A 72,089-nucleotide genomic window follows, 5' to 3' on the forward strand; every position below is an offset into this window, starting at 1 on the left:
TTCTCATCTCCCTTGAGCAAAAATATTTAGATTAGTGATTTTCTGTAACATGGAACATTGTACTTTCAACCTTTGATGAACCTTCTATTTCTTTAGGAACAGTTACTGATGGAGCAACTAGAGCAATCAAGGGTACAGGTGACTCAATATATTTTGTGCCTTTACTACATAAGTACACATTCAAATTTTGATACTTGAGTGAGTTAGAATTAGGTTAATCCTTGAAAATTGGAACCTCAGAAAGAGAACTTTGATGAATAACATGCTAAACCATAGTGGTAACTAACGTTTTCGTATTAGTTTGTTGTTTTGATCCATGATAATATAAGCTTAGTACACGATAATTCAAGTTTTGATGGGCAAATGACTCGTGGTTATCAATGCTTTCGATGACAATGACACATCCTCCCCCTGCCTCCACTATGCAATATGGAGTACAAAAGTTTAGGGCCTAAAATATGATTGAAACCTAATGACGATGATATTAGCATGGTGAGAACTGCATTTGGAGCAGTAGTTATGAGAAGAAAATTGTAGATTATGCAAAAGTAATGGCATGGTCAGGCTATTTCATCAATGGAAACTTCATTTTCACCAAAATACATCTAGTAGCGAGAAATCTCATGGAATATGTTTACATTTTTGTTTCAGGAACAACGAGCAATGCTTGAGAACGAAACTCTGCGGAGACAGGCAAGGAGATGTCATCGATACTAACTTAAGAATCATTATTTATTTACTAAGGCATGAGTTTTTATGATTTTACCTCACCATGCATTGTAGGTCAATGAGCTTCGGTGTCTGTTTCCGCCGGTTGATTGTCAGCTTCCTGCTTATCTTGAATACTGCTCTCTTGAACAGAAGAATATTGGCATTAGAAGCCCTGATATAGCCTGCAACTCCGAAATTGAAAGAGGAGATTCAGACACCACCTTGCACTTGGGGTAATGGCTTGCTTTTTAACTGAGCTATGAAATTGTTTTAGTCGTACCTGCATTTAAATTCTTCTCTAGTTCAATATTATGACATATTGAGAACATGGTGTAGCATCGGTTGAATCTCACCGTTATCTGTGTGCTCTGTTCTTTCAACAATTCCCTCTGTTTTCTCTGCTAGTGAAAAGATAACATGAAAATTGCCCCAACTCTGCTTTTGGACTCTTCCTTCCATTGTACTATTGGCTATTGGTTATGTTTTTAAATTGATCCTCCCTGTTGCCCAGGCTGCCATCTCATGTTTATTGCAAGAGAAAGGAGGGTGAGAGAGATACTCATTCAAATGATTCAGGGAGCCAAATGGGCCTACTATGATGTCTCTCTCTCTCTCATTCATTCTGATTAATTAGAATGGCGGCACAGACACTGACGAGACAAACCGGGATAATCAGTTTCATCTCCACCTTCAGAAACTGCAAATATTCATTAGGTGACTCTGAAACCATTGAAACAGAGAGAGTTAGAAATCCTCGTGTAGGAGAAGGAGATCAGTCATGAAAATGACATTGTTGCAGTTAGTTTTATTAGATTTTGGAGTCATTTGTTAAGAAGTTTGCAAACTCTAGCCCTTCACTTGTAGCTGCCTAAAGAAGGAATATTAGCTATTCTTTCTGGCTTATTTGTTAGCTGATCTGTAATTTTTCCTGCCTCACTTCTTCTGTGGCTGGATCAAATTTGGAATGCCAAGCTAAGGTTTCAATGTGTATTGAATTCTAAGGTGCTCTCTCTCTCTTGCTATCATCTCTATTTTCTTTTTCCAGTTTCCAGAAAAAAAGTGATCAATTGTAAACTTGTATTATTTATATTGCAGTTCAACAGTAAAGTTTATACATTATAACTCACAATCACAATTCAATATATAAAAAAAGTAGAAACAATCCAACCATGGCTATTGATTTCTCTGTCTTAGGCAATCAAGCAGTTTGCTTCTCTCTTCCAAAACGTCAGAGAAGAGAGAATCAACTTCCTTCCTCAAATCATCTATCTCCTTCTCAAGAGCCTCTAATCTTTTCTGCAAATTCTCAGCTGCATCACTTCTTTTCCCAGCCGCCATGGAAGCAACAAGAAGCTCAACTCCATCATTCACCTCTTTAATTTCCTTCAACCTCACCCCAGATTCACAAATTGCTTTGTGAACAGTAAAATCCAATCTATCCAAACCAGAAACCCCTAATTCCCCAGATGATTTCCTCATCTCCATGAATGCCTCAGCATCTCCACTCAATCCAGAAATCACAATCCCACAAACCCACAAACCAATCTGCTTCATAATCATCAAAGCACGACAAACCACCAATTCTTTCTCAGATTTCTCAAGTTCCACACAAATCTCTCCATTTTCACCTTCCTTGATTGGCTCCTTGTTGAAACTGCTTGTTCCTATAGGCTTTAATCGATCAATAGCAGAGGAAGGAGAAGCCTCCACCAAGCTCAAAGCATGAGAAAGCTCCAACCGAGCTTGACCCAGATGAGCAATACACGAACTAATCAAATTCAAAAGATCAAGCAATTTCAATGTGTATTTAAGAAACTCATCCCCTGATGAACCCTCATGTTTCCGAACTGGGTAATCAATTTCCATGAGCAACTTCGCAAACGCCCTGTGTTGAATACGAAGCAATTCGAAACACTGCTTGATCAACGAAAACGAGAGGATTTCCGATGTGGGTTTATTAAAATCAAACCCCACATCGTTCAAACGAATCGAGATTTGTGAGAGAAATCTCTGAATCGCAGCCGAACACGCTTCCGAGTCATGATGATGGCGATGATCTTCCAGTTTGGAGAACAAATTGTCAATTGGGTGTAACGAAATGACCATGGACAGAGCAAGAACAGAAGCTTGCGATTGAATTGAACGATGTCTAGAGATAAAGAAGAAGAAGTTTTTGGATCAATTTTGGGGGATTTGTTGAATCGAATCAACGGTCAATTGGGGTTATCTAATAGATGAATTCTACGGATTTTTGGCGAACTGGGCCAGCCCAAGTGGGAACTTTGCGTGAGATTTTAAAGCAGTCACGAGGAGGAAAGCATCAATGAAGATGAACAGAGAGCTTTTTTTCTATGCTACCGAAAGCTTTCAGTGTAAGATCAAGTAACGTGTTCATTTCGATAATGTTGATTTAAAGAAGAAAACAGTTGAAGATGTGAAACTTCAGTTATTTTATTTCTCTTTTTCTTTCAAAGAGTTGTTGGGTATTAGAGATTAGAGAGAATAAAAAAAATAGTCAAATTATAACACTTTTGAGTATTCAATCACTCAATCCCAAATTGAAAGTTTAGGAAGGAATATGCATTTCTAGGTAATCTGGATTTTGTTTTTGAATTTTTTTCTCTAGATTTTAACCGTGTAAATTTTGGAAACAATTTTTTTAAAAAAATGTTTTGAGTATCTTTAAATTTTGAATTTGAAAATTTGAAAATTTAAAATTATATTAAAAAAAAAAGATTAAAACATTACCAAATATAGTATTTATTTATTAAATCAATTTCTTTTGTTAAATTAAAATATGTATTATATAACATTATAAAAGAAAATTATTTTAACTGATAAAATTGTTGAAAGTATTTATAAATATAGCAAAATAGCACAATCTATCTACAACACAAATAATAGTCTATCGCGGTATATCGTAGATAGACTGATATTTTGTTATTGCTTGTAAATATTTTGGTTCATTTTTCTATATTTGAAAATAATTCTATTATAAAAATAATAATAGTGCAATTTTTTTTAACATAAGTCAGATTCATACATTAATTAATAATAGTTTATATTTTATCTAATATTTAGTGAATAATTATAATTAGGTTTATGATTTATAAATATATTACCCATATTTTGAATAATTATTTAAATTATAATTTAATGTTTAAATCTACTTTGAAACACATATAACTACATTTTCATCGAATTCCTTATTTTCAAATTTTATTTTCCTATTACCTACCAAATAGACTCGTAGGGTTCCTTGAGACTAAAAAATCAAGTTTATATTTAACTGGTCAATTAATTTTTTTAAATTTTAATATTTTTAGATTCCTATTTCACACAAAATAGAAAGTGTAGAGTTATATTTGACATATTAAACAAATTTAAGAATCAAATAGACATCATTCTACGTTTCAAAATTCGAAGACTAAATTTATAATTTAAAAAGGAAAAATAAATAATAGAGTTGATATTACAGGACATAGAAGTTGACTTGGTACAATTTGATTACAGGATTATATATAAAGACAAATTGATGTTAAACGGAAATATCGGTTCAAAGAAAGTAAAATATTGAAAATAATAATAATAAAAAGATTGGATTCAAATTCAAAATGAACAGCTCATCAAATTTGATCCGTTCCCTAGTTTTTTTTTAAACATAAGTTATATTTTGGGGACTTTTTTTATTATTATTATTAACATCGTTTTAAAAATTTAATTAGAAATATATGGTTCTTTTGAAAAAATAATGTAATTTTATTATTTTTGTCTACATTTTGACTCGAATTTATATTTTAAAAAATAAAAGTTGGAGTATTTTCGTCTCTTAAATATACAAAGATGAAATAAACGGACAAAGCTTGTAATCTTGTATATTTACTTTTTACATTTTCAGAGAATATAACTTTACTTTGAATATTTTAATATTTTAATTCTTTATAAAAATGTTATATCACAATTTAAAAAAGAATAGAAAACATAAAGAAAATATAACAAGAAATAAAAGAAAAACAAAAGACAAAATAGAAAAAAAAAAAGAAAAGAAAAAAAAAGGATACATGTTTGGGGGCTCGGACTCATGCCACTATATATTTCTTAAAGAAATTTGTTAGCCATTATATTTCTGTTTTTTTTAACGGACTATAATGAGTGAAAAGTTGTATCCAGTCTATTCGAAGATAATGAATACAATTATAACTTTTTACTAAATATTTTTTAGATTTTTCTATTTCTCAATATTTTTAATAAATTAAAAAAAAATACTTATATTTTCGTCTCTAACTTTTTAAGTTTATTCAATTCTAGTTTTTAAACTTTTAAGTTTTAAATATCCATTTTAATCCTTAAAATCTAAAGTTTGTTTTTTTTATCTAAACTTTTAAAGATCTATTTTAGTCTTTAAACTTTCAAAGAATAATTATTTAAGTAATCTCTTTATTTTTATTTTTAACAAATTAATTACTTAGTAATAAGCGCCCGCGATGCTTGTTGGATGCAAAGTTAGAGGTCCTTCTAGGATCCTTGCAAACACTCACAAAGAAAGCTAACTTAAATCAAATTTAGAATCTATGATGGTCACTCTTAGATCCTAAGACAACTCACTCCAAAATTAGCTTGATCAAGACTAATCCAATGAAGTGATCTAAATATCAAATCTAAAGCAAGATTTGAAAGAAAAAGACAACACCAAAGGGTTGAATAAGCACAAGCTTTTTACTATGGATAATCTGAGTTTTGAAGAACATTACAAGCCATTTTATAGGCCAAATGATCGTGGATAGACCAAGAAACTCAAAAGTCATTCAAATACAATTAATTGCAAATTGTAGAAAATAACACCTAGAAACTTTAAAGTTAATTGCATACTAAATTATAAGTCAAAATGCAAAACTAGGAATTTAGAAAGTTTTCAAATTGTCTTAAATATCTCCTTCAGAAGGCGGTAAAGTAGATATGCACGTTTGACAATGTTTGACATCACATTTCCTCAGGCAGTGCACACTTCACAACATTTTCTTCACAAAATATGCACACTTTTTTAAACTATAGGACTTTTCCTGTGTCATCTTCATGTCATTCTCTTATTGACTCGTTAAACTAACATTATATAAAACTTTGGTCTCAAAATCATTTGTTGGTTCTTGTGAATTTGCTATTTTTTGAAGATATAGTGTGAATGCCTCTTGATTCTTCTTTGCCTTGCTTCTTGTAATTGGTCCTTTAGGTACATGCAATGGTTCAATGGTTGAATTCACATCACTTAGTTTTGAGTATGTGTGTAACTACCATTTTAATATGAACAACCAATAATTTAGAGACAAACATTGAACGAAAACGATTATAACAAGAAAAGTAACATAGTATAGATCAAAATAATTGTTTTTTTTTTCTTTTTGAGTTTAGGGATTAAGTAGATATTTTTAAAATTCATAGACCAAAATAGAGTAAAATGGAAAAAATTAAGGACAAAAAAAATTCAGGGACTAAATAAACTTGAAATCTTTTTCTCAAGCATATAGTTTATCTTCACTAAAGTCCTCGTATGTATGTGTGTGTATATATAAAATAAAGGCTAATCAAGAAAAGCAAACTTTAACGACATTAGGTGATAGGTCCAACCTAATTGCTTCTACTTTTTTAGGATCAATTAAAGCTCCTTCCATAAAGATATGGACAACTAGACAACTAAAGCTTCTACTTTCTTTTGTTTTTTTTCTTAGTATCATTCCTTGGCTTGCTTATTGGAATCGGTTACAAACGAGTGATTGCCCTTTTAGTCGGGTGGTGTGTTCCTAGTGTATGTGTTTTATACAAGGTTGGAGTTAAAAGATTAGATACTATTTTTATTTATCTTTTTATTTCCCTTTTACTCAAATTTTATGGAGATACGCTCTTGTGGAGCGCGTGCTCCTAGAAGGTTACTAATTGGGATACAAAATTTATTGAGGTTGTCACTTTAGTACATATAATTAATTAAGGTCTGTAAAGTCATTTGGTGTACTGTTATATATCATATTTGGCGTGAACATAATCTTCATGTCTATGGAGCTATCTTGCATCCTTAGTTAGTTAATAAGGTTGTACGGTTTGAAGTTTTTCTTTGTTATTTGTAGTGACTTGGGACTTCTATGGGAAGGATTTAGTAAATTTTCCTTCTTGCCTCATTGGGACCTTTTTTTTAGTTGTATATGTTTTTTTTTTGTCTTATTTTTCTTAATTTCTTTGATCTTATCTGTGTTTTGACTGTGTTTTGACCTCGAGCTGTGAGATTCTTTTCGTTTTATTTTAATGGAACACTTATAATAAAAAAAATGAAAAAAAACTAAGTCAAATGACCGTTTTTTATAAAAAGGCTAAACTTGTTTTTCTTTTTAATATAGCTAAATTCTATTTTACATAGAATAGGTAAATAATTAGTATACTAAATTATCCCACATCCAATATCAACACACTTCTCTAAAAAATCTTAAATCAAATCGAAAGAATATATGATAAAAGCTATCTAAATTCTAAAACTTAGATTATTAGAAGATAATGGGTAATGAAAAATTTTGGATCAATCACACTCGTCGCGTCATTTTTCAATAACAAAATTACAAAATGTTAAAGTTAATTTGGAATTAATTAAAAACTATGTATCCCAAATTAAATGGAAGGCAAAAAATTGATAGATTGCAATGATGTCGTATGTTTTTGTCACAATCAATAGATTGAATAAGTTAATTGGATCTAATTTGATATTAATGTTTGGACTTCTATTCAATTAAGATAAAAAAAAAATTAGCTTAATTTGCCAACTAAGTCTAAAATCTAATTAATTGGGCCCAAGAACCAAGTCCATAAACAAACTATACCAGACCCACATACCCATGAAAACTCTATAAATAGAGAAATTCTTCTCTATTTGAGGTGTTAAAAACTTTTTAGAGACAAAGAAGTAAGAGAGAATTCTCCCAATTGTAAGACTCGAACTTGCTTCAATTCACGCACTCCACTTTGTCAAACTAAGCGTATGAATTCAATAGAGAGTAGGATCAAATATGAGAAATTGAATCACATCCGAATAAATCAAAATAACACAAAATCATCATCACGGAACATGTTTTTCTAAAAACCTTGTGCGATTGACATTATCTAATTATTCAAAATCAGAATAACTTACCAAATAATTTTAAATTGCATAATAGCAAATGCAAATAAAAATGAAAAAGAAAATAAAAAGAAAAATCCGTATTCAAAATAAAATACAATATGAAGAAGAACATGTTATGATTTGCCTACTTAAATACGGTGTAGTTGGGAATAAATAAATAAATATATTCGGTTTACTAAAGTTCTCAGCCTCCTCAACGTGTTTGAACCCGAATGCAAATCCAATCCCAACTCAACATAAATAAAATAATAAAAATAAAATAAATCCGAAAAGGTGGATTTTCTAGCGATTTTAAATATTAAACGGTTGAAAATATTTTTAAATATAGTAAAATGTCACTGTTGAATGAGAAATTTTAGACCAATCACAAGTTGCCACGTCATTTACTATATCAATGATGAAATTCCAAATCATTAATTTGGGCTCAATTAGGAGTTGACATATGTCCTGAATTGAAGTTGAAGATAAATTTTGATGACGCCACGTGATTTTATCATGACTGTTGAATCACATAAGATTAATTTGAACCAATTTGATATTATTATTTAGGTCAAAGTCCAACTAAGCACAAAAATAGGTTGAATTTGACCCAAATGTCAAATCAGACCTAAATCCGATTAATTGGGCCCAAAGGCCAAAACCATAGACCAACCAAGCCCAAGTCTAACTAATTGGGCCCAAAAGCCAGGCCCATGGATCAACTAAGCCCAATCCCACCTGTGAACTCTATAAATAGAGAACCTCTCCTCATTTGGAGGGGTCAACAATTCTTCATTCCAGAGCTTAGAGAGAATTCTCTACAATCAGAAAACTCCCTTGACTCCTGAAGCTGACCACACCTGAAGACTGAAGTCCTTTGAAGATATGAGGATTTTTTTCTACATTCAGAGAGCCCAGAGAATTCATCAACAAGCAGAAGACTCCCAAGACTCCTGAAGCTGCACTTCTAGAAAACAGAAGACCCTTGAAGACATGAAGACTCTTCCAAGACTTCTACTTCAAGAACGTTTGATGCTTTTCTTTTTTAAGTCAAGCACATTCACCCAACTGAGAGAATCAGAGGATCAAGTATTAGAGATCGAACCACATCGCATCAAATCAACTTCAATATCAACACCAACTCAAGTTCAACTCCACGAAACAAGTTTCTCCGGAAGCCTTGTGTGAACAAATTGGCATGCCCAGTGGGACATCTCTACCTTTCATCTCTCTCAGCATCCAAACAAGGCAAATGGCACCTAAGAAGATGGCATCCAAGGCTTCCTCCACAAACGGCTCATACATGAGACCTGTCACTCGCAACCCTCAAGAGAAGTCATGCAGAAGCAAGAACAGAGCTCCCTCATTACCCACAACATCTTGAGGCAAATGATAGAATCCTCATAAGGCAGGGTTGTCATCAAGGAAACCCCCTGTTTGACAACTCTATTTCTGCCTCCAGCAAGCCAAAAAGAGATTCACCGCCAGATGTGATCTCTGTCATGATGGCAGATGTGACGGTAGAAGCGGCCATGGCAGCAATGAAAAGGAAGATTAGCTTTCTGATGAAAGCCGTTAAGGAGCGAGACCATGAGATCGCTACTCTGAGAGAACAAATGCAGTCTCGAGAGGCTGCTGAATCCAACCAAGCACCAACGGTCAAAGAAACTGACAAGGGGAAGACCGTACTGCAAGAAAACCAAGGGCGACAGTCAGACTCGGTGGCCTCTCTGTCGGTCCAACAACTGCAAGACATGATCATGATCTCCATAAGAGCTCAATATGGAGGGTCGGCTCAAAATTCCTTCATGTATTCCAAGCCATACACCTAAAGGATCGATAATCTGAGAATGCCTGCAAGGTACCAACCCTCAAAGTTCCAACAATTCGACAGAAAGGGCAACCCAAAGCAACATATCGCCCATTCGTAGAAACATGCGAGAATGCGGGAATAAGGGGAGATCTACTAGTCAAACAGTTCATTAGAACCCTCAAAGGAAATGCTTTTGACTGGTACACAGACTTAGAGCCTGAGGCGATTGACAGCTGGGAGCAACTTGAAAGAGAATTCTTGAATCGCTTCTACAACACTAGGCGCACCGTCAGCATAATGGAGTTGACAAACGCCAAACAACGGAAAGGAGAGTCGGTCGTCAACTATATCAACCAATGGAGAGCTTTGAGTCTGGATTGCAAAGATCGACTCACTGAATTATCTGCTGTAGAAATGTGCACATAGGGTATGCACTGGGAACTCCTCTATATCCTGTAGGGAATAAAGCCCCGTACCTTTGAAGAATTGGCGACCCGTGCCTACGATATGGAGCTAAGTATCGCCAACAGAGGAACGAGGGACTTCCTGAGCTATGAATCGAAGAAAGACAAGATGGAGGTGAAGGGCATCGAGAAAATTGTGAAAGGTGCCACAAAGGAATCAATGGTCGTTGAAGTTCTCCTCGAAAGGGAAAGAGAAGAAGATAGAAAAGAAAGACATCGCCTAACCCTGAAGGAACGATAGGAAAAAGTCTACCGTTCCCCGACTCTGATGTTGCGGATATGCTTGAGCAACTACTAGAGAACCATCTTATCCAGCTACTAGAATGTAAACAATCGGAACAGGGCGGCAAAGTGGATAATCCCAACTACTGCAAGTATCATAGGGTTGTTAGCCACCCAGTTGAAAAATGTTTTGTACTGAAGGAATTTATCCTCAAATTGGCCCGTGAGAGGAAAATAAAGTTGGATCTAGACGAAGTGGTCCAAACGAATCATGTTGCAGTGACGGTAGCTTCAAGCGTGGCGACACCAATCATATATTATGAAGAAAGTGAGAGCTCGGTCCAGTTTGGGACCTTCGAATCTATGGTAGTGCGGTTTTAGCAGAAGATCCAAGCTACAGATCCTCAAAACGGAGGAGAGCGCGCTGACGATGACCATAACGAAAGCTGGATTCTTGTGGCGCGCCGTAATAAGAAAAGACTGAACTCTACCCGAAAAGAGCTACGCTCTCATAGAAGCTACAAGAGAGGGATCAAGACACAAAAAAGAAATGGTAGAAAGAAGGCTTGGAGGCCCAAAGCTGTTGACGAGAGAGATGGGGATGTTCCTCATCCCAGACGACGGATGACGTTAGTAGATTTCCTCCCAAAGAACTTCTGCAATTGGGATTTAGAGGAGACACCAGAGGTTGCTGCATGTCATGCTGTCAGTATCAGGGAGGACGAAGATACCGTTCCAGGCCCATTAAAGTCAACAGGAGAACCAAAGGGTTCATCACCATTTAACATAGATGACCTACTTTCACTCCCGCGAAAATCTAAGACGACCCTCATTGAGGCACTGTTAGAATCTAACACCTCTGGTGCATCGACCTCCGCAGCACGTGCTTATGCCTCATGTTGCACATCCATAGGCTTCTCAGACGAAGATCTGCTATTGGGATCCAAATTGCATAATAGGTCTTTGTACGTCTCTGGATACATTCGAGAATAGAGAGTGGGTCGAATCCTCATCGACAATGGATCCACCGTCAATATAATGCCTAAGACGACTATGAAACAGTTGGGCATACTCATGGAAGAGCTATCAAACAACAAATTAGTAATTCAGGGTTTCAATCAAAGCAGCCAAAGGGCGATAGACACAATACGTTTGGAGCTCCTCATTGGCGATCTGAAGGCCGACTCGTTGTTTCATGTGATAGACTCAAAGACCACCTACAAGTTGCTATTGGGACATCCTTGGATTCATAAGAATGGTGTGATTACATCGATACTACATCAGTGTTTCAAGTTTTACTAAGACAGGATTAAGAAGGTTGAAGCAGATTCTAATTCATTTTCCGAGGCCGAGTCTCACTTAGCAGATGCAAAGTTTTACCTCAAGAGTGAGAATTCCGGTGAGACTATGCCGATAGAGAACTTGCTGGCAAAGAAAGTAAGTGGATCCCGATCGAGGTCGCTAATAGACACAGAGAAAATGGTGGGTAGCAAGATACAAGCCTCCAACCCTAAAGAGAGTAGAATATCCCTCAACGTTGGAGAAACACTCGTGGTGAGGGGTGAAAAAGCCTCAAAACCTTCGATTCTGCGCTATGTCCCTTTGTCGAGACGAAAAAAGGTGAGTCACCTTTTATGGAATGCTCAAAAGGTTTGCAGGTCAGAGACATAGAAATTCTAAAGGAGAGTTTCGTCACACCCCTCACGTCGATAATGAAGCAAGAAGTCAATAAGTCGGAGGCTGAAGTGATAGGGTTAAAGCTGCCCGAGAGGCAAACTAAAGACGGGTTCGATCTCAAGACTTACAAGCTATTGGCGAAGGCGGCCTACAACTTCACAACTCACACTGAGTTCAAGAATTTGAAGATTTATGAGCAACCCCGACTCTCGCCAACCCAAAAGAAGCTTTTGCAAGAAGGACACGCTATCCCCACGTCGAGGGCGGGACTCAAATATGAGCCGTCAGAGCCAGTCCGCATAATTAGAAAGGTAAAGGGGAAAGTGGCCAATAGTAATCATATCACTGCTATACCCACGAAGATGAACCCCCTCAAATGCGCGTTCGGCGTAACTACAGGAAAGTTTCTGAGCTTCGTTGTGAGACATCAAGGGATAGAGATAGACCAATCCAAGATCGATGCCATCCAGAAGATGCCAAGGCCAAGGAATCTACATGAGTTGAGAAGTTTGCAGGGACGTCTGGCCTACATCCGAAGGTTTATTTCTAACCTGGCAGGGTGGTGTCAACCCTTTCAAATACTGATGAGAAAGGGAGAGAAATTCGAATGGGATAAGGCCTGCCAGAATGCTTTCGATAGCATAAAGAGGTACCTGATTAGCCCTCCTGTCTTAGAAGCCCCAGTAGCGGGCAAGCCGTTGATACTGTACATTGCAGCGCAAGAAAGATCACTAGGGGCACTATTGACACAAGAAAGATAAAAGGGAAAAGAACACTCTCTATTACTTAAGTAGGACCCTGAATGGAGCCGAGAGCAATTATTCCCCTAGAGAAGACGTGTCTTGCGCTCTTCTTCGCCATAGATAAGTTGAGGCACTACATATAGGCCTTCACAGTCCACTTAATTGCGAAAGTCGATCCCATCAAGTACATCTTATCCAGGCCGATAATCTTGAGACGTTTAGCCAAGTGGGCAATCATGCTTCAATAGTAGGACATTGTTTATGTACCACAAAGGGCAGTTAAAGGGTAGACATTGGCTGACTTCCTGGCAGATCACCCAGTTCAATTGGATTGGGAGTTAAGTGAAGACTTGCCCAATGAAGAAGTTCTCTTCACAGAAACCTCAGGGCTGTGGGTTATGTTCTTTAATGGTGCGGCACGAAAAAGTGGTACGAGGGCACGTATCGTCCTCATTTCGCCAGAAAAGCACATGCTGCCTTATAGCTTCGCACTTTCCGAGTTATGCTCAAACAACGTCGCTGAATACCAAGCCTTGATAATTGGTCTCCAAATGGCCTTAGAGATTGGAATAGCTTGTATAGAAATCTTCGGTGACTCAAAGTTGATAATCAATCAACTCTTATGCCAGTACGAGGTGAAACATGACGACTTGAAACCTTACTTCACTTACGCTCGCCAGTTGATGGAGAAGTTCGAAAGTGTGGCATTAGAACATGTCCCGAGGACAGAGAACAAGAAAGTGGATGCCTTGGCAAACCTAGCCACTGCCTTAACGGACTTGGATAATGTGCCCCTTAATATATCGCTTTGGTAGAGATGGGTTGTACCTCCGGTTAGGACTACATATGGGGAAATGAATGCGATATCAGTCTACCTAACCGGCGAGTAAGACTGGCGGCAACCCATCATAAATTACCTTGAGCATGAAGGCTCCCGGATGACCCCCATCGTAAAACCGAGGTTCGCAGGAGGGCCGCACATTTCATTTACTACAAAGGGGTCCTATACCGTTGATCCTTTGAAGGAATTTTCCTTCGATGCCTCAGTAAAGAAGAGTTAGCGAAGGCTTTGGATGAAGCACACTCAGGCATATGTGGCGCGCATCAAGCTAGACCAAAGCTACAATTCTAGCTGAAAAGAATGGGTTACTATTGGCCGGGAATGATCCATGACTCAATAGATTATGCAAAGAAATGTGAAGCCTATCAATATCACACGAATTTCATTCATCAACCGCCCGAGCCTCTACATCCGACCATAGCCTCATGGCCTTTCGAAGCATGGGGGTTTGATCTGGTTGGCCCTATAACACCTAAGTCATCAGTAGGGCACTCCTACATCCTCGCAGCCACTGACTACTTCTCAATATGGGCTGAGGCTGTCGCGCTAAGGGAAGCTAAGAAAGAAAACGTGGTGGATTTTATCCACACTCATATCATTCATCGGTACGGTATTCCCCATCGGATTGTGAGGGATAACGGAAGACAATTCTCCAATAGTTTGATAGACAGGTTATGTGAAAAATTCAAATTCAAGCAGTACAAGTCATCCATATATAACTTCGCTGCAAATGGTTTAGCTGAGGCATTTAACAAGACATTGTGCAACCTACTGAAGAAAATTGTTTCCAAGTCGAAGAAAGATTGGCCGGAGAAGATGGTGAAGCGTTGTGGGCTTATCGCACCACTCACCGTACCCCTACAAGAGTCACCCCGTACTCTCTCGTTTATAGGGTAGAAGTTTTCCTTCCTTTGGAAAGAGAAATTCCATCGCTAAGAATGGCGGTGCAAGAAGGGCTCACTATAGAGGACAATACCAAACTACGACTCCAAGAGTTGGAAGCACTGGATGAAAAATGATTAGAAGCTCAACAAGCATTGGAATGTTACCAGGCGCGAATGTCTAAAGCCTTCAATAAACATGTAAAGCCTCGGTCCTTTCAAGTCGGTGATCTAGTGCACGCCGTAAGGAGACCAATTATCACGACAAGACATACGGGGAATAAGTTTACACCTAAATGGGATGGGTCCTACGTCGTCAAAGAAGTCTACACAAATGGAGCGTACAAGATAGTTGATCAAGATGGGCTAAGATTTGGCCCAATCAACGGCAAGTTTCTCAAGAAGTTTTACGCTTAACAAATGTAAAAAAAAAAAAAAAAAAAAAAAAAAAAAAAAAAGGAAAAAAAGGGAAAAAGTAAAACCTTTGTATGAACTACATTATGACTTGAACCCTATCATTAAGAAGGGTATGTAGGCAACTTGAAAGAAACTTCAAGTTTAGTCCAGTTTATATAAAAAAAAAAAAAAAAAAAAAAAAAAAAAAAAAAAGAAAAAGAAAAAAAAAAAGAAAAAAAAAAGTTTAGTCCATCAGAAAAAGTACCACAACCACCTAAGTATGATACTACAAGATTGATTTTGATCATTCCTGTTAAAGAATGACACTCCAGATTGAAGATGTTCATCCCTATTGGGGGCAACACAATGGATTGAAGATGTTCATCCCTCGTAAGAAGACAACACAGTAAATAAAAGGCACACTTGGAATGCACTTTGCTTCCTCTTTAAAATCAAACTTAGATGCTCATCCATCTTCAAGTTCAGAGGCTTCGTCAATACTCTTCAATCTTCAAGTTTAGAGGCTTCATCGATACTTCATCTTCATGCTCAAGTCTGGAGGTTTTGCGATGCCATCTTCACGCTCAAAGTCACGAAGTCGAGCTCAATGTGAAGATTCATCGATGCTTCGTCAAACTCAAATGCGAAGGATTTGCCGATGCTTTGTCAAACTCAAACACGAAGGTCCCATCAATGCTTCTCCATCTTCAAATTCAGAGACTCCATCGAAGTTGTTCCATCTTCAAGTTCAAGATTGGCGTTCATGGCCCCCACTTCCATCTTCAAGTTCAAGGTCGGTATGCATAACTCCGCTCCATCTTCAAGTTCAAGGTTGGTGTGCATGGCTCGGCTCCATCTTCAATGACTCGGTCTACTAAATCATGACGTAGCTTCGCTTCATCTCCAAAGTCTGGCGTGGTTCGCTTCATCTCCAAACTAATGATGCGACTTCACTTCATCTTCAAAGTCGTGGCGTGGTTTCATTTCATCTCCAAACTGATAGCGCGGCTTCACTTCATCTCCAAAATGTTGGCGTAGTTTCACTTTATCTCCAAAGTCTGGCGTGGTTCGCTTCACCTCCAAAGTTGTGGCATGGCTTCACTTCATCTCCAAATTAATGGCGCGACTTCGCTTCATCTCCAAAGTCGTGGTGCGATTTCGTTTCCTCTCCAAAATGTTGACGCGACCTTGCTTCATCTCCAAAGTCGTGGCGTGGCTTCGTTTCATCTCTAAACTGATGGCGCAGTTTCACTTCATCTCCAAACTGATGACGTGGCTTCATTCAATCTTCAAAGTCGTGGTGCGGTTTCGTTTCCTCTCCAAAATATTGGTACAATTTCACCCCTTCTCCAAAATTGGTGTAGCTTTGATTCCTCTCCAAAAATGTGGGTGTGGTTCCACCTCATATGCGAGATAAAGTTTGGTTTGCCTAGCTCTACCTCATATGCAAGGACAACTCTGGTCCATCCAGCTCCACCTCATATGCGAGGACAACTCTGGTCCGTCCGGCTCCGCCTTGTACGCGAGATTGACTCTAGTCAACCTGACTCCGCTAAAAAGCTCGATGGCATATTCTTCTCATCTTCAAAGTTTGATGGCATATCCGCCTCATCTTCAATACTCGATGGCATATTTCTCTTATCTTAAAATTTTGATCAAGGAATAGTATAACAAGGTGGACTTTATAGGGATCCTCCCTAGGGTGAAAGCATGGGAGAGTTATAAGCCTTACAAGGCCCCTCCCATGACGATCAGGATATGCGAACAGTGCTACAATGATCTTATCGGGATCCTCCCTAGGGTGAAAGCATGGGAGAGTTGTAAGCCTTGCAGGACCCTTCCCATGATGATCAGGATATGCGAATGGTGCTACAAGGTAGACCTTATCGGGATCCTCCCTAGGATGAAAGCATGAGAGAGTTGTAAGCCTTGCAGGGCCCTTCCCATGACAATCAGGATATGCGAACGGTGCTGCAAGGTAGACCTTATCGGGATCCTCCCTAGGGTTAAAACATGGGAGAGTTGTAAGTCTTGTAGACCCCTCCCATGATGATCAGGATATGCGAACGGTGCTATAAGGTAGACTTTATCGGGATCCTCCCTAGGGTGAAAGCATGGGAGAGTTATAAGCCTTGTAGGGCCCCTCCCATGACATTCAGGATATGCAAATGGTGTTACAAGGTAGACCTTATCGAGATCCTCCCTAGGGTGAAAGCATGGGAGAGTTGTAAGCCTTACAAGGCCCCTCCCATTACGTTTAGGATATGCGAACGGTGCTACAAGGTAGACCTTATCGAGATCCTCTCTAGGGTGAAAACATGGGAGAGTTGTAAGCCTTGCAGGGCCCCTCCCATGACGATCAGGAAGCATGAACAGGTATAGTAAATAGACCATACCAAGGTCATCCTACAAAAGATGCGTTTTACTCCCTTGAGTTGCGCTTTAGCTTCTTCAAAAGAGTAAAGGGGACAAGTTAGTAAACCTATGTAAAAAAAATAAATAAAAAAGTAAGGAGGCAAGTAAAAAAAAAAAAGAAAGAAAAAAAAAGAGAAAAAAAAAAGGAAAAAACAGGAAATTTTCTTTAAAAAAATGAAAGAAGAGGAAAATGAGAGAAATGAAAGATTAGAAGAAGAGAAAAGGATGAGGATAATGGAGGGGTTTGGGTCCTATTTATGGAGGTTGGGTATGTTCCATAACAAATTAGGAAATCCAAATCAAATAAAGATTCGATTCAAAATATTATATTTTTTTTTTCTAATTTGATTCTATCCTAATGTCAAATTAAATTAAACAAATTCCCTATCTAATTTGATTTTATTAGATTTTATACTTAAATTTACCTTTAACTAAAATTTGGACATATTCCAAATTTTATTCAAAATAAAATTTAAATTTTGGATAAAATCACAAATTAAAATTTGGCCATATTTCAAATTTTATTCAAAACAAATTGTTCATTAAATTGTAAATTAAATCTCAAAATAAAATTTGGGCATATTCCAAATTTTATCCCAAAACTAAATCACTAAATCAGCAAGACTTCCAAATTATTAATGATAAAATCTCAAATTAAAATTTGGGCATTTTCCAAATTTTATATCAAATTCATCTAAATTTAGGTTCTAAATCAAGTTGTGGGAAAGATCTAAAATTCATCCAAAATTAAAATTTGGCCATATTCCAAATTCAAGTACCCTATTGAGTTTTTATCTTCAATCAAAATAAATTGGGGATAAGAAAAAAATCTCAGTTGATCTTTTATTCTAATTTGGCATATCCCAAATTTTATCTTAAATCCAAATCAAATTAAATTGGGATAAAGTTAAAAAAAAAATTTGTAAATTTGGCGATATTCCAAATTTTATCCCAAATTCAAGTTAAACTTATGTACTAAATTCATAGTTTGACTAACACATCAATTGAGATCAAATTCAAGAACAAATATATTTGGATTTTGATTCCAACTTTATATTTTTCAAGATTCATCCACCCATGTGTGTGCATAAATCTCAAAAAGGGCATTAATGAGAAATTTTAGACCAATCACAAATTGCCACATCATTTACTAGATCAATGACGGAATTCCAAATCATTAAATTTGGGCTCAGTTGACATATATCTTGAATTAAAGTTGAAGACCAATTTTGATGACGCCACGTGGTTTTATCATGACCGTTGAATCACATAAGATTAATTTGACCCAATTTGATATTATTATTTGGGTCAAAGTCCAACTAAACCCAAAAATAGGCTGAATTTGACCCAAATGTCAAATCATACCTAAATCCGATTAATTGGGCCCAAAGGTCAAACTCATGGACCAACCAAGCTCAAGTCCAACTAATTGGGCCTAAAGGCCAGGCCCATGGATCAACCAAGCCCATCTGTGAACTCGTTTGGAGGGGTCAGCAATTCTGCATTCCAGAGCTTAGAGGGAATTCCTTGACTTTTGAAGCTAACCACACCATTCTGAAGACTGAAGTTCTTTGAAGATACGAGGATTTTTTCTACATTTAGAGAGTCCAGAGAATTCATCAACAATCAGAATACTCCCAAGACTCCTGAAGCTGCACTCCTAGAAGACAGAAGTCCCTTGAAGACACAAAGACTCTTCCAAAACTTCTACTTCAAGAACGTTCATTGCTTTTCTTTTTCAAGTCAAGCACATTCACCCAACTGAGAGAGAATCAGAGGATCAAGTATTAGAGATCGAACCATCAAATCAACTTCAATATCAACACCAACTCAATTAACTCCACGAAACAAGTTTCTCCGGAAGCCTCGTGTGAACAGTCACTGTTTATCAATGATAGATGATGGTAGTCTATCAATCATTATTACTTATAAACAGTGACCTTTTACTATATTTGTAAATAATTTAAACCAATTAACAATTATGATCAATATGGTATGAGATTATTTTTAATAATTATAATTAGTTTATCATGAATTAATTAAAATTCATTAATTTTTATCATGAATTTTGAGAAAAAATTTATTTATTTTTTGAAACTAATTTTGATAATTTTATTAATTAATGCACCATAGTTATAGAAATCATCAAACTATAATTAATCAACTCTAAATGATGAATTAGTGTGTTTGTAGTTTTTTGCTCAAGACTTGAAATAATCAGTGTGTAGTTTCTTGCTCAAGACTTGGAAATAATCAATTAGTTAGCATTATAAGTTAGACTTCATTGTTCCTAAACATATAATAAAAAAAATAAAATAAATAAAAAATCACGTAAATTTCAAAGGAAGTGAGACTACGAATGGCAAATCTAGGAATTTAGGTTAAGGGACACAAATTTATACGAAATAGAATCATTTTACATGAACTTTTAGATTTGTGTCTATATATAGTGCATGAACTTTAAAAAAAAAAAATTAATAGGTTCATGTATTCCTAATTTTTATGTCTAATAGATTCTTAAAATATCAATTTTGCATTCAATAAGTATTTTATATATTCAAAATGTAAAATGCTAAGACTCCATTTGGTAACCGATCTTTTGTTTTTTGTTTTTGAAAATTAAACCTATAGATGTTAAACAAATTTGTTATCTACTTTTTATTAATGATTTTAAAATCAAGTCAAATTTTGAAAACTAAAAAACAGTTTTAAAAACTAGTTTTTGTCTTTGAAATTTGGTTAAGAATTCAACCATTGTATTTAAGAAAGATACATATCATTGTAAGAATTTAGGAAGAAATAGGCTTAATTTTTAAAAACCAAAAATAAAAAACGAGATTTAAATTTTATATTAGACATGGTGTAAAATAAATGCAATTGGACATTCTTTTTAAAAACTAATGTATTGATTAACTACAAATTTGAAATTTTAAGATTTAATTAGAACAAAAACAGTTTTTTATCTTATAAGTACAAATCGAACCAATTGTGTCCTTGACCCCTTCGTAAATCTGCCATTAGAGACTACATTGAGTAATTTTCAAACAATCTCGTCTCTTTAGTTGTGTTATGTTAATCTTTATTTCATATCAAACATCATTATAATTCAATGTAAAAGATTCAAACACTCATAAATTCATACTACAAAACTTAACTAAAGAGGTCTAGCTAAAGCAAGTATTGCTCAACTAACATTCGATATGTGTTAGCGATCATGAGTCCTATGGTTTGACTCCACCACCTCGATTGTATTAAAAAAAAGTTATAAAGAGGTAGGATGTTCGAAAAATCCAATAACCCAAAAAATTCAATCAACCCAATCCCAACTGTTACAATTTGGACTGGATTATCAACTTATTTGAATTAAGTTGGGTCCAAATAAATGCAAATTTATATGGATTTACCTAAACTAACCCAAATAAATTATTATCATCCGATAATTTTCAACCAAAATAATGCCATAGAATTCTACTCAAACTCATACTCTTGAACCTATATTACTTTCATATTATTAAAATTCCAAATATTCAATCTTGGAACCCCTCGTCGCTACCCCAGATCTGTGAAGTTCAGTCCCAAATCTCTCAGCCACATGCCCCAGCCGGTCGCCTGAATCCTCTACCATTGTTTAACCTCTCCACCAGACCAAACCTCCTTCCCAGCACCATGCCTCTTGCCCTGATCCGCACCATCCTATCCATCTGCTTGCGACTCGATTGATGGTGGACACGCAACTCGGACAATTTTCTAACGATTTCGAACCTAACGAAATCGATTTCCTTTTGGTTTTTGCGATTGCTGTGGGTTTCTTCCACAGATCTCGTCGCCGTGGGTTTCTTCCTCAGATCTTATCACTTTATTTATTTGTACTTCTTCTTCGATTTTTCAATTTTTTTTATCATATGTGTTTCTATGTTTGTATATTTACATTTCATGTTTTATGATATATACATTTATATCAATTGAACATCGACTCCATTTGTAATTTATATATTGTGGTAGATAGTTTTGTTTATTTGGAAATTATGAGGTTTGAAAATAAATTTAAAGTTGTCACGTTAATTGGGAATTAGCAATTTCTGTTATGGAGTTTCTATGAAATTTTGATTTATTAGGATTTTTGGCTACTTAAATAAAATTTATGATATATATTGTCATATAAATAAAATTTTGATATATATTGTGATTTATGTTGAACGTGTATAGTCAATCTTATCAGTATATTTCATATATTGATTAGAATACTTTCGAATATCTAAGACAATGTTCCAAGATATATTGACATGCATATCATAACATCGGGGGAATATATTAAAACACAAGTGATACCTAATTAGAAGTGCATACATATCAGAATACCACATACCATCTTGACTCTCTACATACTAGACATGTTCACATTATTCTTTTCTATATAGACAACATTCATTAGGACATGCACGAATCTTCTCATATTCCATTCTCAGTGCACATAATATCTTCTTTGCTTCATACATTGATCAAGGAAGTGCTTTCTTCTTTGGTAACATCTCGTACTTAACTTTTAAGTTGTACAACTTGACTAATGTTGATAATTTGGTAAAATTTTTATAATTATCATATAGAGGTTTCTCAACGTTGTTAAATAAAGTTCCAAAACTTCCCGTGGAACTAACAAAATCTTCATGTGTTGGCTATACCATTTCAATTGCCACATTAATGATGTATTCTTCATTTTTTTAATGAGTTGAGATTTTTTATGCGATTCTCATATGACTTTCGAGGAAGCTCTTCACCATGCCAAAACCATGTAAATAATAACTTAGTTCATTATATTAACAATTAAATGATTTCTAATTTCTTTTTCAATGTGCATATCAATAATTTACATTTTAAACATGGACAACGAATTCTGGATGGATCACCTGTATTACTTTAAGCAAATTCTAAAAACTCTTTCCCACCTAACTCATATTCTTTTGACAATCTATTTTGTCTCATCCATGAATTATCCATGTCAAAAAAAATTGTGGTGTTAAAAAAATGCAGTATTTGTCAAAAAGTTTTTATAGAAAAATTTAAATATTTACATTGTTATAATTAAATCAAAATATATATTTTAGTCACATCCATCATAACAAAGACTAAATAAAGAATGGATTAAATCAAAATAGAGTCTACCATATGATAATATGTTGAATAATAACATGGAATATATGTATTTCAAATATCATACGTACTACAAAAGATAGTCATTCATAATAATACCAAACTAAAAAAAAATTAATGCACAAAGTACCTAGATAGCATTTAACAAAATCACTCCGCAAATGAAGAACTAAATACATACTACCATAAAATAAGAAAAATTTGTTTTATTAAAATATTTTCCTATACTTCATAAACTTTGAGTATATAACACTAGATCAATTTATAAGTGTGTTCTAATTAGGGATGAACATTCAAATTGCAAAAACCGAACTGTTTCTAAAAGATCGAACCGAAAATTCAGTGAAATCGAAAAATACAGTTTGGTCCGATTTGAGGAAATTTATTCAATTTCGAAAACTGAATTTAAAACCGAACCGAACCATTTTTAACTAATATATATATATATATGTAAAATCGAATTTAATAGAATTGTTTTTAATTGAAAGAACAAAACCAAATTTAAAATCGAAACGAATTGAACATTTTTTAAATTTAGAAAATATAACATAGATTTTCTAAAAATACTGAAACTGAATTTAAAATCGAATGGTTTCACATATTAGAAATTTTGGTTCGGTTCAATTCGGTTTGACCACCAAACCTAATCGAACCGAACCGTTTTCACCCCTAATTCTAATAAAGTTGAGTTAATTAAATTGGTTAATAGTAAAACACTTCAAGAAATTGGTTGGAAGAAGGACCAGTAAAATATCAAGGTCATCCTGCATATATGTCATTTCGACTCTTCATTGAGTAGTTTGATTGGATTGGAAGATTCATATTTTCTCAAAAAAATAATCATAGAGATGTTGTAAACTTGAGGAGCACAATGGGAACACAAATATCAATAAAATATAATATTAAAATAAATATAATATAATAATAAAATTAATTAATTAAACATAATATATAAATAAAAAAAATAAAATAAAATAGCCAAATATAACATAAGAAATTTCTTTAAATTCTTCACTTTCTTCAATTTTTATGAAATTTGCCCAATGTGTGTTTCTTCCAAACCCCACCAAATGCTACTATTTATAGGCAATTTGGCAAGTAGAAGGTGAATTAAATGGATACTAATAATGTGTAATGTTAAGACATATGGATAACCCTTTAGGAAATTGGGGCATGACACATGGTCAATGGACACTAAGTATGAGCATCTAATAAAAATCTATTATCATAATATTTATAATACTCCCTCTTAGATGTCCATTATGTATGTGAAATATGTCTCGTTAAAATCTTACTAGGAAAAAAATCCTAGTGAAGGAAAAGAGTATATATTTCATAAAATTACTAGAAAAAAATCCAATGAGAAAAAAATTCTAGTGAAGGGAGAAGAGTACATGTTTCCTAAAAAATATATTTACTCCCATCATAGAAACATCACTTGAGATCTCTGATTTGCCGTATTCCAATATTGTGCACCAGTTTTTCAAAGATTGCGCTAGGTAATACCTTTGTAAATAAGTTTGCCAGGTTACCTTTCGAACAAATTTGTTGTATAGTGATATCGTCATTTTCTTCAAGATCATGAGTAAGAAAAGTTATTTTATTTTATTTTATTTTGACTAACAATGTTACATAATTACTTTTTTCAAAGCTAAAATTTAAATCATTGATTAAAGTATAAGTTTTCTTTCCATATCAAATAGGTACTTAAAATTTAAAAAGAGTATTTGGACTTTCAATTTTGTATCTAATATGTTATTTAGATTTCAAAAAAATTTATATTCATGCCTAATAAATTTATGATCTTTTATATTCATGAATTAAAAAAATATCCATTAAACAAAATTAAAAATTAAATGTCGTATTAGACACAAAATTCATTTTACATTTAATAGAATATTTTTTTAAGATAAAAATTGAATATGTTAAGAACCTATTTAACCTTTTTAACTCGAATCTATTAGACACAAAATTTAATTTGATATTAATAAATAAAAAAAAGGTTTAAAAATCTATTTAAACAATTTTTTAAGTTTAGAGATATAATCGAAAGTAGGAAAGCTAATGTATATATGATATTAAATCTTGTTACAATATATTATCATTACGTAGATAATTCTCAATCTTCCCTACAAAAAGAGCCGTACACATTAATATGTTCTTCACATCAAAAAGTGCAAAATATATCCCACTTTTGAAGTTTGCTTTCCTTTAAAGCAAGTGGTGGTAAAGTAATATTCATTTCACATCTTTTTATTCTTGTTTGAGTAATAATTAGACCAATATTTAATTTGGACTAAAACTTGACCACAATTATAAAAATATGTATATAATACAGATTTTCATAGATTAAACATATAATAGCAAAAAAAAAAAAAAAAAAAAAAAAACACATTAATAGACTTCTATCAATTGACTATAACATAGATAATGATGGACTTCTATAAGTTTTTATCAAACTCTATCAAAGAAGATTAAATTTTACTATTTTATATAAATAGTTTCTCTTATTTTTCTATTTTTGAAAATCCCTCTATATAATATCTAATATAGATTTTTATATTAAAAAAAATGAAATGAAAAGAAAAAGCCCCCAAACCTTTGATCTTCAATAACCAGAGGCTCACAATGTTTATAACATAGATGAGCTATTCTATCTTTTTTTTTAATAAGATGTGAAGGGAAAAAATCAAACCTCTAACTTCAAAGTTGATAATACAAGCACAATGTCAATTGAACTAGATGAGCTAATCCGTTCATTGTCAATTGGATTTGAGATGAAACTCATATTATCTAATATGATATCAATGTCCGTTAAATTCAAACAAGTATTCAATTCAAAAATAAAATTGAAATTTCATCCAAAAATGGTGAATCAAAAGAGACGTCATCTTAATAGGTATGTTGAGGTAACACATTAGAAAAACGAGAGGACTTCACAATATTTATAAGATAAATAGGCTAGTCTATTATTGTCAATTAATTTTGAAATGAAACCTCGTATTATCTACATAAGTTTACAAAAGGTACACTTGCATCACATGCATATATGGATCAAAGTAGAAAGAAAAATCTAGAAGTAATACCATCCAATGGTCAATAATATCCATTTAAGACTAATTTATTGGAAGTACTCAACCAAAATATTTGTTAAACATGGAAACACAACTACACTTGTGATAAAACAATGGAGGGTTCTTGCCTAATAAGATGAGGGTGAAAAGTGTCCTAATCCAAAGTGGTGGGCCCTACTTTTATGCTTGTGGATATTCCAAATTCTTATGTGCAAATTTTTTTTTTTTCCCTCTTTGATATCCCTTGTGGATGGAATCTGAAGGGGCCAATCTATCCATTCCACTCTTCTCCCAATGGCCAAAAAAGCATCCAAAAACATTACAAAAAAATTGACCTTTCAAGATCAAAACCAATACCTAAAAGTTGCTTCTTGTTGGCCAAAATGCATATTTACAATTTGAAACTATGGCCTTAAGTTGGGAGAGTAGTGTTTCCAAGTTTATTCTCAATGCATCATTTTGGGGTCAGAAATCAGTTAGCTTCAATGAGAATGATCATGTCCTACTTCGACGAGGCATTCGGGGCGTCATGATTACATCCCGGTTCGACTTTAGTAAGGCTTGACGATTCTTGATCGTATTGTCAAAGAGTCGGCCACCAGGATTTTCAGCATAACATACGTAATAACAACTCACACAAGCGTGGGGCAGTGCCATTGCAATCCTTGTCTGAGGTAATTCAAAATGGAAGAGATTCAGTTGAGATTCATTAGAGTAAGGAGTGGTGAAGAAAGGAAGAAACACAAACCATTAGGTATCCAACTATGAAGCTTAGCAAGGAAATAGTAGCTGCGAAGCCAGGATGCACTGTAAATGTCCAGCTAGCTATAACGATGACACAAATACAGCCACTACAAACTCCGGTGAGGAAGCAAATCGAGCTCGTAATATCCGAGTCAACAATCTGTACCATGTCGGTCATCTCGAAGAGCTTCCATATGTCTTGCGATGCTTGCACGAAATCTTTTCCATACGAAGCTATCTGATAAGATCAGTTTCAAAACCAATCATTTTGAGATTCGATCCATCTAGTAACAATGTGAAATGGACATAACATTGTTTCAAATCATCCAAATCCTTGAGATCATATGATTTTTCTTTTTTCTTTTTTCTTTTTTTTGGAGATTCAATCAAGTTTATGATAAGCAATGGAAATGGAAAAAAAACAAACAAACAAATAATACCTGCACAAAGGCCCAGCTATTGCCGCGTCGAAAGATTGAGTTCATGACATGGAGACAACAATGAGCACAAGAAAACATAAACTCGTCTTCCCCCTCAAGCAAATTCAGACCTCGGGCGAGGATTCGGAGAGCTTCAATGGTAGGGACAAAGAGAGAACCAAGAGAAGCACTTCCTAGGTTTCTAGTCAAGGCTCTTTGGAGGCAAAATTGAGTATTGCACTGCATTCCTCTGAGATAATACAGAGAGATCACCCTACTAACAGTTATATTAGCAACATTTCTCATTACTTCAGCAGTCCAAAGCAAGCTAAGCAGTAAAACAATTATAGTCAAAGGGGGGAAATAAAAGTTCAATGCTCCTATTATAGCCAAAATCCAAAAAGACATCCATAGAAATCCAGCCCCAAGCATCCAATATGTCGGCTGATTCAAATCAGGGAACTTGCAAACAGGCTCGAGCGATTTGACGAAAACCTCTGAACAAAACTCGATTCTCTGTGAAACCCAACAGGCATATAACCCATTACCAATTGCAAAAACAAGAAAACAGACTCCAACACCTTCTGTGGCAGGCATTTGAAAGCAAACTAGCAGGATTCCAGCTGATAAGGACATTGCAAAGGAACACCATAGAATGAAATGAACCATGAACTTAGGCCATAACCTCACAGCCTTTTGCCAAGCAAATGCAAGACTAATGCTCAACAGAGATGCAACCTCAACTTGTGGAAGGAAATACTGAAGAACCCTCTTCTCTTTTCTCTTTACAGAGTCTGATGCATATAACAGCCCTTGAATCCCCTTGAAAACAAGGAAACAAACCAGCCCAACAGCCAAAACCAAGTGCAGAACAAACAGAAACAGACTTACTTTATCTGTGTATGCTTTTGAATTCAGATTAATCACTGCAGGTTGCTGCTTGCCAACAACAACAAAAAAAAAATGGGGGCAAAATCTTAAAACTAATCACTCAAATTTCAGCTCAAGGTCAAAACTAAAAACTAAAGTGTGAGCTGTGTTTTCTTTACCTGTGGAGTTGAAACAGAGAGAGGAACGGGGGACTGGCGGTGCTGATGGTGCTGATGGCCGGAAGGGCCACCGGAGGAGGGCTGAGGAGAAGGAGTGGCTACTCTAGCTCCACCATTGAGAATGATTCTCAAAGGGTTTGTTGGATTCAATCTATGCAACATTGAAACATGCAAATCACCTTGATTATTAGCATTTTTTATATCCCTCTCCATCATTTGTTCTGGTAATACACCTACTTTTTCCCCTTTCTCTAGATCTTCCCTTCTCTTCTCTTCTGGTAATTTCCTCCCATTTTCCTCTCTCTCCTCTTCATTCCTTCTCTCCATTTCCCTCTCCTCCACCTAAAAACAACACCCACAACAAAAAATTGAAAACCCCATAAGTTTTAGCATTCTAAATCAACAAAATTCACTCTCCAAAAACAGAGGGACAACCAAACAAAATAACCAAAAAAACAAAGGAAGATTGAAAATCTATCTTACTGGTTCAGCAGCACCCATCGGAGAACAGTGGCGGTGGCGGTGGTGGCGGCCGGAGCTGGAATTTAGAGGATTTGTTTTTGTTGTATCTTTATGATTTTGGTGCGTGGGATGTTCTTTATTTGCCTTTTGGAACTTGCATCAGAGTATCAGAAAAAGAGCAGCCTCGAAAAATATTTATTCAAACCCCACGCGCTTGGGTGCGCGTGTGAATAACACGGACCAATGGTAGAGACTATAGTCATTGAATGTTCTCTTACGTTTTTAAAATAAGCTTACGCACGTGCTGTAACGGATTTAACATTTTGATAGGAAATGAACGGCTGAGATTGGACGTATGTATTTATGCCACGTTGCGTTTATTTTTCTATTAAAATATTAGTTATTGAATAAATAATAATTAATTGAAATAACTTTTCAACTTTATGAACCTTTTTCTTTTTTAATCCAACGCATAATTTAACTTTCCATTGTGTTTTAATGTTTTTCGCTTTCTATAATTCATTTAAAATTTCAACGCTATTGGATCTTGTTGCATTTTATTGGCTTTTTAAAAAGAAATAATAGATTAATTTTGGTAAGAAATAACAATTTATATGGATTAACTCTTGATTGTGATTAAATAGAGTAGCTAAGTCTTAAAAATTAATGTGAGGTAAAGTTTATAATGAGTTTAACTATTGTTATAGATTGAGAAAAGTGAGATGAGAAGTCATCGAGCTTAAGTGAGTCTAAGTGAGATCAAAATGACAAGAAATTCACGTGAATTCTTAATCAAAATAAAGTGAGGTTAAGTATAAATGTTTATCTTGCCTATGAAGTTAATATTCAATGAGATTGAACAACTTTATCTTTTCCAAAATTGTCCAACTGATGTTCAAAGATTTTGGTATCAACTAATCTAAATATGCAAGATGACAAATTCATGATCCACTAGTACACCATCATTATTTACACAGTGGACATCACATTCACAACCTTACTATAAAACTACTCCATGACAAATCACAATTGCATTTATTATGAACATGGGTATACTCGATTAGCTATAATTATAGTAGGTTAATTGAGATAAAAATAGAATTTAAACTAGAAGAGATGGCTTATTCAACAAGTTACCAGGAAGATAATGAGTATTGAATCTATGGAAATGATTACCCAAAAGACCCATTTTAAAGGTCCAAAATGGCAAATGAACCAAAAAAAAAAAACTATCAAATGCCTCTTTGCTGATGTCATAACCACGTGAAATTACGGTTGTCCTTCTTTTTTCTTTTTCTTCTTCTTCTTTGGTGCGAGAAATCTTTCTCTGCAAAAAATCTTCTTATTCTCCAACTTCTTCTCCTTTGTATGTCTTCTTCTTATTATCTAACACGACGAGTCCATGCGAGCAGCTCTGAAAGCGACCAACTCCAATGAGCAAGAGACGAGAAAGAGGAGTTATTTTGTGAGTGGGGAAACGAAGAGAGAGTGAGAGACATAGTGATTCATGAGTGAAAAAAAAAAGCGAGAACGAGAGGCATAGTAATTTGTGAGTGAAAAAAGAAGAGAGGGCGAGACGAGCGAGAGCGATACTACTTTTCCGTGTGTACGCAAGTATATTTTAATAATTTCACTCGAAATTGACGTACATTTTTTATCTAACTTTTGGGTCATACATTTGACGAAACTAAATTTATGCTAGTTAGCTTTTAAAGATTATTCAAAATCTCTCCCCACAAGAATTGGAAGGGAGAATTTTGAATTGGGGTAATTTAACTTAAATAGAGAGAGAGAGAAGACAAGGTCACCTGGCCTTGTCGGTGACCTTTCAATTGGAGAGCCCCGCATATCCATACAAGAATATGGACAACAGACGACACAAGCTAAGATGTTCTTTTGTGACATTAATGATAAAACAGTTTTGGAAAAATAAAACAAAGTGAAATTCTTTCAAAATAATGCCAATAAATAAATAAAACAATATGATGTGATAGATGTTCAATTTTTTTAGTTTGAAGAAGATGAGATCAAATTTGCTCATTTCTCTCTTATTTCTCTCGTTTAGCTTATACTAGTAAATTTTATAACTTCTTTTTCCTTTTCACTTATATTCTAAACACAAAATTTCTAATAAATTTCTTAAATTCAAATGGAGGTTAATCCAATTTATTTAAAACTGGAGCAAAGAGATAATAAAGTAAGAGTTTAAAAAAAGAAAAAAAGAATAATAAAAAATTGCTAACTGCAAATCCTTATAGGAGTGTTCATATGACCCGACAACCCAAACAACCTGAATTATAAGGGTTGGGTTGGGTTGGGTTTAAAATTTAGGTTGGGTTGATTTTTTTTTTTTTTTTAGGTTGATTTGGGTCTTGAGTTGGGATTATGAAAAATTCGGGTTGACACAACCCAACCCGAATCACACACACACAAAGCGTTGCTCATGTATCTCTTAAGTCTTCTCTTTATCACGATTCTTTCTCTCAGTCTCAGCCTCGTTGTTCGTTCACTCCACCGATCGTCCGACCTTCGTCCATCTGTCATTCGGTTGACCTTCATCCATCCGTCAATTGTCTTGCCTTAATCCATCTGTCGTTCGCCTGCCCTTAGTCCATCATTCGTTTACTTCCAATTTTTTCTTTTTAAATTTCAATTACTTAAATTTAATTTCAAATCTAAAAATACATGTTGTCTGCCTTTTTCGTTGACCTTTTTTTTATAAAAAAAAATTAAGATCTCCACAAACTCTTGTTTTTCAAATTTCAGACTTCCACTGGCCAATTTCGAGGTTTGTAAATATGTAAATTCGTTGTTTTATAATGGATTTGTGAATTTTTTTTAGTATTTGTATTTGTTGCTGTTTTGATTATTTTATAAAGATCTTGGTTGATTTTCTGCTTTATATGGCTGTAGAAATATAGTTAATAATTATAAAGGGTTTCAATGTTGGTTTTCTGCTTTGTTGATTGACTATATGTTCTGAATATATGTAATAAATGGTTCTATTTTATATTTTTTCATTGTTGGTGGCTATTTTGATTCCTTTATGTCATTTTGGTGATTGTTCTTTTTTACAAAAAAAAAGGGGGAGGGGGAATTGTGCAACCCGACAATCCAATCTAACTCAACTCAAATTTTAAGGGTTGGGTTGGATTGGGTACCCTATTCAGGTCATTCAGATAGCCAACCCGAATTTTTGAGTTGGTCTAAAAATTATCCCCATCCCGTGTACACCCATAAATCCTTGAAGCCCATAGATATTGGGGGTGGGGGGCAAGCCAACCACCAGACGGGAAACCACTACTAGAAAAAAATACTAAGGAAAGAAATTATCGGGCAAAATGAACCCTTTTCGTTTTGGAAATTCCCCCATCGACCAACTAGTTCGTATCCTAGTCTTCCTACTAGTCGATGGAGAAGAGAGGACAATAGAGGGAAGAGAGAAAAAGAAAAAAGAAGAGAGAAAAGTAAGCAAATTTCATTATCTTCTTCTATTGAAAAAATGACAGACACAAAGAGATATCAAAATGGAGAAGAGAGGACAAGAGATAAGAGAAGAAGAAGAAAGAAGATAAGGAAGTGGAAAATATTAAAAAATATTTTTTTTCCAAGTCAATTTGTCACATCATATTTTTAATTAACTTTATGTTTAAATTTAGTAGATCTATTAGGTGAGGGACCTTTTAAACCTATTTTTGAAAACATCAGAGACTAAAATGGTCAATCTGAAACATTAGAAACTAAATGCACATATTCTTAAAAACTTAGAGACCATAAGAATATTTTTCCTTTAACATAATAAAAAAATACTTTTAAAAAACTTAAAGACTAAAAATATACATTTTGAAAATTTATAGATTGAAAAGATATATTTGAAAATTTGAGAATTAGATGCACTTATTTTTTAAAATTTGAAAACTAAAAATTTATATTTTGATAAGTTGAGGACTGAACACACATATTTTTTAAAACTCACAAAACTAAATAGATAAAACTTTCAAAATGTCATCCCTAAATACGAGCATTTAATTAATTATAAAATATATAAGGAGTATATTTTGTAATTTATATTTTATAATTCTCCTTTGATAAAGCTTGTTATGTTGTAGTTCCAAAAGATTTTTATCCTTTGGTTTTTTTCCCCTTTTAAATGTAAAGGACATTAATTATTATTAAGAAAATGGAGTTCAAGTGCCCAATAAAATAAAGGTATTCGACCGTACAGTATAACAGTGTCACACATGTTGTGCTTGCAATTTCTAGAATAACTAAAAGTAAAGAGATAAACAGAAATGGACAGAACATAAAATTTTGATAACCTAGTTTAGTGAAATACCACTTATATCTAGGAGGCAGTATGTTTGTGAAAAAAATACTTTTACTAATATGAATTTTAGGGGTGACCATTCAAATCGCAAAAACCAAATCGTTTCTAAAAATCAAACCAAACCGAACCGAAAACTCAGTGAAATCGAAAATTATGGTTTGGTTCGGTTTGAAAAAAATTGAAATTGAATTAATTCGGCTTGGTTCGGTTCGATTTCAATTTCAAAAATCGAATTTGAAATCAAATCGAACCATTTTTAACTAATATATATATATATATAAAGAGTAAAACCAAATTTAAAACCGAACCGTTTTAAAATTTAAAGAACAAAACCGAACCAAACCATTTTTAATTAAAAAAAATAACATAGATTTTCTAAAAATACCAAAACCAAATTTAAAACTGAACCGAATTGCATACATGTGGTTCGGTTCGATTTCACATATTAGAAAATTTGATTCAATTCGATTCGGTTCGACCACTAAATGAACTTAAGCAATTATAATATTGTAGTTATTTGTAAATGGATGACAAAAACAGTGACACAAGAATAATTCAACTGACTAGATGAACACTTGGACTTCCTCTAAATGTAAGACATTCTACCAAGGAACTTAGGTTATCCGAAGTATGTGACTATTAGTATGTAATCTCTTAAATTCCTCCTAAAAGTGAGAATACCTCTCTATTGTAATCTTCTCACTTCGTCACGAAGACCTCTTCATTTAATAAACTTAGGCGCTAGAGTCTTTTCAAATAAGAAAATGCAACATAAATAGAGTTATATCAATTTTTTTTTGAAAAAAAAACATATATATTTAACACTTGATAAAAGGAAAAAATGGCGCACCAAAACGGAATTTTGGAAAGTAAAAGGATGCGTATTTGAAAATGGGCCCAGAACGGTCAAAATCTCACCGCTTGGATCCACCTCATTTTGTCTCATTGCTTGACATCATCATCTAAGCATTCAAAAGCAATAAAAATAATGTTACAATGTGGGCACCCCCACAGTAACCCTCTTCCATCATTGGTTGCTCCTCGGCATGCATATCCATTTACTCTTCGGGTGGTCATTTAAACCGCAAAAATCAAACCGTTTCTAAAAATCGAACCAAATCGAATACTTAATACAACCGAAAAATTCGATTCGGTTCGGTTTCACTTTCAAAAATCGAATTTGAAATCGAACCGAACCGTTTTTAACTAATATATATATATATTTATTTATTTATATATTTTAAAAAAAAGAGTAAAACCGAATTTAAAACCGAACTGAACCACATATATGCGGTTCGGTTTGACCACCGAACCGTTTCCACCCCTACCCACATGAGACTTGAGACCATTTTTAATCTATTAATATAATCCGCTCTTCCCTAATATACGTTTTCTAAAATTTTTAGAGTAATATTATAGTTAATTATAGGTTATAACGATTGTTGTTACTATCAACAACTCCAAACATGGAGTGAGTTATAATAGCTCACTCCACCCACTTCAAATTGGCTACCAAACGCCCTCTTAGAAATTATGGTTGGATGGTTGAATTATAATTTGGAGCAATTACAAGAGGTATCACTTTTAGAGCTAATAATTAAGTGTATAGCAATATTTTTAAATAATTACAAATATAACAAAATTTATCCATGATAGACTCCGTGAGTTGAATCTAGATTTTGTTACATTTGCAAATTAATTTGATATCTAAATACTCTATATCATGCTAGTTATACTTCTAGAAAGTACTCCTGAACTTTATATTTTGTTTAAAAAATACCTCTATGTTTTCAAAATTTTCAATTATATTATTGAACTTAAAAATAAAAAATAAAAAATACTCCTACCATTAATTTTGAATGATGATCATTAATGCTTTGTTTTAAAAAGACCATTTAACTTATAAGAATTCATTAATACTCTCAAACTTTTACAAAAGTTCAAAAATACCCTCGCCATATATAAACAAAGTGTAGATGCCTAAAATTATAGTGTTTGATTAATTATAATTTATCCCCTCATTTTAATATAATGTTGAAGTACAGTCACCACGTCTACATGAAAACTACATGTAAAGTTTTTTCCTTTTTTAAATTACCCTCACATCCTCTAAGTTGTTTCTCGAATCCAAGTGCATAGACTAATTAGTTTTAAGATTTATTGAAAATGCATAAATTAAAATAGAACCGAATGTGCATTCAACAAAATAGTATTTTAAGCTAATTATAAACGAAAAGTGAAATTTCCTCATTTATTAAATTAAAATCATTTGGCTTAATTTTAATTAGTTTTCAAGAAAAAGAGTACATTAACTTATTCTAACCTAATATCTCAATTGTTTATTAGTGAATAGATCAATGAAATTGAGCACTATGGCGCCTACTTTCTCAAGATTGTTTATTACTTTCAAACCACGTGATCATAATTTTCTAATTAGGACAAATAGTATATTATTACTCAAAATCGAACAAATTATTTTTCTTCATTCTGACACTTCAAAAACAATAATGTTTGCAAATTGCAAATAAACAATCATACACCCTTGTGCTTCAATGGAAACACCCCAACATTCATATCTAACACCATAATGCCTAAATATTTCAATAATAAATCTCGAAAAATAGCCTCGACGCATTATGTTATACTAACCTCGTCGAATAATTTCTCGAACAAACGTGTATTTTCCCCCCTCTACTCTCTCGTTCTTTGAATCCCGGTCCATCTCGCAAAATCCACCCACCTGGAAAAAGAAAAAAGTTCACAAAAGTTTTAAAGAGAAACCAGGAATTTGAAAAGAATGCAACATGGTTCTGAGGGGTTTAAGGTTCATGAAGAAATCTCACATCAATGATCCCAAGAAAGTGTTGCCAGTTCGAACTACAAAACAGATTGCACTCAATGCCAACTTGTATTTGTGCAGCAAAGGCTCTAGCATTCTTTGCTCTATTACTCCCGCAAGTATTTGGTATCTAAACAAAACAGAGAATTATTTTTCATCATTAAAGAGTTCATTGTTACCATGAAAATGATCCACGTTAGAGGATGGACATTGGAGGGGTAAAATGATAATTTCGCACGAGTAACGAGTTTGAGAAACTTATGTGGGTATTATGTCACTTCATTCCTGTGAAACTCTTTAAACATAAAGTGTTAAGAAAAGAAAGCCTCGAATTAAAAAATCTAAATGAGGGGGATTTGGGATTGGGGATGGGGTTGGGGATACTCCTTCCCTTCCTTGCCCTTGAGTGGAGACTCCCACTATCCCTAATCAAATTGGGGATTCTTCGATCCAGCAAATTTTTTGCCTACTCTACTTAAAAGTGAAACCTCCTTGAGATCAATCAAACATAAATCCACTAAACTAAGCTGTTGCATAATTCCATCTCATACTCCCTCTATTAATAACTAATTCCTGGGCTAAAAACAAATATGCCCTAACTATCCTAATAATATTTCTTACCACCCCATTGACTTTCCTATTTGTTATCTCCCAACATCCTAACCTTACCACAATGGCCACACATAAAGGCAAATTTAGGTTGTTCTATTACGTTAAGCATTTAAGTTGGAGATACGGTAAAGGTTGTAAGTTCAAATTATTGCTACAGTTTTTCCTCCCTCATTTTATCTTAATACTCTTACAAGTGTGTTGTAACTCATTAAGCAGTGTAACTTTCGAGCTGACCCATGAGAGGGAGAATTGAAAACATATCAAAAAGACGAAAAAATTTTCTTTTTACTTTTCAAAACGACTTGAATTTTGAAAACACTTGTAAAAAATATAGCAATAAAACAAAGAAATTAATAGGTGGAAGTGATGTTTGTAAGCTAAATTTTTAAAAACAAAAATCGAGATCTTAACCATATTGTGGTCTGATAATAGGGTCTAACACATGATAATAAGGAATAACAACTCTTTGATACAAAGATTGAATATGTATGATCACTGAGCAGACACTTTATACAAGAAATAAAGTGCAATAACCATTGTGTAAAAGGAACGAATATCACACATTGAAGTGAAGAAGTGCAGTACCTTAGGTTGCTAGAAACCGACATGTAAACTCCATAGCCAATACTTGTTGCCAGTACAGGCACATCCTCTGCTTCCATGGCATATGATTTGTCAAAGAACTTCCTTATATTTATCAAGGTGTTCGTTATACCTGTACCCGCCTGAAAAAAGAGTCCATAAGGCCTAAGTTTCCATTCCATCTATACATCAACAAGTCGAGCAATGTTTTCAATATCGAAGAAACACCATGTAACTTCATTTGATTTCTTCTGAACTTACAAACTATTTCATTACTATTTCTTTAATAGATGCACAAAGTTCAGAAGAAGTGCAAAAACAACAACAATTGTGTGCATATCACCTAAAAGTACAGGTACTGACATCGAAATCTCCTACTATACTGTTAGAAACCATAAATTTGTACGTGATCCAAAGTTTTGTCATCAAAATTCCAAATGAAAGTATTGGGTATGTTTAAGAGGCAAGAGAATTGCTTAAAGCAAGCCAAAAGCATAACTAGCAGAAAAGGACCTGGCTTACCAGATATGCACTTATAAGTAACTTCATTACTGTTGCATTTTTAGAGACGAAGTTCAGAACAGGTACAAAGCCAACACTGATCATATGAATGCGGTATAAAACTATAGGTATTGATCCCAAGTACAAAACTTTCCAATACCAAATTCAATTGAACCATTTGTTAAATCACCAATTATCCCAAAAGCTTAAACTGACGGGTGAAGACAAATATTATATCATATCATCTAACACTCTCTCACTTGTGAGCTCGAAATAGAAGAAGACCCAACAAGTGAAAATCAATATTAATGGAGAGGAAATGACATTGCAGAAATTTGAACACAGGACCTCCAGACCACCTGCTATGATACATGTTAAATCATTGATGGACCCAAAAGCTTAAATTGATAGGTAAAGACAAATTTAATATCATATCATCTTAATTTAATATCATATCATCTAATACTCCTTTTACTTATGGGCTTGAAATACATCGAAGATCCAACGAGTAAAAATAAATATTAATTAGAGAGCAAATAACATTATTGGGTTTTAACACTGGACTGTTTGTTCTAGCACCATATGAAATCACCAATTGACTCAAAAGTTTAAACTAATGGGTGAAAACAAATTTAATATCATATCATCCAAAGAGTTTGGACCAGCGAGATTCCAAATGTTCCCACAGAGCATAATTGCTTAAATCAAGCCAAAGGTAGAAAAAAGCGGGGAAACAACTGGCTTACCACAGATGCACTACTCCCTACAGCAAATAGCTTAGCCCCATTACGCTGCAAATGAACAAATGAAATCACGTTAAGTTAAGTAAACATTCAAATTGCTCAATAAATTCAGCTCAAACACACACCACATACCACCACAGCACCAACTCTCTGAAGAAACGAAAATGAGGTACCCGCCAAAGCCACCTGAAAACGAGAATTTTCATTTGGGAATTTTATTGAACACCTGGTGTTCATCTCAAAATCTAAAAAGTTTTGACATGGGTGCTCATATACAAGTGAAAAATTTGCAATGTTTATTTGGGTTTCAGGGGAAAGTTACCTGAAAGGCATTTTCAGGGCAGCCATAGAAGAACTTGGTGAGAGGTCCAGCACTGATTGCTAGAGGAGGTTTGAGAGAGACGGTGGGAGCTGGAAGCCAAACAAGCATGAAATCTGCTATAATGGCCATTATCTGTATTTCATTCAAGAACGATAATAATAATATAACAAAACTCAAACCTCATTCTATTTTAAAGAAACAAACGATTATAATTAGTTAAGGTTTGAAACGAGCATAGTTCAACTGACGTAATTTACTTATATAACTGCGATAAAAATTTATAATGGTCTATCGTTCATTGATAGATATATATCGTAGTCTATTACGATTTATTATTGATAGAGAGTGATATTTTGTTATACTTAAAAATATTTTAAAAATTTTTATCATTTAAAACAAATATCCAAAAAATTAAAGACTAAAATTAGAACCTGTTAGAACTTTTTAATTTTTCCCCCCCTTAAATGTATCAATTAAATGCTAAACTTTCATGTCGTTAATTTGTGGTGACACTTAAAGTCCGACATTGATTAATTACTATTTTCACAATTCTATTTAAAACCTGCGCATGAAATCACTCTGTCCTATTATTCTACCAAAATGACGAGAGAAAAAAAACGTAATTTAATTCTTCCTAAAGAAATATATAGGAAGATAAGAAGATGAAAAACCATTTATTTCAATATTTTTTCTCTAATCTTACGTTAAATTTAAACAACTTATTAGATGCGAAATTAATAATTCATGGACTTATTCTACACTTTTGAAAGTTTAGAAATAAATTTGCTATAGAATTCAAATATTTATTTAAGAAAGATGAAAACATAGTAATTAGATTGAGAGAAAACAAACATAAATTTTAAAAATTAAAAAAAATGTTGATCTTGTATGATTTTTAAAAATTAAACTTATAAACACTATTTCTGCTAATAAGTTTCTTTATTCTTTTATTCACTTTCCACTGATATTGTAGAAAACTAAACCAATTTTTAGAATCAAAGAGTAGTTTTTACATTTTTATTTTTGTTTTTAAAATTTGACTAAAAATTCGAGTGTTTTAAAAAAAAAAAAAAGTGAAAAAACATATTATAGAATTTAGGAAAAAATAAGTCATTTAAAAAATAGTAAACTAGAAACAAAATGGATTCTTGTGTTTTTTGTTTTCTTGGTTTTATTTTTTGCTACAACTTGTTTTTAAAGAATTATATGTATATCTTTAAGTTCCAAATTTTAATTTAAACCACTTCCTAAAATCAAAGGCCTCCTCTCCCTAAAACCGTAGATTTTTTTTTTTTTTTGTTCAGTACAAACTTTTTTTTTTTTTTTTTTAATGTTCTCTTTGATTGTGTTTATTTTTTCCCAAGTGTTGCGAATTCTTTTCGGGTTATTTGATAGTGAAAATATAATTAATTTGAAAACAATGAATTGTATTTCATATTTTTATACGTATGTTTGGGAAGCATTTTAAAAATTAGATTTTAAGTTTAATTATTTGAAAATGGATTCGATAATATATTTATAAACCATAGAACTAGGTGTAGTTATCCACCAAATATTAAGTGAATATAAACTATCAATTATTAATTTATTAGTATGTTTAAATTTTGTAGGATTGTTATTGCGTAATATTGTATAATTTATAATATATTCTAGGTTACATATTTTAATTTTAAAAATATGAATTGAGTTTAAAACATGAAATAACATATTTATTAACCTTTTTCTCCTTTTTTTAAAAAAATATAATTCTTCATTTTGAAATATCAAATTCAAAATATGGATACACTAAAAATATTAAAAATTTATTGTGAGAATTTGCATTATTTGAATCACATAATTTAAAAACAGTTTTAAAAAACAAAATCTAGATTGTTTACTAAATACATTATACTCAATTTAGATCGTTTGTCAAACATGTCTTGATCTTATGATACCATTCCAATCAAATAGTTGAATTATTAGGTTGTGAGGTATGAAAAATAAGTGTTTTAAGTTTGTTGTGAAAATTGTGACCTACCATGAAATTTGTAATCGTGACGACATAGTTAGCGCTCTTCATTGGAAATATCATGTAGACATTTTTGCACTCCAGCTCTTCATCGACAATGAAGATGAGAAATTTGCGGCGTTGTGGAGAGATATGAATGTTGGCGGGAACGTGACTAGGGTGATAGTCGATTCGATTTTATCGATTTTTTTTTTTTCATAATAATTGATTTTTTTTTTTCTAAACGACAAATATACATACACTATAATCATTAAAATATTAGAAGATAGTTTATTTTTAAGGATATATATATACCATTGGATCTGTTTGGTTTTGATTGGTTTTTCTAATAAAAAAACGAATCTGAACTACTAGTGTTTGGTTTTCTCCAAATACAAAACAATAATATGTCCAATTTTACATTAAAAAATAAAACCAAATTATTGGATTGATTTGATTTTTGGGCATTTTGGTTTTTTTGTTGTACTCCTAACTTGCATGATATACCATATGTTTGCACTTTTATATTTATCAATAGTTTCACACCTTTTTTTTTTTTTAAAGAAAAATAAGTTCACATTTTTTTTTCAACATATACCATATGATACTTTTGCAATATACATATAGCCTTTCAAGCTTCAGAGGTGTAATTTTGAAATGATTTTATTTACGTATATAAAAATAAGATATTTTTAATTTACAGTAATTTTTTAGATAGAATTTTAATTATTTTTTATCTCATTTATTCATCAATTAGTTTCATCTTTAATCTAAATAATTGTGTGATATATTTTTCTTGTTTGTTATATCGTATCTATTTCAAACGAGTATATAACACCCAAACTTGCTATCAAATAATTATGGTCTAATTAGGTTATGTTTGATAAAACGAATTATTTAGGCTCATTTGATAATCATTTGGTTTTTTGAAAATTAAACCCATTTTATGTATATTTCTTAGAACGTTTTGCATATTTATTGAATTGTTAGCTAAATTCCAAAATAAAAAACAGTTTTTGAAAGCTACTTTTTTTAGTTATCAAAATTTAGCTTGATTTTTTAAATCATTGTTGAAAAGTAGATAATAAAAGAAGAAATTTGAAAGTAGAAGTAATGTTCATACACTTAATTTTTAAAAATAAAAAATAAAATGATTAACCAACCGAGCTATTAATCAATCAAAATTTAATTTTGAATTTAGTCTGAAATGCAAAAATGGATACCGACGTGTTTTCAACTTTTCTAAAAATCTACCTTCTACAAACCTCAAATTTATCCTTCCATATTTATATATTTGTTTTCAAATGTATTCTCTCATAAAATTTTGATTGATTCAATTTTTCTTAATTATTATTTTCCTAAACGTTTATTTTATAATTTAGATTAAACAAAATTAGATGCAATTTACATCACGTAAAACTTTAAATAATTGTTCTATAGAAATTAAAAATTAAATATTGATCCAAATACAAATGATATAATAAGACTATCTACTTTCATCTTTATAATTAAATCACACCAATTTAATATTTGGATACCAGACTCCACATTTAGTTTTTTGAATTTAATTTGAAATTTACTGCTATTTTACTTCATTCTATTGTCATCATATGTTTTAAAAGTTATTGTAATTTCAAAAAGACTTCATATATTCTAGTGAAGAATGAATAATATAAGTTAAAAGCATTGTTTAAAAGAAAAGAAAGTTAGAAGTAAGCAAATCTGATCATAACTTTTTTTTAAAAATAAAAAATCAATTATAAAAAGGCCTAAAATTTAGGAGGCATACATGATATTATTTATATAGAAGATTAACTCGGATTGTTATCAATCGAAAGATATCGTTAAAATTATTTTCATAATTGAATTTTTTGCTCAATCATAATAGTGTTGTAAATGATATCACGTTTGTCTTCTTTATCCACTAGGTATCATGTCTGTTTTTATCTTATTTTTAAAAAAACTCTTCAAAAGTTTATTCTTTTGAACAAATTTCAAATTTCAAATGGGGTAATCATTTAAATAGAAGAATTGTTAGAAATATTTTCAAACATAGTAAAATGTATTTATCTGATAGATGCAATGACATTTTGCTATATTTATAAATAAATTGACTCATTTTCTATATTTGAAAATAACATTTTCAAATGTAAACTAAAACTTTTCAAGCTAAAGGCCTAAAACAAACGTTATTAAATATATTATCAAATATAATTAAAAGAGTTCAACTATTTTATAAAATTTACCCAATGTTAAAAATTCCCTTGATTACTTGAACTATGGGTTGAGTTTCAACTATATCCTCTATCTTTGAAATTTTTATTTTAATCTTTCGAAATTTGAAATTTGTTTCAAAACAACATTTTTAGGCTTTTGTCGTTAAATTCATAAACAAAAAAGGTATGTATTTATTTGTGTGAACAAATCTAAATACATACATTTTATAAAAGTAAAGATATACATACACATTTGAATACTATACTTTTTATCGTCTTTCTCATTTCAACCTCATGGTCACAGATTTATGTTCTTTCGTTTATGCTATGTACTAAACATATTTATATTTGTTCATGAATTTTGATGACGAAAACTTCCAAGATTCATTTGGAAAAAAGAACTTCAAACTAGTTGAAATAAAACTTTTCAAATTTTGGAGTTTAACCAAAATCAACCCATTCAAAAGTATTGTCAAATCGTTTAATTAATATACGAGTGTATTAGTAATCATAAGATCTGTAATTCGAATTCTTCGTCCCAATTGTACTTTGAAAAAAAAAACTATTTAAGATTTTTTTTTATTTAAAAATTTGACCTTTTACCCAAAACAAAAACGTGATCGTAGAAATCCTTTAAAATGAAAAAGTTTGAAGGTTTAAATGAGAGCACATACCACGTCAGCACAAACAAAATCCAGCTCCTTGCTAAAGTTTTCCTTGCGCTTCTCCAACTCAGCAGCAGTCTTAAAAAATATATATATTATATTAGTTTTGAAATATTATAAATTTTGTAATGTTTCAATTTTTCGAAGTTTTAAATATATATTTTTTTTCTTTTACGATAAGTTTGAAGTAGTTTTAAAAAAAACGAATGCTTCTTCGAAATACTTTTTTTAATAAAAAGATCCATAAAATTCAATCAAAATCTAGTGGAAAAAAAAGCTGCAAAAGCAATTCGACAACCGCATATTAAAAAAAAAAAAAAAAAAAAAAAAAAAAAAAAAAAAAAACACTGATTTTTTTTTTTTAAGGAGCACTATATCTCGTCCAATAAAAAAAATACTTATAATTAGCCACAAATCACAAAAGATAAAAATAAAAATCTAATTGTAGTGCAGATATTGTTTGGATATTTAATAAAATTTAGAATTATGAAGCTAAGAATTTAAGGATAATGTTTTCTAATTAAGTCAAGTACATAAAATATAATTTTTCTGTAATTTTTTCATCTATATATTTTAGTTCATTGAATTAAAAAACATGCTTTCATTTCAATACATAAATTACATTTTGATGTTACATTACTTTTTATTAATGTATTTAATTACAACACTAAAAAATATATGGTTGATTTTTTTTATACTTGGTTAAAATTGATTAATTTTTAATAAAGTTAATTCAATACTAATTGACATGCATTTCCTTCCTTAAAATTAGAAGTTCAATTCTTAGTAGTATTAATGATAAAAAACAAAAATTAAACTTATAATAATTTATCTTGCACCTCATTTAAAAAAAAAAAAAAAATTTTAAATAAAAAAGTTATATCCTAATTGTTTTCACATTTATTGATGGTAATGATGTAGTTAATAATAATTTTGGTTTAGTTACAATTTTAGCTATTAGTATTTGAATTTTCCATTCAACTTTCAAAGTCTCTTAATTTAAAAAATACCTAATAGGTAGAAATAATGATAATAATAATATAAATAAATAATAATAATAAAAAAAGATAAAGATAAAATTAATTTTAATTTTCTTAAAAAAAGTTATATTTAACTTTTAATTTTATGTATATTTGGTCTCTAAACTTTAAAAGATGTCTAATAGATTATTGAATTTTCGATTTTGAATCTAATAAGTTGTTAACATATTCAAATTTAAAATTAATAGATTTAATGAATAGAAAATTGAATTTTATGTATAATAACATTCTAAAGTTCCAATTTTGCACCTCGAACATTTATGAAATTTTAACATATATTGTGCTTGTCATATATCTATTAGATATAAAATTGAAACTTTAGAGACCAATTGGTCACAAAATTGAGAGTTTGAAAACATACTCGACAAGTTTTAAAATCCAACAATTTATTGAACATAAAATTAAAAATTTAGAGACCTACATATTTTTGCAACTTAGAGACCAAATAAACATAAATTTAAAATTTTGTGAACTAAACTTGTTATCTAGCATAGTTCTAGAAGTTCCAATTTTGTCTATTCAATTCAATTTCTACAATTTTAGAAATTTTAATTTAGTTCTTATATTTGGTCTCACATCTTTCATTATCATATTAAATAAGTGTTACATATGTTGTTTTCTTCCTATGATAATTATGAACTTACGATTCATAATCATTTAAAATCCATATGTATGTACTCAACTGGCGTAATATATGTACTATTTAAGAAATTATATTTCAAATCCTCCACTATATATATTATTTAGGAGTGAGCATAAAGATACCAAAAACTAATCTGACCGATTGAAACCAACTGAATTGAGGTTGGTCGATTTTCGGTTTTTATATAAAAGTTTTTGAGAAAGCCGACCGATCGAGATATATAAATATTTTTTTTCTAAAAAATAAGTATACAAACAAGTCCGCTATCATCATCTCAAGCCCAAGCCTATTGCATTAATATTGATTTATTATTTTCTTTTTTATGTAGCCTAAATTCCAAGCTCATTATATGATTGATTTAAATTTTTTTCCTAAAAGAATAATTAATTTAAAATTTGAAAGCGACAAATTATGTTAACCTAATAACAACAGTCCATTTCTTTCATTTTTCATTCATTTTGGTTTTGCTTGCAAAAAAAAAAAAAAAAAAAAAAAAAAACCGACACTAATCGACCGATGCACACCTACTGTCGATCGGATTTCATGCCTTTTTTTTTTATCGATTTTCGGTACTAATTTTCTCTAAAATCGACACCAACGGACGGATGAACATCTCTAATATTGTTGAACTTAAAAAAACAAACAAATAAATTCACAACCATTTAAAACTATTTTTTAAATCTCAAGAGCTAAAGATTATTCGGTGGTTTACTAAAATTACATAAATGAAATTAAATATTTTTGTAAAGTTAAGAGAGTAAATTCAAAGCAGAAGAACAAGATTGAAATTTTGTAATTTTTGAAAAAATGATAATTTATCAATATTTAGAAAGTAAAAGGTGAGTGAAGGTATTAAAAAGAAGAGAAGAGATAAAGACCTTTGTGAAAATTCCAACGCCACATTCCATGGCGACCTTAGCCAAGAACAAGTCGTCCGCCAGAAGCCGTTCTTTAAATCCGCCGAATTGCATCAGCCACCGGCACACCGCCGATTTCTCCAAATCCAAAAACCTCTCCACGATCACCGCCGGCACTCTCCCCGCCGCAATCGCCGCTGCCAGATCCTTCGGCAGGCTCTCCGTCGACCTCCCGGCCTCCAGCAGCACCACAATCGCCTCCGATCTGTTCTTCTCCCGGTCCTCCTCCTCCTCCTCATCGCCTTCTCCGCGTCCGTCGCCGCCACCGACACCGCCGCCTCCGCCATGGCCTCCGGGGGGAATTCCGTCGGATGAGGCGAATGCGACAGAGATGCGGCGGGCGCGAGGGGGAGAGATTGCGGCGAAAGAGAGGGAGTGGTGGAGGCGGAGAGACGGAGCGGAGGTGAGAATGTAAGTGAAATTGTGGGGAGGTGAGCGGCGGAGAAACGGCGGCGGGGTGGAGAGATTAGTGAAAGTTCGGATCGCCATTATTTCTGCCGGGAGAATCTTGAGAGAGAAAAAGTGAGATTGGGATATGGAAAGGGGTCCGTGTTTGTTGTGGCTGAGAAAATGCTGAAATAAACAGAGAGATTGATACTCACTCAAAAACGGACAATAGAACCATACTTAACTTTAATTCACACATAAATAGGTAAATAGTAAATTCTAACTAATCCGGTGGAAGTTATCTTTCTATTTAGAGTTTTAACGGCTTCTCGATTTCAACTATTTTTGTTGTAAACTTTCTTAATATCTTTCGTTTGTGTCAAATTTTAAAATGAAGAACAAAACTATCCATGATCTTACAATTTTGACATCCTCTCAGACTTGTTCTTTATTCTGAAACTAGAAAGACGCGTCTTTTCTGATTATATTCTTTCTCATCCGTGACGAGGAAATAAGAAGATTGACGATTTGGTTGTTTCTTTGATTCCTTCGTCAAAAAAATTTATAAATTCTAGTCCTTACATTTTCACTTCCTGTATAAAATAAAATAGTAGATGTGGGATAATTTTAAAAGATGGACTACCTTATTACCATGGAAGTAACTATGAACTTTGGCTTGAATGTTAGATTATTTAGAGTTAAGAATTTCTTTCTATTTTCAAAATATTTAATTTCATACCCAAGCTTTTAGGTTATTCTATTTAATTTTTTGAATTTTTAAAAATTTATATTAGTTTCTTAAAAACTAATAATTTTGACTCTTGTTAATTATATAATTTTTCCATCTAGTATTTGCTTGCTAGTTATGGCATAAAATGATGCTCAAATTAACACATTAATACATACTTGAAGCTAAGTCATTAATTTGCTATGTAAAAAATAAAGATGAATAATCAAATTTAAAATTTATGGATCAAAATAGAACAAGCATTCGAATACTAAAATAATCATTTTAAAATTTATATGCCTATTTTTGAAGAAAAAATTGTCTAAATATAATATGTTGTAATCCTTAATTAAAAAATGTTTGGGAGGATGAATTGAATTATAAAATATGAGGTTCTTTGGTCTACGGAGTGAGTGAGTTTGTGAGATTTAAATTTGTGCTTGTGTTTAGGAAGTTTGTATAGAGAAGGGTTTATTTTTTTTTTTTAATGTATAATGCTTTACAATTAGAGTTACATTTCAATAAAAAAAAAAAATCTCAATAACAACAATTTTGATCGCAAATTTTTCTGCTATTTTAATTATACTAAAAAGCCAATTTACTCATCTACCATTTAAACGCATATCAAAAAAATACTAAAAACATAAAATATAATTCTATTTTTCATTAAATTCGTAATTTCAAATTTTTATTTGCATATAACTAACCAAACACACCTTAAATTTCTTATGGTTAGTTCTTAAATGCCAAAACTTATTCTAAAGCTACAATCATGTTAGATGCTAAATTTGTAAATACATACTTTTGTTCACTCTAGTTTTTCTTTGTACAATACATAATTTCATTATTCTCGTTGACTTCATTTTACATTTAGTCCGTCTATAAAAAAAATATTTTCAAGTATTTAATTTTAAAAGTAAGTCATTTTAGAATAAATTGAAGTGTTCAACAACCACTCAAAATAACTTTTGAAGTATACTTTAAACAATTTTGATTAAAAGTGTTTAAATAAAAATGAGGTTTTTGAAAAACATGTTATTCCTTCCGTCAATCCAAATGGGCCCTTATATTCGTATGTTATTTAATTATATTTCTTAACATAAATATCATTTCAATCATTAGATACTAATTTCTATCGGAATACATCTCAAATTTACTGATATCTCTTTATATTATATATTGAGTTTATGGCAAATAGGAGTTCCCAATGACAAGAGTTTCGTAGCGACTTTCCTGCGATTTTTCCTAACCGTCGGCGAAATTGATGCTTGGTTTAATAGCTTGAAGAATTTCTTCCTTTGGGGTTTGAAGGGTTAGAAATGGTATATGTGCTTCCATTGGGTTATGATTGTACTTGTCTTTTATATTAAGGGGAATTTTTTGCTTAAGAAAAGAAGTGCTTTATATTGTTATGGTCAAATCTCACGATACTGAGTTATGTTTGGGATAACGACTATCCTAAAACTATGGTAACCACATCTTACTACAATAAATATTATTCTGTATTCTCCAATTAGATAAAGTCAACACTATTTCAAAATTTCCATTTGCTACATTATTTACTATTTTATATTCATCATTTTTTTATTCTTTACTACCGTATTTACTATTTCTTTCTCAAACTAAATAGTTTACACCTCAAACACATACTATTATAACCCAAACAAAAGTAATCCACACCCCAGACACAAACTATTATAACCCAACTATAATAATCTAGGACTATAATAATCAACTCCTTGCCGTAAATATCCCTTAAAGGAGTTGATCAAAGAAAAATTGGAACTAATCTAAAAATCTCTAACAAATTGGGTGGTGTGAGACCTTATATTTATTATTTATTATATCCAATCATCGACCCACATTTGAACACATTAGAAGTGAGCTCGCTTAGGCCTCATTTATCTTAGACGGGGATATAAACAATACAAATGCAATTAAGTTTAGTTTTGATGTTATATATTCATCATTTTAGATAGGTATGTTAAAACTTTTTGATAAGTTAGTTAACTTTGGATGTTATGTTCATGTTTGGATAAGTTTAGTGGTTTGTTTATATGATAAGTTTGTTTAGGTTATGCTATTATGTTTATACTTTGATAAATTTAGTGGTTTGTTTTAGTTGATGAGTTTAGTTTATTCATTTTCATGATGAGTTTGTTAGGCTTTATATTTGTTTTAACTTGAGAAGTTAGAATTCATTTTCATGACAAGTTTATTGATTTAAATTTTGTATTGTTATGTTCATACTTTGATAAGTTTTGTTGTATGTATTAATTTGATGAGTTTAGTTGTCAATTCATGATAAGTTTTGTTATGTTGTGTTTGTAAGTTCTTATAATTTTAATTATTTATTTTAATTTGGTTTATTTAGATTATATTTGGCAAGCTTTGAAGGTAATTGTAAAGGGATGCTGAATTATTTACTCAACTTGGATACCATGAGGCGGGTTTTGGAAAGTTTTAATATATATAAGTAGGAGAGATTCACAAATCCTCTAGATGTATAGAGCACGTAGAAAACCTTGAATCCAAATACATTACATATAAATAGATGCAAACATATTAGTAACATATCTTATATGATTATTATAGTTTGTGAGTTGTAATAGTCTGTGATTTGGGTACTGACTAAAGTAGTCTGGGTTATAATAATTTGTGTTTGAGGTGCATATCATTTTAATCTAAATTATAATAGTCTATGTTTAGGTTTTTACTATTTTTTTTTCTTAATTACATTTTTATACTTTGATCTAAGAAAGGAATTTTGTTACATTTTTTTGTGCTTCATTACTTGTAGCTATACTAAAACTACAACAAAGAAAAAAAATGTCAAAGTAGTTTGTGTTGTAATTGCATTTTTTTTATACTATTAATTTAAGAAAATAATTTGATTACATTTTTTGTACTTCATTTTTTATAACTATACTAAAACTATATAAAAAAGGTCAAAGTTGAAACTTTTTCAACTTTTTTTTGTAATTAATTTATTTTTACTTTAATTTAAGAAATGAATTTGATTACATTTTTTAATACGTCATTTTTTTTAACTATACTAAAGCTACAAAAGAAAAAAAGGGTCAAAGTGGAAACTTTTTCAATTTTTTTGTAATTAATTTATTTTTACTTTAATTTAAGAAATGAATTTGATTACATTTTTTCTAACTATACTAAAGCTAAAATTTAAAAAAAAAAAAAAAGAAGAAGAAGAAGAAGAAGAAGTTAAAGTTTGAAACTTTTTTAATTTTTGGTAAGTAATTTATTTTTTACTTTAATTTAAGAAATATGAATTTGATTACATTTTCTATAATTCATTTTTTAAAACTATGCTAAAGCTACAAAAATAGGGGTTAAAGTTGAAACTTTTTTTCAAATTACATTTTTGTATACTTCAATGGTTTGATAACATTTTTTATGGTTTGTTTTTTTTATAACTATACTATTTTTTTTACACCTTTTTTTTACTTTTATTTGTGATAGAAATTTGTACATTTTTTTATACTTCATTTTCTATAACTATACTAAAGCTAAAAAATGTCAAAGTTTATTTATTTATTTTTTACCACATTTTTTATACTTTGATTTAAGAAATGAATTTGATAATAATTTTTTAAATATATAACTATACTAAAGGTTAAAAAAAAAAGAGTAAAGTGGAAACTTTTTCAATATATTTTTAATTAGACTTTTCAAATTAAAAAAGGTGTTTGATTATATTTTTTATGCTCAATTTTTTTTTATAGTTAACTAAAAATATATCAAAGTTGATTTTTTTTTTATTGTTTGTAATTACATTTTTTATACTTTAATTTTAAAAAAGAATTTGATTACATACTTAGTTTTTTCTTTATAATTATACTAAAGCTACAAAAAAAAAGGTCAAAGTTGATTTTTTTTTTTTTTTTTTTTTGTATTTACGTTTTTGTCACCTTAATTTAAGAAATAATTATTTTGTAATTTATTGGTTCCTATTAATATTGGAGTGAAAATACAAAAATGTGAATATTCTATGTACTTGAATATACAAAAATCAAACAAAAATTATACAAGTGTCGAAAAATCAAATAAAAGTTATACAAGTGTTGATAACTTGTAAAAAATACAAGTTATTTTTGCTCCTAAGTTAGAACAATTAGTTTTTTTTTTTTATGATAAACTCTCCTCATTTTTAATAGAGACGCATGGATTTACTTAAACAATAGCAATTTCATGTAAAAGAAGTTTATCACTAAAAATCGCGTCGCTAACGCACTACTTTGCAGGATTTCAACGCAAGAACTGACAATAACGCATTACACAAGTGCCGTAGGAAACGTGCTAACACATGAGCCATGCGTCGGAGGAAATTCAATGCATAAAAGATTCATTGCTCCGGGCTGATTGTGTCACATCACCACTTGCAAGCATGGGCACTTGCAATAGATGGCGTCTGAAAAGCTTCCAGCAGTAGGCGGCGTCTGAAAAGCTTCTAGAGGTCAGGCGGCCAACCAGGACATGGAGTTTAATGCTGACCAGGGCATGGACTTAAATGCAGCCTATCCTCCAAGTGGACAAGACCAACGCCTATAAATACTTGAAGACCTTCCAGAATTAAGAGTTCAGACAATTAGAAGCTCAATACTCTCTGTAATTTTGTAGACTTAGTTTTAGTTTGTACAAGTTGTGCCGAGGTGTAAGACGATCAAAGGAGCTGAGAACCACCACCATCGCCGGCCAGGGAGTGGAGAAAGTTATTCTTGAGAAAGATACTCTGTCCTCGGCTCTTTAAAGTGATTGTACACAACAAGATTGAGTCAAAGAACTATAAGAGATTGTATTTTTTGGCTTGACTCAGTTTCTCTCTTAATATCATTTCCATTTCATTTTGATTGAATATAGCTCTTTGTAAAGACTTATTGATCCTTTATAAAATTCATATATTTGATAATCACTTTTGCTATTGTTTATCTTCTGCCTATGTTGAAAGCATTAGTACTTCATGCATAATTCTGTTCCAACGCCTAAACCAACTTGACAACTTGGTGAAAGCTTCTTTACTTAGTTGTTTGAAAGAATAGCTAAGCCGCATTAAGTAGAATGTCTAGTATAGCTAGAGATAGATTTACTGGTGTTTCTTGCATTCTAAGTTAGACGTATGCACCCTAGAGATAGGCGTGTATGTTATTCGCATTGAGAAGTGTTGAATGATGTCTAACGCATGAACAGAAAGATAAGCAACCCATCCCATTTCATCCACATTACATCAGTTGTGTGCAGCTATCTTTAGCCGGCACGTTCACCTACTTAAATTCCATTTTCACATGATCCTTCACTCTCCAATCAACTCTTTTGTATTGTCTTGCACATGCATGGCATGTTACTATAAATATTACATCTTTCACATTTATTTAGAAAAAAACCTCTTACTGCAAGTACAATGCATAATCTGTGTTAGTAAAACTGAATTCCTGTGATTGATCCTGGACTTGCCAAGAACCTAGATTAGATTTATACTTGGGTTTAATCTAGGAAAACTTGAACGTTATTATAAGGAGTTGTATGCCTTTTGTGCATAATACTAACGCCCCAACGCGTTGCATTCATTTAAACGCATCAAGGCAGAACGCAGCACTTAGACTTTATTCTTCCAATCTGTTTTACTTTATACACTCCTAAAGCATCTCACGATAGCAGCGACCAAGTTTTTTGCGCCGTTGTCGGGGAATTCAGCAACAAGAACTAACCAGAAATTCCGTTTGTATTTGTTGTAGGGACACTTAAATTAAGGGAAGTATTACAAGATATGCCTAGGTTTGTGAACGTGTATGAACAAGGAGAACACTCCTGAGTTCAGATACGACCCCGAGATTGAACGGACCTTCCGACGTAGGAATCGATCCAACCGTCGTTGAAGGTTGAGGCAAGAGTTATTCAGACAGCAAGAAAGGGAAAGAGCAATGGCGGAAGAACAACAAAATCAGTAACTGGCTTATGCTACACAGAACCCAATCTTGATGGCAAACAATAGCACGCATCCTATGAGAGAATACGCGTCCCCCGTGCTATATGATTTCTCTCAAGGAATCATATATTCAACGCCTGATGGAACCAGGTTTGAAATGAAATCTATTATGCTCCAAATGCTCCAGACTGTTGGACAATTTGGGGGTAACCGTGGCGAAGATCCCCATGCTCATATGAAGCGTTTCTTGGAAACGTTCAATTCCTTTATGATTCCTGAAATCACACCAGAGGCAATCAGGTTCTTCTTGTTTCCCTATTCTTTGTGAGACGATACAAAGCAATGGGTGAGTTCATTAGAGCCTGGGGAAATCACCACATGGGAAAAGTTGGTGGAAAAGTTTATGAAAAAATACTTCCCAGCTACCACCAACGCGAGGAGGCGTCGGGAAATCATGTACTTTGAACAGGAAGACACTGAGACCTTGAGCACTGCATGGGAGCGTTTCAAGGGCTTGGTTAAGAACTGCCCGAACCACGGACTACCTTTGATTATTCAGATGGAGACGTTTTATGGCGGACTAAACAAGGCATCACAGATGGCAGTAGACGCAACAGCAGCTGGAGGACTGATAGACAAATCCTATACTGAAGCTAAAGAAATATTAGACTGCATTGCCAAACATAACATGGAGTGGGTAGATGACACACACGATGGAAGAAATGACAGAAGAAGAAAATCTCAAAACATTAACTCTATTGATTCCAACGCAATAGCCACGCTCTTCGCTCAAGTGGCTACCATGACCAGCCTTCTACAGAACATAACGCTAGGTAACGCACCAAACCAGCAAGAGGTGAATCAAGTGGAGGTGTTTGGGCAACCCATGGTAACCTGTGTGGGATGTGGAGATTTTCACTCATTTGCTGAGTGTCCTCAAAACCGTCAGTCAGTATGTTTCATCAAGAATAACCCATTTTCTAATACTTATAACCCTGGATGGGGAAACCATCCGAATTTTTCTTGGACAAGAGGAAATCAGTAAAAGCATCACTCAGGCGCGAGCCATTAACAAAGGAGTGGACCGCCGCCTGTCTTTCAACAAACGCATCAACAGCCTTTCAATAGAGGTGACCACGCATCGAGTTCTGGAACTCCGCTGGAAAACCTATTGAAGGAATATATAGCCCAGAACGATGCAATGTTGAAAAGCTAGGCGTGGTCAATCAGAAACCTGGAAGTCTAGGTGGAGCAGATTGCAAGCGAATTGAAAAGCAGGCAGCCAGGCGTACTACCTAGCAATACAAAGACACCTGAGAGTAATAATGGGTAAGAGCAATGTCACGTAGTGATGTTGCGGAGTGGAAGAGCCCTTGTAGAAAGAAAGATGAATCCAAGAAACAATAGTCCTTTGAAAGAACGCATTACATGTTCAACGGATCAGGAAGAGAGAACGCTAGAAAATACAAGCCATTCGGAAACCAGCACGTCTAACGTGCGAAAGCTAAAGGTGCCTCTGAACGAACCATTCCCCAGGCGTCTGATGAAGAAGAATGATGAACATCAGTTCAAGCGCTTTCTCGAGCTCCTAAAGCAGCTGCACATCAACATTCCACTCATAGAAGCTTTGGAGCAGATGCCAACATACGTGAAGTTTTTTAAGGACATTTTGACGAAAAAGAGAAAAGTCAGTGAGAACGAAGTAATAGCACTAACGCAAGAATGCAACGCGTTGTAAGCAACAAGCTACCACAGAAGCAGAAGAACCTAGGGAGCTTCACAGTTCCTTGTTCAATTGAAGGATTAGATGTGGGTCATGCGTTGTGCAACCTAGGAGCGAGCATCAATCTCATACCCTTTTCAGTCTTTAAGAAATTGAGGATTGGCGAAGCACAACCTACTTCTGTCACCCTTCAACTCACTGACAGACAATTAAGTACCCGGAAGGAAAGATTGAAGATGTTTTGGTGAAGGTTTACAATCTCATATTCCCAGTAGACTTCATTATTCTGGATTATGAAGCAGATAGGGAGGTTCCAATCATCCTTGGATGCCCTTTCTTGGCTACTGGGAAAGTTCTGATTGACGTGCATAAGGTAAGCTAACCATGGGCGTGGATAATCGATGAAATTTAATGTGCTTAACACATTAAAATTCCCAAACAGTGATGATTGTCAGCTAAACAATATTGCATTGACTGAAGAAGAGACTCGAGTATGTGAAGTTCTCGCGTCGATTATGTGAAGTTCTCGTGTTGGAGGGAACCCTGAAGGAATCCGAGCCGCCAAGTCTGAGTGAGCAGCAGACAAAACCAACGCGTCCTTCACTCGAATAACCACCTGAACTCGAATTAAAACAGTTATACGGACATTTGAAATATGCTTTTCTTGGAACTAATAATACATTGCCTGTTATCATTTCCGTTAATCTCATAAAGCCCAATGAAGATTCACTCTGCAGATGTTGAAGAAACATAAACAAGCAATAGGGTAGACACTTGCAGATATTCGTGGAATAAGCCCATCCTATTGTATGCACAAAATTAGGCAGGAGGAAGGGAAGACGGGGTCAATTGAGCCCCAAAGAAGGCTTAACCCCATTATGAAAGAAGTGGTCAAAAAGGAGATTTTGAAATGGCTGGACACGAGAGTTATTTATCCGATATCCGATAGCAGTTGGGTAAGTCCAGTTCAATACATTCCTAAGAAAGGAGGAACAACCGTGATAGTAAACAGCAACAATGAACTCATTCCTTCAAGAACTGTCACAGGCTGGCGAATTTGTATGGATTATCGGAAAATCAATGCAGCAACTAAAAAGGACCACTTTCCTCTTTCTTTCATCGATCAGATGCTTGATAGACTTGCAGGTAAAGAGTTTTATTGTTTTCTCGATGGTTATTCTTGTTACAACCAGATTTTAATAGATCTGGAAGATCAAGAGAAGACCACGTTCACTTATCCCTGTAGCACTTTCGCATTCAGACGCATGCCCTTTGGGCTATGCAACGCACCAGGGACATATCAACGTTGTATGATGGTCATTTTCTCTGACTTCCTGGAGAAGACCGTGGAAGTCTTCATGGATGACTTTTCAGTCTTTGAAGACTCATTTCAGTCATGCCTGGATAACTTAGAAGTCGTCCTCGCTCGGTGCGAGGAAACAAATTTAGTACTGAATTGGGAAAAATGTCACTTCATGGTGACAGAAGGAATTGTTTTGGGGCATAAAGTATCCAAGGCTGGCTTGGAAGTGGATGGAGCCAATACTGATGTAATAGCAAAACTTTCACCACCAGCGAATGTCAAAACGCTAAGAAGTTTTCTAGGACATGTCGACTTCTATAGACGGTTCGTCAGAAGCTTTTCTCAGATTGCACGACCTCCAAGCGCATTATTGGAGGTGAACCGGCCCTATGTTTTTAACGAAGACTGCACTAACGTGTTCGAAACCTTGAAGTATGTGTTGACAATAGCCCTAGTGTTGATAGCACCGGACTGGACGCAGCATTTCATTCTTATGTGTGACGCGAGTAATGTCGTAGTGGGAACTATGTTAGGGCAAAAAAGGGGAAACTTGATACATCTCATCTCCTATGCATCCAAAATATTAAACGACTCTCAGGAACACTGTACAACTACTAAGAAAGAGATGTTGGCTGTAGTATTCGGTATTGAAAAATTTCGTTCTTACTTAGTTGGTGTACCACCATATACACCGACCACACAGCCATCAAGTTCCTAATGAGCAAGAAGGACACAAAGCCGAGACTGATAAGATGGGTTCTACTACTACAGGAATTTGACATTGTCATCCAAGACAGAAAGGGAACAGAAAATCAGGTGGTTGACCACATGTCCAGGCTTGAAAATCAAGAAATACAAGTCCAGGAAAATGACATCAAGGACGTATTCCTTGATGAGAGCCTGTTTAGAATTGAAGGCAGGGAACCTTGGTATGCTGATATAGTTAATTACTTGACCACCAAGTAGTCCCCTGAAAACTTCAATTCCCAGCAGAAGAAACAGCTAGTCCATGACAGTAAGTTTTATTTCTGGGATGAACCGTTTCTATACAAACAAGGCCCAGACTCTATACTGCATCGATGCGTCCCAAAGGAGGAGACACAATGCATCCTGGCCAAATGTCATAATTCTTCTTATGGTGGGCATTTTGGTGGGCAAAGGACCACGACGAAAGTCCTTCAATGCGGTTACTTTTGGCCCACCCTTTTTAAGGATGCACGAGAGTTTGTTCAAAATTGTGACCCTTGCCAATGCACAGGGAATATTTCTTCAAGGGACGCAATGCCTTTGAATAATATTCTTGAAGTGGAGTTGTTTGATGTCTGGGGCATGGATTTTATGGGTCCGTTCCCTTTGTCTTGTGGTCAGCAATATATCCTGTTGGTTGTAGACTATGTATCTAAGTAGGTAGAGGCAGTAGCCTGTGCCAGAAATGACGCGTCTACTGTATCTAAATTTCTTATCAGGAATATTTTCACATGCTATGGAACGCCGAGAGCTCTGATAAGCGATGAAGGTACACATTTTATCAATCGCATCGTTTCAAAATTACTTACAAAATATAATGTCAGGCACAAGATTGCTACCGCCTACCACCCTCAGACAAACGGTCAGGCAGAATTTCAAATCAAGAAATCAAATCAATTTTGGAAAAAGCCGTCGGCACAATGCGAAAAGATTGGGCGCAGAGGCTAGATGAAGCACTCTGGGCCTACAGGACTACATACAAAACGCCTATAGGTATGTCTCCTTACTCACTTGTATTTGGTAAAGCATGTCATCTTCCTGTAGAGTTGGAGCATAAGGCATTTTGGGCAGTAAAGAAGTTAAACATGAATCCAGATGCGGCGGGTGTTCAAAGCAAGCTTCAGCTCAACGAGCTCAAAGAATGGCGAATGAACGCATATGAAAACAACAAGATCTACAAGGAAAAGACAAAGCGTTGGCATGACCAATGCATCAGCAAGAAGGTACTTGTTGTTGGTTAGAAAGTTTATTGTTCAACTCACGCTTGTGTCTGTTTCCAGGGAAATTGAAATCTAGATGGTTCGGGCCCTTCATAATTAAAACGATCTTTCCCTACGGTACTGTGGAATTAATTCGAGAAGATGGCACTATGCGTTCAAAGTAAACGACTAAAGAGTTAGGCCATACTTTGAAGATGATGTGGAACGCCAAAAGTCATCTCTTGCACTACGCGAGACAAGTTGAAGCTCGCGTCGAGGCATCTCTGCGGTTGTAACGCACATCTTATAGGGACGCCTCTCTCAACCTTATTCTTTTGCATTCTGTATTTTAAGTTATGTTTGAATTTGATAGTTTAGTTATTTGAGGGTTTTAAGTTGATTGTTTTTCTTTTAAAAAAGTTGTGTATAATTAAAAAGGAAACATTTGACGCGTTTGACACAAGTCTAATGCAGGGGGTAGTTGAAGGGACGCGTCTCGAAAACACAAAACACTCGAGTGTTTTGGCTAAACGAGACGACCCTTTCCCTTTGCATTAATTGGCACCTGACGTCAGCTGCGATCACCCTTTCCCCCTTATAAAAACCTCACTTGAACCCAACCACTTCTTCTTCTCCTTCACTGCACCTACGAACCTCCATTTATTCATAAATCTTAAAACCTCAGATCCAACAAACCTCCACTTTCCTCTATCGCTCAGCATCTCCGGTGAACAATGTCATCTGGCTCAGATTCTCAGAACCAAAGCTATAGCCTAGGCAACGATTCGTGGGTAAGTTCCTTCTCCCCTTCTTCATTTTCGAGTTCACCACCACCTAGCCTTGGGAAATCAACCTCCGTCCCTATCTAATTGAAAGCCTTTTACAGCGGCGCTACCTCTGCTCAGCGTCTGACCGCCCCTACACCTTCTTCCACCTCCATGAAAGCTTTGGCCAAGAGATCCAAGAAACCTGTAAACCCTCTGGTCAAAACTTCTCTGCCTAGGGCTAAAACCCCGTAAAAACTCAAGTCTGCCCCTAAACCAAGGGTAAAGACACCAGCCAAAACCAGGACGCGTCCGTCATCTATGACCGCGTCCAAACTTTATACTAAGCATGTACCACCACCATTTATCCCGAACATAACCTTGGTGGGTGCAATGCATGAACCACTTCCTACCTATGCCCATACCGCACCATCTCCAGCGGTGCGTCCACCTCCCCCTCTATCCATTGAACCCTTAGCCACAATTTACCCTGTGGAATTAGACACGTCTAACCAGCCATCACCATCACCCATCCTAATATCCTCTCCGAAGACGCCTCACACCCCGTGGGCACCCTTTTATTCACTCTACCTATTCCAGCTTCTGACAGTCCTGCGTCAGAGCATAACCTTGAAGACTTGGCAGAGTTAGCAAGATGTGATGAAGAGGAAGTATTTGGAGCTATTATAACAACGCTCAACCAAGAGCAAGAAGCAACTCAAGTGACGCGTTCAGAACAACCAAACACATCACTCGATTCTGATGAACCAGAAAGATACGCAACAATGTTAGAAGAAGAGATGGAAAATGAAGAAAGGGAAGAGAATGAAGGAAGAGAAGAAGAAAGTAGAGAAAGGAGAGTTGGCCCCGATGCGTCACAGCCACGCCCATCTGACGCGGATGAAGGGCCTATAAAATCAAAGAGAGTATCAAGGAAGAGAAGTTTGATATTGGAGGAAGAAGAAGAAGAAGAAGAAGAAGGAGAAGAAGTTACACCTGGACCTGAGGGTGCAACACGTAAAAAAGGGCACAATGCATTGGAAAATGAATTGGAAAAATATGCGCCCACAAGACAAGGGCGAAGGAAAACTAGTCTCCAAAAGGAGTTGGAGAATGAGTTAAGAGAGTTGGTTAAAGAAGCAAGAGAACACGCGACAAGGAAACGCGAGGTAACGGAGGCGTTACCTAAGAGAATCACGGGAAGGAAATGTCAATTCAGTGACATATTAGTAGAGAAAGGCTTCTTCCCTGAACGCCACCCATTGCCAGTCTATATCACGGAAACCATAAATGCACTAGGGTGGAATCAATTTTGCATTGGGCACGATCGCATCTGGCCCAACCTTGTCCGTGAATTCGACATGGAAAAGAACACCGCCTTCATGGAAGGGGTGTTAGTGCGCTTCTCGGCAGACAAGATAAATGAAGTGTTTAACTTGAATAGTAATCCTGATGTAGAAGGAAACCGCATCTTAGAGCAACCAACGCCTGGTCAATTGAAAGATGTGTTGAAGATAGTGGCCAAACCTGGAAGTAAGTGGCAGACATCAAGGAATGGATCATAGATGCTTGCTTCCAGGAATCTGAACCCAGACGCTAACATGTGGTATTATTTAATCAAACGCAACATCATGCCTACAACGCATGATGAAACGTTATCCAGAGAACGCGTCATGGCCACTTACTGCATAATGCAATGCAACCCGTTGGATCTTGGGAGGATTATACGGGACCAGATCAGAGCCATCAAGAACAAGCCTCGAGGGCAACTATATTTTCCGTGGCTGATCTGCGCGTTATGCGAATGCGGATGCATCCCTCTGGGGGATGAATATGAAGAAGTCGATGGTCTGATAGACATAAAGGCAATAAGGCATCTCCTTCGAGGATCACAGCATCAACCAGCCTTACCTGTCAAAGAAGTGGCACGTAGACCTCGACCAACAAAATGCACCCCCAAGAAAAGACGCGTCATGGTAGTTGAACACAACGATGAAGCTTTAGAGAATGAAGAATGTGAAGCTGAGCCAGAAGCTTTGGCTGAAGAAGCGCAACCTGCACTTTTATTTTTCCATGACTCATCAATTGCCCAGCCAGAAGGGAGTCCTGAGTAGACGCATCAAGAACCCATATTCATAGATCAGGACATTCCTCACTCCATTCCTTCGCTCCAATAAAGTCCAATCCAAAATTTTGTGCCACCTCCAGTGATCTTTGAGCCAACTGGGTTAGGGTCCAGTAACGCAGTAGCATTTGAAGACCCAGTTGGACGAGAAGAACTAATACCCCAACGCAACATAGACTTGGAGGAGTTGAAAACATTCATCAGTGATCAACTCCGACCGTTGGCCGCATCAATTGAAGAGCTTCAACAACAAAACCGGGTATTAAGGGATTACTTGAGGCAACAGACAAGACGCATGCAAGACCAATTTGTCTACACAATGCAGTATATCAATCAGGTCTTGGTGGGTATGTTTTCCTTGCCTCCGTTACCAGCCCATCTCAGAAATCCCTTGCGCTTCATGGACGAGAACCCCGAAGAAGATCACAGAGATGATGCACCAGCGTAGTAGAACTTTGAGGTGTTGAGTTAAAATTATTTTGTAATTTTGGTTTAATTGTCCTTTTGCATCTTTTTGCTGTGTTTATGCAATCTATGTTAAAATATGAAAAATGAATGAGAAGTTATCACTTTGATCCTTGTGTTTGTCCTTAGCATACTTTATTTTTGTTCTTTGATTGATTTCTAAGTCTTGTGCTTAACTTAACCTTAATGATATCAACTATATGAGCTCATAAGCATAAGATAGACGTTAGGAAAATAGACAAGACTTGAACTTCTCTTAAAATGATTAAGTTTACTTTCTAACGCATGCAAGCTTGAAGTCTTAAACTCCTTTCAATTTCTCAAAGACTTTTAAAACTTTGTTTCTCTTTTAGCAATGAGGATATAGCTCATCTCCGAATTTGGGGATGAAAAAAATCCAAGCGTAGACGCATCAATGTATACATTATAATAAAAAAGGGAAACAAAATAAGAAGAATTTTGAACGTAACTCCTCTGTCATTACTTTAAAAAAGAGAGATTTCAAATGACATGAGCTTAAGTGGAACATGCACTTAGCCGTAGTTGGATGCCCGCATGACACCCGTGGGGGTAAGCCAAAACGAAGTTAAGTATCCTAGACCAACACGTCCCATAAAACTCCTCTATCTAATCTGGAAAAAAAAACTATACTTTGAAAAAGGAATGAATATTAGATATGAGTTTAGTTGTAAAGGGTTCTTACCCGTAGTTGGATGCTCGCATGACACTTGTGGGGGCAAGCCAAAACGAAAGTGGGATACCTGGAGCAACGCATGGGTAAACAAGTACACAATCGTTTTCTTTTTATCCAGCATTTGTTTTTCAAAAGAAATAGTATCTAACGCATTGCTGGTTTAGAAAAGATTGAAATTTTTTGAGAAATGAAAGGAGTTGCGATGAGAAGCCTACCGCATCGGAAACTAAATATTAGTCCTTTTAAGAAAAGTGCCAATCTAAATTATATCTTTCCAACTCTTATTTCAGCTTTGAAACTAATATGATGAGAGGTGAAATTTGCACATCTAAGGCTGAGGAGATAGCAAAGAATTATTTTAGAATGCTTGAGGACAAGCATTGTTCAAATTTGGGGGTGGTTGATAACTTGTAAAAAATACAAGTTATCTTTGCTCTTAAGTAGAACAATTAACTTTTTTATGATAAACTCTCCTCATTTTTAATAGAGACGCATGGATTTACTTAAACAATAGCAATTTCATGTAAAAGAAGTTTATCACTAAAAATCGCGACGCTAACGCACTACTTTACAAAATTTCAACACAAAAACTGACAATAATGCATTAGACAAGTGCCGCAGGAAACGCAATCTTGATGGCAAACAATAGCACGCATCCTATGAGAGAATAAGCGTCCCCCGTGCTATATGATTTCTCTCAAGGAATCATATATCCGACGCCTGATGGAACCAGGTTTGAAATGAAATCTATTATGCTCCAAATGCTCCAGACTGCTGGACAATTTGGGGGTAGCCGTGGCGAAGATCCTCATGCTCATATGAAGCGTTTCTTGGAAACGTGCAATTCCTTTGTGATTCCTGGAATCACACAAGAGGCAATCAGGCTCTCCTTGTTTCCCTATTATTTGCAAGACGACGCAAAGCAATGGGTGAGTTCATTAGAGCCTGGGAAAATCACCACATAGGAAAAGTTGGTAGAAAAGTTTATGCAGAAATACTTCCCACCTACCGCCAACGCGAGGAGGCATCAGGAAATCATGAACTTTGAACAGGAAGACACTGAGACCTTGAGCGCTGCATGGGAGTGTTTCAAGGGCTTGGTCAAGAACTGCCCGAACCACAGACTACCTTTGATTATTCAGATGGAGACGTTTTATGGCGGACTAAACAGGGCATCACAGATGGCAGCAGACGCAGCAACAGCCAGAGGACTGATAGACAAATCCTATACTGAAGCTAAAGAAATATTAAACCGCATTGCCAAACATAATATGGAGTGGGTAGATGACACATGTGATGGAAGAAATGACAAGAGAAGAAGATCTCAGAACATTAACTCTATTGATGCCAACGCGATAGCCACGCTCTTCGCTCAAGTGGCTACCATGACCAGCCTTCTACAGAACATAACGCTAGGTAACGCACCAAACTAGCAAAAGGTTAATAAAGTGGAAGCGTTTGGGCAACCCATGGTAACCTGTGTGGGATGCGGAGATTTTCACTCATATGCTGAGTGTCCTCAAAACCGTCAGTCAGTATGTTTCATCAAGAATAACCCATTTTCTAATACTTATAATCTTGGATGGAGAAACCATCCGAATTTTTCTTGGACAAGAGGAAATCAGCAAGAGCACCACCCAGGTGCGAGCCATCAACAAAGGAATGGACCGCCGCCTGTCTTTCAGCAAACGCATCAACAGCCTTTCAATAGAGGTGGCCATGCATCGAGTTCTGGAACTCCGCTGGAAAACCAATAGAGGTGGCCACGCATCAAGCTACTTTTTTTAATTCTCAAAATTTAGCTTAGTTTTTTAAACTATTTGTGAAAAGTATATAACAAAGGAAAAAATTTGAAGGTTAAAGTAGTGTCCATAAGATTAATTTTCAAAAACAAAAACAAAAACAAAATGGTTAGCAAACGGGCCTTAATGTTTGGTTTTTAGTTTTTAGTTTTTGGAAATTAAACCCATGAAAACCTCTTCCACTTCTAAATTATTGATTTGTTATCTATTTTTTATCAATGTTTTTAAAAATCAAGCCAAATTTTAAAAACTTAAAAAAAATACTTCTTAAAACTTGTTTTTTCCTTCGAATTTGGCTAAGAATTCAACTATTTTACTTATGAAATATACAAACCATGGTAAAAAAAAATGAAAAGAAATAAGTTTAATTTTCAAAAACCAAATGGATACAAAACATGACCATTTAGATCATAACACATTTATAATTTTTTAAAATTTTAGTTAAATTTAGGGCCAAAAAATATTTTTTTAAAAAAATCATTTTTATTCAAACTCTTTTGATAAAAACTATTTAAAATACAATTTGAAATTGTTTCAAAAACTAGTTGGTGGGATTGTCAAACACTTCAATTTTTTTAAAGTGACTTATTTTCAAAATTAAACATTTGAAAAGCCAAACACACACTAAGTTGTTATGTTTAAATGTTTTTGATAAGTTAAGGATTTGATGGTACGTTAATTTAGTATTGAAAATTAGCTTGTTAAATTTAGTTCTCATGTTTTATAAGTTTTTGATGTTATGCAATACACGCAAGTTTTGATAAAGCTTTTGATAATTATTTGGTTTTTTATTTTTAGTTTTTAAAAATTAAGTCTAAAAATCAAATCAAGTTTTGAAAATCCAGAAAAGTTGTTTTTGGTTTTGAAATTTGACTAAGGATTCAACTTTTTCACTTACGAAAGATGCAAATTAAATTATTGTAAGAAATTAAGAGAAAATAAATTTATTTTTTTATAAATAAAAAAAAAACCAAATAGATACCAAACATGACTTTAGTTTGTTTTAATGAGTTAGTATTCATTTTAATGATAATTTTGATTTTTCTTAGGTACTTTGGTGTCAATATTATTCTCAAAAGCTATTGTTTACCATGAGATTAAAAAAAAAAAAAGTAATTTTGTGAAAATTAACTGGATTTTATTGATTTTTAATAAATGTTATAAATTTTTTAATTATTTATAATCTTTTTTTTTTTCTCCACAATATAAAGTTTGATATTTGGACTTGTTGATCTACTTGGAACAACTTGTTGGCTTGTTGATTTTCTTTAACTAATTAAGGATTGGTATGATGAAAAATAACTAACCATGTTTACTATTTGGATACATAGCAACCACCTTTTTAGTAGGGGAAGTTGGGGAGGGAGAGTTCCTATTTTACCCTTTATATACATATAAGGTAAATTGAAATCCCATAACATATTAAAAAATAATAACAAGAACAATTATCTATCCAAGAATCAAGGCACCATTCAATTGAATAGACAAAAATTAATATAAATAAACTCTTAGATTAGTGGTTAGCTTAAAATACATTCAATTACTAAATATTGATCTTCTTTTTATTTTCTTCATTTTATCGTTTATAATATGGTCAAACATATAGTTTTTTTTTTCATGCCCATCGATTTCATTTTAGGATGGAAGAAAATTGTTGGAAACTTAGATCCATTTAGCGCCCATTTGAAGCTAAATGAAGCTGTGTGATTCGTAAAATGAATCTTTTGTCAATGATTGTCTAAGTTGTTCACGAGTACTTGGAGAAGTACTTTTATAAAAATAAGATTCTGATGTCATTGAATTTGAAGCATGAGAATTGAAATGAACATACCGAAAAGAGTTATTTTCAAGAGATGAAGATTTCGATAGAAGTTGATAGATTGTGAGTAATGTAATTGTGGCCATTGATGAGATTCTAGAGGTTGTGCCAAAAAATGGGAGTAATGTGTCGTCGTCCTCGAATCTATTACACAAGAAGAGGAAGATGGAGATAATATAAAGAAAAATGAAGGTTTATTTTCCATTGAAGATGAAGACTGAAAAAGAAAGTAAAAGGGAGTAGGGTTTCAAAGTTGAAAGCTCAATCAAAGGTCCAAATAAAGAAGTTGAAAGCATTGAAGTTATTGTTTAGAGTTTGATAAAGCTTTAAGAGCTCTAAAGATATGTTAATTTGCTTCCAAATATGTACTACTTTTTTTTTCTTCTGAAGTAGTGAATATGTACTTCTTATCTAAAGTTTTTATAAATGAATGTATTTCCTAATATATACTAATTATTAGGCATATTCTCGACATATAGACATCATTTTACTTATCTAGGTATGTCATATAATCAATGTTAATATTTGATCTATACAATTTCAGTGTTTATCTATGATCTCTTTTGTATATACAAGATATTTTATATAGGGGTGTACATGGGTTGGGTTGGGTTGAGGGTACTTTTTTGGACCAATACAAAAATTCGGGTTGATTTAATTGATAACCCGAATGATCCAAATAAAGTTTCCAACCAACTCAACCCCTTAAAAATTCTGGTTGGATTGGATTAGGTTGTCGGACTATGAAATTTAAATACAACACACGACTAATAACTAAAAGCTCATAAAATTAAAATACTAAATATCAAATATCTATGATATTTATTGTAAACATTTAATAAAGACAAATATCATAACAATTTTAATAAAAAAATATTAAATATTCACAAATTAATCAATACAAAGTAATCAAACTTTAAACAAGGAGGAATATATATATATATAATTCGGGTTGGATTGGGTCAATCCAATTTTTTTTAACCAACCTATAACCCATCCAACCCTTATACTTTTTGGTTAGATAGTCCAGATTGTTCGGGTTGTCAAATTATTTGAATACCCCTAATTTTATAGAAGATTGATTGAAAAGAAAATCAAGGTATTTTACTTATATATATACAACAATTAACACGTGTATATATTGTTGAATCATATATTTATTGGTATATACTATATTTGTCATTGGCACTTCACATAAGCTTGATTGCGATGATAGGTTCAGGTTTTTTTTTTTTTTTTTCCTTTTCATAACCCTTATCTCTACTAAATAAGGATGCAAATACTACCTTTTCGGTTCCTAACTTATTTAGCTCTCTCTTTCTCTATATACATATACAAATCGTAACTTATCAAGGTGTAATTCTATTGTACATTAATCCTAGGTCATATAATAAGTATCGGTGTCTTATCTGTATAATTTTAGTGTTTCAATTTGCCAATTTTATAATTAGTGTTTCAACTTGTAATTTCATGAAGTGAGTCATAGTTAATACTAAGATTTTTATTTTTGTAAAACATTTGGAAACAAGGTTTAAATTAAGTTTTAGATTTTATTGGTTGTTACGTTTATTTTAGATATAATTGTCATATCTCACATCCTTATAATCTATATCTTGCTAGGATATTTTCGTCAGCATGGGATTTAGATATTCGATTGAAAATTGTGTTTAGCTATTTCTCCCAAAAAAAAAAAAAAAAAAGTCAGAGTTACCTATTTCTCAAGTGGAAATAGTTTGATTTATATTATGAATATTATAATAATAAATAGATACTCACTACTTAATGTTCCAAACGTCATGTGTTACCCTTCATATTGTTCATGTGCCTTGTAATTATTCATGCTTGGTGTCCATGTAAATTCACATCCTACTTGCCACTTTGCCTATAAATAGTGATATTTAGTGGATCTTAAAATCACATGAAAATTCCACTTCAAAATTTCACTAATTTTCATATTATCCAATTTTATAATTTTAGTTATTTTATTTTATGTATATTTTATATATTTTATATTATTATATAATATTTTCTCTATATCCGTGTTCTCGTTGTGCTCCTCAATTTCACAACACGCTATCAGCACGAGCTCCTGTTGTTTTCTCTGTTAAAGGTAGGTCCTAAAGATATGTCGGATTTTCCCTCTTTGTTACAATTAATAAATTTAATGTTATTTTGCATATTCAATATCTATTAAATTTCTAACATAAGTACAATATTTTATGATAGTGCTGCCATGACAAATCTTACAAAATTAGAATTTTTCGCCCTTTTGACATTAACGACAATAATTATTTGTCATGGGTACTTGATGCCGAAATCCACCTGGATGTTATGAATCTTGGGTAGACTATTAAAAAATGAAATATGACATCCAGTCAGGACAAAACAAAAACTATGATTTTCCGTCGTCATCTCTCCATGAGGGATTGAAAATGTAGTATCATGCAATAAAAGATCCCTGTATCTTGTAGAAAAATTTGAAAGAGAGGTATGATCATAAAAAAACAGTTATTTTTCTTAAAGCTCGTTATGAGTGGATGCACTTGAAGCTACAAGATTTCAAATCAGTAAGTGATTATAACTCCGTATTATTTAAAATCAATTCGAACTTGTTGTTATGCAGAGAGAAAATTATTGATGGCGATATGTTAGGGAAGACATTTTCTACATTTCATGTCTCGAATATGCTTCTACAGCAGCAATATCGAGAGAAAGGTTTTAAACAATATTCTGAATTAATTTCATTTCTTCTCGTGGCTGAATAAAATAATGAGTTATCGATGAAGAACCAGGAATCTCGACCAACTAGAACAACACCATTTCCTGAAGTGAATGTTGTGAATGTTAATAATCGTGGTCGTAGTCGTGATCAACGTCATAACTGTGATAGAGGAAGAAATAATTATTATTTTCGTGGTGGTCATTCTAATCATTTATATTTCAAAAGAACCACACAAAATGATTATCACAAAGGAAAAGCTCCACAAGATAAAAGTTCAAAGAGTGTTGCAAATAAATGCTTCTTATACGGAATGACTGGGCATTGGTCATGTATCTTTTGTACGTTAAAACACTTGGTTGACCTCTATCAAGTCTCCTTGAAGGAAAAGTGGAAAAATGTGGAAGCAAATTTTGCATACTAGGATAATAATATATTTGACCCATCTCATATGACAAGTTTGGATGTAACAGACTTCTTTGAATCTTCTGAAGAGAAGATTCGCGTAGTTGATGGAACATCAAGTGTTTCTTTTGATTTTGAGAATATCTAAATTTAATGTTCTTTTTTTAATATATCTTCATGTTTGTTTTAAGTGTTATTTTTCTTATTATAATTATTTTCTTTTAATGAAGAAACATAGATCATTTTCATATGTTGGATGTTTAAAAAATGAGCAAAGAATATCTTGTTAGAATTGACGTTCTAATTCTCCCGGAGTCTCGTAGTTTGTAAATAATTTGTACATATTGTTATTAATAAAATAAATGTTATTTTATTTGCATTTACTCATATCCAATAATCTAAGATCCGTGGTTATTTCATGTAAACTTAAGCATGTATGTGAGACATACAAGTGGATCATGCCTTAAGTAATAACTTAATTGGTCTGTAGTATAAGGATAAAGGAGAGAGACCTTATCCTTGTGACACTACGGATACGACACGCTTTGTAAATAGTTGCAAGTGTTGTAATGTGCTACAAATGACCTGATCCTGACTATTCACATGGAGACATGCGAGCAGGGGTATCCTATACAGAGAGTTTGTATAAGACCAAACCACGAGATGATTAATTTCTTTATATAACGCCGTTGATAATTGAGACTTACATTTCACTAAAATGACCATAGGTGACATGACCTTAATCCTGATTGTTTTGGGAGCTCTTGCCTATGAGGGTGGTCCTTTGATTAGTATGGGTGAGAGTGGCCAGATTGCCAACTCAACAAGCCTATCTTTTTAGGGATTTGTCTGATTGGGGAGCTGGGAACTCAGTTACACAAGAGGAAATTCACTCCTTCCTTGAAGCAGTGATAAGTAGATAAACTGCTCCCTTAAGAGTTGATTCTAGGTCTTGAACATAGTGGTCACACCCTTTCTTTGGAAGAGAGGATTCGGTCATAGTAGGACTATGACTTATTGTTCACTAGAGAAATCAGTTGTACTTAAGGAGTTAGATGTAATCACGGGGGCAAAACAGTAAATTGGCCCAAATGTACTTACGAGTGATTTGTGAAGGGTTATCACATTGTTGATTGGTTACATGGACACATAAATATATCTGTAGTGAGAAGAGTGCAGCTGCCAGTTTTTAGTGGAGTGCTCGACAGTTTACGGATGGTGGATCTCGTGACTAAAGAGTTTAGTCAGTTATTCACGTATCGTTGAAGCTTTAAGCTACAAGTCCATAAGGTCCCCTTGGTAGCTTAATGGATTCAAGTTGAGAATCAAATTTTGGGGTTAGTTTGAAGTGTTCAAATTAACAAGAGGAAATTCAATTATATGTGATATAATTGGTGTGATGTATGAGATACATTAATTTGAGGAGTTAATATAAATACAATTTATATTAAGTACTATAAAATAGAAAAAGAACTATGGTTTGTATGTTTTATATGATGAAATATTAAAACTATAGGTTATAAATATAATATGATAAATTGGTTATCATATTTATTTATAATATATTAATTATATGATAATTAATTCCTTTTCTCTAAAAACCGATTGAGTGGGAGGTTATTGGAAGTTTTATGGTAATTGTGAGATAAAAGGAAAATTGTTTTCCAAAATTGGGAGTTGCTTCATTCGAAAAATTCTCACAAAGAAAGCTATCAAGTAAAAGAGTTTTACTAAGCGATATTTCTTTCAGATCTATGTTTGACAGACAGTGCGACTACACATACAATACTTACAAATAAAAAATATTTTTCCAAATTGAGAACGTTGGAAGCAAAAGTAAATACAATATCAGGTTCTGCAAACTTGATTGAAGGTTTTGGAAAAGCAAATATTATTTTGCCTAAAAGAGCAAAATTTATAATTGATAATCAACTGTTCTCTAATAAATCAAAGAGAAATCTTTTAAGTTTTAAAGAGATACGTAGCAATGGTTATCATATTGAGATTGATAGTAAGAATAATGTGGAATATCTATATATCATATCCACTGTCTCAAATGAAAAACGTATATTGGAAGAGTTGTATGCTTTATCTTCTAGATTATATTATACTCATAAACGAGTAATTGATACATAAACAATTAACCTGAAGTTCATGAATCCAGATATATTTACAATTTAGTATGACCGATTGGGTCACCCAGGATCTATAATGATGAGAAAAATTACTGAGAATTCAAATGGACACTCATCGAAGAACCAGAAGATTCTCCAATCTAATGGATTCCTATCAAGTGAACCATTTAGATATTTTATAGTATTAATAGATGCATCCAGTACATGGTCACATATGTGCTTATTATCAAGTCGAAATTTTGCATTTCCAAGATTACTTGCTCAAATAATTAAGTTAAGAGCATAATTTCCTGATTATACAATTAAGACTATTCGTCTTGATAAGCTAGTGAATTTACATCCCAAGTTTTTGATAATTATTGTATGTCAATTGGGATAAATATTGAACATTTTGTAGCTCATATTCATACACAAAATGATTTAGCAGAAGCATTTATAAAACGTTTGCAATTAATTGTAAGACCATTATTTATGAGAGCTAAGCTTCCTTCATCTGTATGGGGACATGTTATTTTGCATGCAGCATCACTTGTACGCATTAGACCAGTAGCTTAGGATAAGTACTCGCCATTATAATTAGCTTATGGTCATGAGCCAAATATTTTCTATCTGAGAATTTTTGGGTCTGTAGGTCTGCAGTATATGTTTCAATTGCTCCACCACAACACACTAAGATGGGTCCTCAAATGAGGTTAGGAATATATGTTGGATATGATTCCCCATAAATTATTAAATATCTTGAACCCCTAACGGGTGATTTACTATATGCTGATTGTCATTTTAATGAGATAAATTTTCTAACATTAGGGGGAGGAATTAAGAAATTGGAAAAATAAATTACATGGAATGCATCGTTATTGTCTCATTTAGATCCCCGTACAGATCAATATGAACTTGAAGTTCATAAAATACTTCATTTGCAAAATATGGCAAATCAATTACCAGATGCATTTATAGATGCAAAGAAAGTAACTAAGTCACATATACTAGCTGCAAATGTTCCATAAAAATTAATATCCCAAAACAACAAGTTGTCACTAATGAGTCTGGAATACGCTAGAAACGTAGTAGACCAGTGGGATCCAAAGATAAACATCCTTATAACGAAAAATAATTAATAGTGAAAAATACTTGGTTGGGGATGTAAATACCCATAAAGAAATAATCGACATGACTAGTGATGAAGGTGAAATACCTAAAGATAATAATGAGATTTCAATAAATTATGTCTATCAGGAAAAAGATGGAATTGAACTAAATTAATTATTGACAACATTTGCGTATAATGTTGCTCTTGATATTATATCTGAAAATTAGGATCCTGAACCAAAATCTGTTGAAGAATGTCGACATTGATTGGTTTCAGCGGAAAGAAGCAACCAAGGTAGAATTAAACTCACTTTCAAAACAACATCAGATTTTTGGACTAGTAGTTTGAACACCAAAAGGTGTTAAACCTGTGGGATACAAATGGGTATTTATGAGGAAAAGAAATGAAAATAATGAGGTCACAAGATATAAAGCAAGACTAGTTGCACAAGGTTTT

The 72,089-nt window shown here is 33.5% G+C and overlaps 5 protein-coding genes across 10 annotated transcripts in view; 2 read left to right on the forward strand and 3 right to left on the reverse strand.

Annotated features, from left to right (window-relative positions):
- AGL15 (AGAMOUS-like 15) overlaps positions 1 to 2,909 on the forward strand; it is a 5,531-nt gene extending 2,622 nt beyond the window's left edge. The window contains exons 5-8 of one of the 4 annotated variants that reach the window (XM_039049171.2): positions 103 to 132; positions 652 to 693; positions 784 to 944; positions 1,223 to 1,362. In XM_039049171.2, the coding sequence (XP_038905099.1) occupies positions 103 to 132; positions 652 to 693; positions 784 to 944; positions 1,223 to 1,310 (321 nt within the window). In that variant the 3' untranslated portion in view covers positions 1,311 to 1,362. Of the gene's footprint in view, positions 1 to 96; positions 139 to 651; positions 694 to 783; positions 945 to 1,222 lie in introns of all 4 variants that reach the window. The other 3 variants (XM_039049170.2, XM_039049169.2, XM_039049168.2) reach the window with 3 other exon arrangements.
- Positions 569 to 2,817, reverse strand: LOC120091232 (protein BPS1, chloroplastic-like). Of its 3 annotated transcripts, none has more exons than XM_090307445.1 (4): positions 1,880 to 2,817; positions 1,065 to 1,431; positions 772 to 991; positions 569 to 681 (listed from the first exon to the last, which is right to left on the reverse strand). In XM_090307445.1, the coding sequence occupies exon 1, from the start codon at positions 2,815 to 2,817 to the stop codon at positions 1,885 to 1,887; it is 933 nt and encodes a 310-aa protein (XP_090163571.1). In that variant the 3' UTR covers positions 569 to 681; positions 772 to 991; positions 1,065 to 1,431; positions 1,880 to 1,884. The 3 variants fall into 3 exon arrangements, with proteins under 3 accessions (XP_090163571.1, XP_090163570.1, XP_038905095.1); XM_090307444.1 differs by having other exon boundaries at positions 767 to 991; XM_039049167.2 differs by having other exon boundaries at positions 767 to 893; positions 992 to 1,431.
- A 22,630-nt stretch (positions 2,910 to 25,539) lies between the features above and the next one.
- On the reverse strand, positions 25,540 to 28,449 carry LOC120091863 (Plasma-membrane choline transporter family protein). The gene is made up of 5 exons (XM_039050013.2): positions 28,216 to 28,449; positions 27,733 to 28,074; positions 26,705 to 27,619; positions 26,269 to 26,502; positions 25,540 to 26,189 (listed from the first exon to the last, which is right to left on the reverse strand). The coding sequence occupies exons 1-5, from the start codon at positions 28,231 to 28,233 to the stop codon at positions 26,016 to 26,018; spliced, it is 1,683 nt and encodes a 560-aa protein (XP_038905941.1). The 5' UTR covers positions 28,234 to 28,449; the 3' UTR covers positions 25,540 to 26,015.
- A 6,497-nt stretch (positions 28,450 to 34,946) lies between these two features.
- LOC120092001 (protein RETICULATA-RELATED 4, chloroplastic-like) lies at positions 34,947 to 46,242 on the reverse strand. Its single transcript, XM_090307441.1, has 8 exons — positions 45,550 to 46,242; positions 42,998 to 43,066; positions 38,121 to 38,252; positions 37,931 to 37,984; positions 37,802 to 37,846; positions 36,558 to 36,697; positions 35,365 to 35,490; positions 34,947 to 35,261 (listed from the first exon to the last, which is right to left on the reverse strand). Exons 1-8 carry the CDS (start codon positions 46,075 to 46,077, stop codon positions 35,213 to 35,215), a joined length of 1,143 nt encoding a protein of 380 aa, XP_090163567.1. The 5' UTR covers positions 46,078 to 46,242; the 3' UTR covers positions 34,947 to 35,212.
- A 6,453-nt stretch (positions 46,243 to 52,695) lies between these two features.
- LOC150032686 (uncharacterized) lies at positions 52,696 to 53,688 on the forward strand. Its single transcript, XM_090306984.1, has 2 exons — positions 52,696 to 52,935; positions 52,984 to 53,688. The coding sequence occupies exons 1-2, from the start codon at positions 52,696 to 52,698 to the stop codon at positions 53,686 to 53,688; spliced, it is 945 nt and encodes a 314-aa protein (XP_090163110.1).
- Positions 53,689 to 72,089: the final 18,401 nt, after the last annotated feature.

The sequence above is a fragment of the Benincasa hispida genome, chromosome 11, assembly GCF_027475165.1.
Source record: "Benincasa hispida cultivar pf3 chromosome 11, pf3_genome.v1.1, whole genome shotgun sequence".
Taxonomy (NCBI): domain Eukaryota; kingdom Viridiplantae; phylum Streptophyta; class Magnoliopsida; order Cucurbitales; family Cucurbitaceae; genus Benincasa; species Benincasa hispida.

What these genes read in the sequence shown, in the direction of transcription:
- LOC120091232 (XM_090307445.1), bottom strand. Translation starts at nt 2,817, where the DNA reads ATGGTCATTTCGTTACACCCAATTGACAATTTGTTCTCCAAACTGGAA.
- LOC120091863 (XM_039050013.2), bottom strand. An exon ending in TCTCTGTTTCAACTCCACAG is followed by an intron (nt 27,620 to 27,732) that starts GTAAAGAAAACA and finishes GTTGGCAAGCAG; the next exon opens with CAACCTGCAGTGATTAATCT. An exon ending in ATAGCTGGGCCTTTGTGCAG is followed by an intron (nt 26,503 to 26,704) that starts GTATTATTTGTT and finishes TGATCTTATCAG; the next exon opens with ATAGCTTCGTATGGAAAAGA.
- LOC120092001 (XM_090307441.1), bottom strand. Translation starts at nt 46,077, where the DNA reads ATGGCGATCCGAACTTTCACTAATCTCTCCACCCCGCCGCCGTTTCTC. An exon ending in GCGTTGGAATTTTCACAAAG is followed by an intron (nt 43,067 to 45,549) that starts GTCTTTATCTCT and finishes ATATTTTTTAAG; the next exon opens with ACTGCTGCTGAGTTGGAGAA. An exon ending in GCCCTGAAAATGCCTTTCAG is followed by an intron (nt 37,985 to 38,120) that starts GTAACTTTCCCC and finishes TCTCGTTTTCAG; the next exon opens with GTGGCTTTGGCGGGTACCTC.
- LOC150032686 (XM_090306984.1), top strand. Translation starts at nt 52,696, where the DNA reads ATGGCAAACAATAGCACGCATCCTATGAGAGAATACGCGTCCCCCGTG. An exon ending in TTCCTGAAATCACACCAGAG is followed by an intron (nt 52,936 to 52,983) that starts GCAATCAGGTTC and finishes GACGATACAAAG; the next exon opens with CAATGGGTGAGTTCATTAGA.